This window comes from Lithobates pipiens, unplaced genomic scaffold, assembly GCF_037356315.1.
Source record: "Lithobates pipiens isolate NorthernLeopardFrog02 unplaced genomic scaffold, aLitPip1_a1.2 Scaffold_18, whole genome shotgun sequence".
Taxonomy (NCBI): Eukaryota; Metazoa; Chordata; class Amphibia; order Anura; family Ranidae; genus Lithobates; species Lithobates pipiens.
In genome coordinates this window covers 448,828,802-448,900,890 of record NW_027507758.1, presented here as the reverse complement: position 1 = coordinate 448,900,890, position 72,089 = coordinate 448,828,802, and positions in this window count along the sequence as shown.

Sequence of the window (72,089 nt, the reverse complement as noted above, 5' to 3'; positions counted from 1 at the left end):
TAGGTGATCTCCTAGGCGTTGTCGTAGTTCCCTGATGGTCTTGCCGACGTAGAAAGCATTACAGGCACAGACCATCAGGTACACTACCCCTCTGGTTCCACAGTTGGCATGATGTGGAGGTGAGAAATATTCACCATTTGGAGGGATAAAAGATTGCCCTTCCAATATCCAGGGGCAGCTAGAGCATTGTCCACATTTGTGTGTACCACGAGGTCCATCCAACGATCGAGGTTGGGCTCTGTAGTGGCTACTGGTCAGTTTGTCCCTGAGTGAAGTTGCCCTCCTGAACACCAGTTCTGGAGACGATCTAACATATTTACCCAGAATGTGGTGTTCCGTTAGTAAATGCCAGTGTTCTGAGAGGAGGTTATGCAACTGTTGGTGATGACTAGAAAATTTAGTTACAATTTTAGTAGTAGAAAATTTTTTAGGACATGGAAGGCCATACAATAGAGATAGCCGAGTATGGGAGAGGACTTTGTTAAAAGCCTTTCTCAAAATTGTATGGCTATAACCTCGAGCCAGGAGACGTGTTCGTAATGCATTTGCCTGAGCTCGAAAATCCCCGTCCTCGGTGCAGTTACGCCTTAACCTAAGGTATTGGGCGTAACTGCGAACCAGAGGACGGGGATGTGAGCTGGAGGCATGCAAGATGGTATTACCAGCAGAGGATTTTCGAAAAAGATCTGTGGTCAATTTGCCTAGTGCATTTTTACTGATTTTGAGATCAAGAAATGAAATACTAATTTTATCAAAAGTATAGGTGAAATGCAAATTAAAATGATTACAGTTCAAGATGTCCATGAAGGCATCTAGATTCTGACTAGTGCTGGTCCAAATTACAAACAGATCGTCAATATACCTGTACCAGCACAAAATATGCTTCAAAAAATTTTGTAATGTTTCATCACCAAAGATAGTCCTTTCCCATCCTCCCAGATAGAGATTAGCGTATGAGGGAGCGCAAGCTGTGCCCATAGCTACTCCTGGAATTTGCAGATACAGCTGGTCCATGAACAAGAAGTAGTTTCTGGTAAGTATAAATTGTAGTAATTTCAAAATGAAATTATTCATGGGCCAGGTAGTATGGTTTTGTTCCATTAAGAAGGTCTCAGCCGTCCGGACACCCTGCTCGTGGGGGATGCTAGAGTATAGTGCCTCAACATCAATAGCCACGAGCAGGGCATCCGGAGGGATCTGGACATCTTCAATATGTTTGAGCAGGTCTGTGGTGTCCTTGATATAGGAGGGCAGCCCCAAAACATGGGGCATAAGAAAAGAATCAACTAGTCTACTTGCGTTTTCGGTTAATGAACCCATGCCAGATACTATTGGTTGACCTGGAGGTATTGCTACATTCTTATGAGTTTTAGGTAACGTATAAAACGTTGTTGTTCGAGGTAAATCGGTATTGATGAATTTCAGGGTATCAACATCAATGAGACCCTCCCAAAAGGCGCCCGTAACAAGGCACCGAAATTCTGCAATGAATGTTTCAATTAATGTATGGCTTATAGGAGAGTACCAAGAGCCATTCCGGAGTACCGTAAGGCACATAGACTGATATTGTGCATGGGTCATCAAGACTAGGTTTCCTCCTTTATCTGACTGTTTTATTATCAAACTGGGGTCTTGTAGTTTTTTAATGGCCTGTTTATGTTTATAAGTCAAATTCGATGGTAAATCTGGCCATTGACATTTTTTTTAAGATTTGATAGATTCATACAAAAACGCCCATATTGAGGGACATGTCATTAGATCAGGAAAGGACCTAGATTTAAGTTTAAGCTTTTTGTTAATTTGAATGTCAGATCCGGAACAACTGGGGGTCAAGTCCGCAGGTTCAGGATCGTCCTCTAGACCTGGAGTCTCAGTAGCTCTCTCTTCATATAGCAGCATCAGGTCCCTGAGGGCTCTGAATTCCTGCATGGTGAAGTGTTTTGTGCGTTCAGTAAGTTCTTTTTTCCAGATTTAGTTTTTACCCTATTTTTATTTATGTATGGATTTCCTATAATGAATGAATGTTATATATTTTGATAGATTTTGTGGGTGACGCCTCTTGAGAAAGCGGCTTTGTTGTCACGAAACTGGTCGAGGAATACGTCCAAACCCTCTATCCAATGGCCCCTGATTTACTTGAGGGGTACCTGATAATATTGTAATCCCTGAACTTCATGTATTTAATATGTTGTGTTCTTATTGTGTGGATTTTTTTGATTGTTTTCTTTAAATCTATGTCATTGTTACTATTTCTTTAATAAATATTAATCTGTATTTTAATAATTTCCAAATTTGGTTCATTATACACTGGTACCGCAATAGTCCCCTTTTTCCTTCTTGCTCGAAGGTGTCCTCTGGAGTCACCTTTATTTGAGCTATTTTTCTATTTCCACAATTGTATGGGATGATGGTACCCTCTATAACAACAATTAACATATAAGGCGACATCAAATATATACCTTTACAAGGAAATATCAGGGTCTGCAAAGGCATTTAATGAACAGAAAGTGGATTTATATTTTGTGGCTATTAAAGTGGTGGTAAAGCTACCTGAGTGATTTTTATCTACAGGCCTATTATAAGGCTTACCTGTAGGCAGTGGCATCACTAGGAGGTGGCTATTGGGGCAGCCGGGAAGAGCCCAGGAGGGAGTGAGATAGACAAGACGAGGCCTCACCGCCACCCTGAGCAGAATCCCCAGCACCTCCCAGAGCCTGCATTCCTTCTCCAAGGAACTTTCCTAGCTCGCTGTGACTGCCATGGGACAGATCTTTTGTAGATCTAGCAACGCCCCTGCTTGTACAGCAAATACCACCTAAACGTGCACCGTTTAGGAGATATTTACATTAGTTGCAGCTGGTGACATCACTGGCGCATGTACACTGAGCTCTGAATGGACAGTGTCGTCCGTTCAGAGCTCTGTGCCCTGGACCATGACTCCAGTGCACATGTGTGGAAGTGACGTCACTGCGGTTTGCCTATTCAAACAGCCAAAGCCCGTGAACTCGGAAGGAAGACCAGGTGAAGATGGAAGCCATCAAGGTTAGTCTGTCTTAATGTGATAGTATGCAAACTGGTTTATTTCTGCGGTTGCAACCATACTTATGTATACTGATTGTTCATATGATGAGACAGTGAGGAGTAAAATTTAGTGCAGTGCTATCTGTTTCTTTTTTGTTTGCAATCTACATCCAACATAACATGAAAGCTTATACTGTCCACCACTGTTAAGACATTAAAAGTATTAGCCTCACTTTATGGGCCCTACAAATAATAATCTGTGAATGATTCATTATTGTAATTGATGTTTTCATGTGGATATTCTATATTTCACCTTCCCATAAGAAATGGAACTGGAGATTAAATACACACATCAATTAACACACAGGGTTACCATGTAAATGTTAAATGTATCTCATGAGAATACATATGAGAGGGTTTTAGCAGAAAGGCAGAACACCTGATAGTGAAAGGAAATGGTTTAATTATTCACCAGTGGCCATGAATAATTGGTACTCAACTCAATAATTAAGCAGTGTATTTTACTGACCTGCAGGATTAGGCTTTGACTTGATAGATAGATAGATAGATAGATAGATAGATAGATAGATAGATAGATAGATAGATAGATAGATAGATAGATAGATAGATACTGTCTTACAAAACATTAAAGATAACAATATTTTCTCACAAAGTGCAGTTATCTTTGTACGTCCAACCTTGGTTCACACTCCCGCATGACTTTGAATCTGACATCCCTGCACAACTTCATCACGGCTTGCATACGAGTTCTTTAACAGAAGTCATTTAAGTCGTGTTGAAGTCACACTAAAAGTAGTGCAGGAACCTTTTTCTAAGTCCATTGCTGTTAATTGGGCGCAACTGTTTGTTGAGTCCTATTTGGAATTGACAAAACCAGAATCTCACTGAAGTCTATGGGGAAAGGGGTAGGGGGCAGTCTTGATAATTAGCTCTGCCCATTTTAAAGGTTTGAATGGAAAGCTTTTATCAAAAAGGACATGAAGAGCTGGGCAATTTTATAAGTGACATTTAAAGCAGTTGTATTCAGGGGCATCTTTAATATTGATTGGACCCTGGGCAAACATTTTCTTGGTCCCCCCCCCCCCTCCATGCAATTTCGTTCTCCACCTGCTTGAGACATACAAAAAATAGCAGTTTACTGAATCAGATCAGGCAGCAATTGTGATTGGTTGATAAAGGTTACTGGACATCCTTACCACTCACTAATTGGTTGCTAAAGGTTACTGCACATTATTAATGGTCACTGATTGGTTGCCAGAGGTTTTTACATATCTTTACTGCTTAATGATTGGTTGCAAGAGGTTAGTGCACATCATTACTACTCAATGATTGGTTTGTTGCTAAAGGTTACAGCACATCATCTCCTCCTAGGATCCTATGACTCCTGGGATCAGTGGCAATGCTGGTGGGGGGGAGGTAATCAGTGGCAATGCTGGGGGGGGTTAGTAGATTCAGTGGCAGTGGTGGGGGTGGGATTAGTTAGGTGGCAGTACACTGTGGCAAATTCTGAATCATGTAGAGCAAAGCTGAAATTCTTTGGCAAGTTTAAAGTGGGGGATTCTACACTGACCAACAATGTAAAGGGGGATTTACACTGACCACCAGTGAAAGGGCAATTTTGCACTTACCACCAATTTAAAGGTAAATGCACACTGACAACCAATTTAATGGGGGATTTTATATCAACCACTAATTTAAAAGGGGCTTCTACATGGACCACCAATGTAAGGGAGAATTCAAAACTGACCACAAATGTAAGTTTTGATTTTTTTTACCAATTACCAATACAAAGAGGAGTTTCTACACTGACCCTAAAGCTGCACGATTCTGGGAAAAATGAGAATCAGTATTTTTTTCTTAGAATAAAGATCATGATTCCCGGCATAACATCATCTTTCACATTATACAAAAACATTGGGCTAACTTTACTGTTTATTTTTTTATTTTATTTATTGAAGTGTATTTTTTCCCCACAAATTGTGTTTGAAAGACTGCTACGCAAATAGTGTGACATAAAATATTGTAACCACCGCCATATATATATATATATATATATATATATATATATATATATATATATATATATATATATCATGTTTGGGGTCCTAAGTAATTTTCTAGCAGAAAATACAGAATTTAACTTGGTCTTTAAGTGGTTTAACTTTCCTCATTTACAGACCGAAGGTCATTCCTTTGATCTAAAAGAACAAAATATTACATAGTTTCCTTTTATCTCCCAGCACTAAGCAATGTTGATAAACATTTGCCAGATTTTTTTATTTTTTATTTTTTTTACAGCTGTGAGTGAATAGGCTCTGCACTTGTTACATGAATGAATTGTGGAAATGACAGATTAATATCATGAGGGGGGTTGAATCGAGATCGCGTTTCTTCTCCCCAGATAAACTATACACCAACCCTATTTTATTTTACCTATTAAATAATAAAAAAAAATGGATAGATGTGAAAAAAAGATGGGAGGCAAGCAGTTAAAGATCAATTAAACAAATAAATACACACGCTGTGCTTCCAAACTAAACTCTATACATTTAGTGTATGTGATAACCAAAATGCATAAATATGAATAAAAAATTATACAGTGAAAAAATAGTGTCTGCCGAAATTATAGTGTCCATAGGATCCTAATATTTAGTAAAGAAAAGTGCTGTTGAGTGCATATGTGACATCCAATTATAACAATTCAGAGGTGCTTCAATGTCCATGTGATTTGGTAACTGCTGTGTGGTTAATCCAAAGCAAGCTGTAGGGATCACACTCAGGTGCTCCCCCCAGGTATTAAATGCTCACCTCAGACCGTGCGACTTTGCACTTAACAGTCATGCCGGTGAACCACCTCTGGGCTCTGTATTTTTTTTTTATCATAAAAGGTTTTATTAAAGAAAATGAAGTATACAGCAAACATAAGTGCAGATAAGATCTGAAATACATCAAACAAATGGTAGTAAACTTAAAACAAGAGTCATTCCAATCGTGTCAGTGGGTCATAGCCATCAATTCTAGCAATGAATGCGTAATTTATTATATAGAATCTTCCATAAACTATAGAAGCTAAACCCACCTCTGGGTATCAATCTGAAGTCTGTACTTATTGGGGAGTAAGGTAAAGAATAGAGTAAAGACAAGAAAAGAGATGAAGTGAAATCAGATAAAAGGGGTAAGTGTTATGTCTCATGGGTTGCTGTGGTGTGTGGAGATTGCAGAAAGCATATTGGATTCTAAACATCTGGTGTATTCTCTTGTAATTAGGGTATCAAGGTAGTTCAGATTTGTACTAGATTGTATATGCAACCATAACTAGATAAGGTCCTGGGTGTTCCCTCCCAAGAAGGTACAACGAGTACAGTCACTGGTGTTTAATCAAGTTTTCATAAACCTGGGAGTATCTATAAGAGAACCAAGGAGACCAAGTCTCAAGGTAACGCTCCACTTTTTCCTCTGATTGGGCCTATGTGTCTTCTATTTCACAAATATATGAAATTGTGTAGCCAGTCTTTCAGAGTGGGAGCCGTTGTCGATTTCCAAAACAATGCAATGAGAGACTTGGCTGCATTTAGTAAATGTCTGGAGAGGGAGTTTTTGTACCTCCTAAAGGTAAAATTTGAGATGTGAAGCAGGCAGCAGGCCACATCAAGTTTTAGCTTGGTCTCCGTGATTCGATATATTACCTCTTTGACCCTGTTCCAGAATGGTGTTATCTGTTCACCAAATATGCATTAGAGTACCTTTCTCTTTATTGCATCTCCAGCATGTGTCAGGCGACTGGGGGAACCATTTGTGTATCTTTTCTGGGGTTGCATACCAATGAGTGAGAACTTTATATGCTGTTTCCTGCATTCTTGTACTTAGGGAGCAGTTATGTGCCATGATACAGGCTCTTTCCCATTAGGCATCTGTGATTGTGATATCTAAGCTGTCTGATCATCTCTCTATGAGCCTGTCAGAAACCAAGTCTTTCATACTCTGCAACCACTTATAAGCATGATTTTTAGAATCTGTTCCCCTTTTAGGCACACAACTCCAACTCCGTAGGATCTCTAGTGAAATGACTCTTATGGGTGGCATTGTTGACAAAACTGCGAACTTGGAGGTATGACAATAATGGTAGAGTGGGTATATTATTGTCAGCCTTAAGCCCCCGTACACACGGTCGGAGATTCTGCCAACCAAATCCGTCGGATTTTGTCCGTCAGATTTAGTCTGACGGATTGTGTCCGAAACTGTTGCATACACACGGTCGGACTAAGTTGTCGAAAAATCCGATCTTTCAGAACGTGATGACGTAATTTCGTTACGATGGGACTACATTCAGGCTAGTAGCCAATAGCTTTGATGTAGGAATTTGATCTGACCATGCGTGGCACTTGGTCCGATCAAAATTCTCTACACATGATCGGATTACGTCCGACCGGTCCAGTTGGTCGGGAAATATTTCCAACATGTTGGAAAATTGGGTCCGACGGAGATTCGGACGGAATCAGTCCGATGCATACCACACACAGTCGGATTATCTGATGACACGGTCCGATAAGACGCATTCTGATGGATTCTCCGACCGTGTATACGCGGCATAAGACTGGTCAAATCTTTTATTATCTTGTTGTTGAAACAATGGGATGTTAAGAGTGGGAGTTTTTTTGTCAGAGGAGCGCAGAAGATGGCTCCCCATTCCAGGTGGAAAGTGTGGGTTGATTTGTAATGGAGTGAGAGGAAAATTTTGGTTGTTTGGTTAAATGTTTGAAGATTCCCAATGTGGTCCCTATCAGGGGGTGGGCTCTCAATTTTGAAGGATATTTGAGTTTTGGTGTCCAAGGGGAGAAATGCAGAGGAATCGGGCTTGAATCATTTTCTAACGACACCCAGTCCTTCATGCCAGCGTTACAGTGCCAGTCTATAATTCTGGGAATGTGCGTGGCATGATAGTACGTTTTGAAATCAGGTATTCCCATCCGCCTGCTGCTTTGATTCTTGTTAGTAGGGAGAATTTGATACGGGGTGGTTTATGGGCCAAAATGAATCTCATTTGAAGGGCCTGGAGAGATCTGAAAATCTTTGTGGAATTTTTTATGGGTAATGTGCGTAGTAAATATACGATTTTAGGCAACATGATCATTTTGCATATGGCCATCCTGCCAAACCATAAAAAGAACCTAGTATGCCAAGTTTGCAGTTCCCTTTCTATAATAGTTTTGAGAAGGGGGGAAAGTTTTGGGTGGAAATTGAGGATAGTTTGGGCATTAACCACACTCCCAGGTATTTAATAGCTTGTGATTCCCACTTGTCTTCTGGGTGTAAGAAACGCCAGGTGTCCACTAGGTCTAGAGAATGAAGGAAGGCTTTGATTCTATTCAGAATTTTAAAGGTAATTACAATTTTCCCAGATGAGGTATCTACTAGTGAATTTAGGGGAATCTTGAAATCCCCTCCAAGGATTAATCGGCCTGAGCTGAAACCCTCCAATTATTTCACCAACTACAGACAAAAGGGCAGGTGGGAAGTATTAAGGAAGTACACATTTGCCAATGTGGTGGGTACTCCAGAGCAGTTCCCTTTGATGAAAATGTATCTCCCCTGGGTCAACCCCTTTGTCTGTTATCTCAAAGGAAGCCTCCCTGCTCAACAGCATTGACACCCCTTAGATTTGGCAATGTCGTTGGTGGCATGGTGTGCCCCTGTGAAGTAGGAGTTGGTGAGTCTGGGAATGTGGTTTGTCTTGAAATGGGTCTCTTGCAGAACAACAATCTTGGGATTACTTTTTTCAGTTCCTGCAAGAAGGTAGAGCATTTCTCCAGTATGTTAAGGCCCTTGGCGTTGTGAGACACCACCGTGGGAGCTCGACTAAATGCAGAATAAGTCATTGTTCAGGACCGGAGAGAAATGTCAGATTGTACCTATATCCACAACTATAGAGATACCCATTAGATCTGGTCACTTATATAGAATTTTATCACTTCAGTCAGCAACTAAGAAATGTAGAGGTAGGTAGACAGAAAGATAGGAGTATAGTAAGTAGATAGGAGTAAGAGAGGAGAGGGGGGTTTACGACCCTCCTAGACAATTACATTGTCCGGGGGAGTCAATTCTTAGTGTGCGGAAGTGGATTTATAATCCTCTTGCCAACACACTTTGTGGGAATGAGGGAGGCTCGCAGCCAAATACCAGCCTCAACTTATCCGAAGGTGTAAAAAAAAGAAGACACTTTAAAAAACTTGGATCAGCCAGACCGCGGCCCATCTTAGCAAATGGACGGTGCCTAATGGTCTTCTCTGCCATATAGGAGATTGGTATAAAGCTTCAATTGAAAGTACTAAACAAGCAACAACTATAATAACTGTTCAGGACATACAGAATCGGGTGACCGAGGTGGGAAAGGCAATATTGCCTCCCGTCCCGCCCATCCCCCCTCACACCGATGCAACTAAGTGAAAATGCAAATAACAGGTGAAAAGGAAAAAGGAGAAATGTGAATAAGCTGCACATTTAACTATGAGTCACACTCAAACTTGTAGTAACACTATAAGTAAATTAGATGGCATAGGAATCTTGCTGAGTCTCTGGGCAAACCGCACAAACCCCATGGTCCACCCGAACCCTCACAGGGATAAACCTTCCTGCAGTGTGTGTCATGACTCTTGAAAGGGAAGTGAGTCATACTCTGGGTTGGGATCTGGTGTCTAATGTTCCCAAAATGCTGGCGTAGTCTCCACAAACAACGCTCAAGTCTGTAGGAGTCACTAGAGGGCTCTTGTGAAGCCATTTTGTAAGGACAATAGATGGTTTCCAATCCTGTTCTAAATGCTCGCTCCTCTCACTCCTCGGAACTGTGAACAATAAGGACGGTTGCAATGGTGGTTATCGTCTAAGTGTCAGATGTTCCACGGTAAAAAGTTATTGCAGGGAGACATCACGGTGTGGTTAACAAAATTGCTGCTTATCTCGTGAGAGTGTTAAAATGGCAGTTTAAACATTGTAGTAATAAAATGATCCTGGAGGAGTGTGCCTTGCTGTGTGGGGTGCCCACCACTTGACCCTCCTGCCTGATTCTGTTTCTTTGAATGATGCTTCTCTGGAGAAGCCAGAGGGGAGTGTGTCGGACTTCTATCCCTGGGAGGGGGGGGGTAGTGTGAACTCCTGATACCACTCCGAAAGATTGATCTGTCCTAATTGCAGGGCGCTGCAAAACTCCGGGAGATCGTTTGGGGTGCGGAATATGTGTTGTTTGCCATTATACGACACTAATGCCCTGTACACACGGTTGGAAATTCTGACGGAAAAGGTCTGATCGGATTATATTGTCTGAAATTCCGATCGTGTGTGGGCTCTATTGGCCTTTTTCCATCGGAAACTCAGACGGAAAAAATTTGAGAGCAGGATCTCAAATTTTCCGACAACAAAATCCGATCGAACTTTGTCCGATCGTTTGTAGAGAATTGTGCCACTCATGCTCAGATCAAATTACGAGACCAAAGCTATTGGCTACTAGCCTGAACATAGTCCAGTTATAACGAACGAACGGCATTACGTTCCGAATGATCGGATTTTCCGACAACTTTGTCCGACCGTGTGTATGCAACACCAGTTTCCGACAAAATCCGTCGGAAAAAATCAGATGGATTTTGTGGTTGGAATTTCCGACCGTGTGTACGGGGGCTAAGAGAGCCAAGGGGAAGGGCCACGTGTAGATCCTTTTCCTGCAGCACATCTAGCAAGGGTCACAGAGCCCTGCGATTTTTCAGTCTGATTTGAGAAAGGTCTTGAAATAGTTTTATGTGCTCACCGTTAAACACTATCTGCTTTTTTCTGCGTGCTTTGTACATGGGCCCCTATATGGAGGCAGTCCGCCTTGATGTTGATAATCACCTTGCGGTGGGCCTCTATACTGATGTTGTGGTCCACCCTCCTGCGGAGTTCTGTATTGATAATTTTGCGAGTGCTGATTATATTGGTATGTTTGTGGGTCTGTGGGACGCTCTATATTAACTGGCAGGTGAACCGTCCAATCATAATTCCCCTGAAGAAGATACGGAAAATCCCTGTATTGACACGCGTTAGGGAGGGGACAGGATGGACGTTCAGCAGGTGATCTGTCAGGAAGGAATCCCCTACCATCCCGTTTTTAAGCAGTTTTCGTTTGATGTAGAGTGGGGCACTGACGCTCCTGATCAACGTGCGTACCCAACAGGGTTTTTTTTTGTGATTAATAAATTGTTCAAACGATATTAAACCATCCAGGCCTTTTTTTACTAAACCGAAGTATTGCGCTGACGGATCCAGGAGTCTGGTTAAAACTGCAGAGCCCAGAGGTGGTTCACAGGAGTGTTATGACTGAGCTTAAGTGCAAAGTCACACGCTCTGAGATGAGCGTTTAATACCTGAGTGTGATCACTACAGCTTGCTTTGGATTAACCACACAGCAGTTTCTGAATCGCATGGACTTGGATGTCACATATGCACTCAGAAGCACTTTTCTTTACTATATATTAGGATCCTATGGACACTATAATTTTGGTATAATTATTTACCATATGGATGCACGTTAGCACTTTGCACTAGTGTATCTGTTTATCACCACTCATTCATTTAAAGTTTTTACAGTTGCACTATTGTCACTATTCACAGTCGGCAGAGACTATGTTTTTCAATGTATGATTTTTTATTCATATTTATGCACTTTGGTTATCACATACACTGAATGTGTAGAGTTTATTTTGGAAGTGCAGCGTATGTATTTATTTATTTATATCTGCATGGCTTTATGAGATGTGTTTAACGATTGCAACTGTTCTACGGTGTCAGTTATGCCGCGTACACACGACCGGACTTTCCGGCAGACTAGGTCCGACGGTCTTCCCGACGCACTTTCAGTGGAGTTCCGATGGACTTTCCAAACAAACAGACTTGGCCACACACGAACGGACTAAGTGCGTTCGAATGTCTGTTAGTTTTGAACGTGATGACGTAAGACGGGACTAAAAAAGGAAGTTCAATAGCCAGTAGCCAATATCTTCCCTTGCGTCGTATTTGGTCTGTCGGCCAGCATACAAACGGTTTTCCCGATATGAATTGAGTCCGTCGGACAGATTTAAAACTTGTTCTATTTCTAGGTCCGTCGGATTCCGACGGACTGATTCCATCGCACCTAGTCTGCTGGAAAGTCCGGTCGTGTGTACGAGGCATGAGGCATTTTAGTTAGTGGAGGCTCACAGAACGTTTTATATATTTGAGTTAAAGAGCCATTGCAGTTATTGTTGATGCACAAAAAAGGTAGTCCCAAAAAGGACTGTTGGGTCTCTAAACTGTGAATAGAGGGGTATATACACACAATTAGCTGTAGCCGACCACACTGCAATTCATAGTAATTTAGCACAATAAAGCACGGAACAGCAACTACTCCCTACACAGACTGTCATCTCTCCCTAAGCTAACCCTAACACACTGACAAATGTCTGCTGTGACATCACCATTTTATAGTGAGGAACTGACTTATCCAAAAACCTCCTTATTGGCCCTTCTAAGCAAGATGACCTAATTTTTTAAACTAGGCAATGCATTTTGGTTACAATTAATGTGTCCTAGCAACTTTTTGCATAAATTAATGAATGAATCATGAATTTCAAACCCACTGGATCAGTTGCAAACCCATGGTAACAATGAATTCCAACCTAATACCTAAAAGTATTATTTGCATGCCTTTTACTGTGAGTAATACCAAGGTCTTCTCTTTTACATAGCAAATAATATATTAACCTCAACAGATATTTGCCTTGCAAAGCACATCTATTAACCTGAGTGTCAGTGATCTTCTGAGATGAGTATGTTTACAGACACTTGTCCTTTGCCCTGTATAGGACATAAACATACAGTCACCAATGCTGTCAAAATGTGTGGTGATATTACCTGTACTGGATGATGGGTATAAATGCAAGCTTTCCAATAAAGTTTCCAATTTCCCCTTAATGCTAGCTTCCATATAATCATGTCACATTTCTTCATTGTTGTCATTGCTTTCTTCATCGTTGTCAAATTATTATTACTATTATTATTATAATACAGGATTTTTATAGCATAATTAAAGTCATTAGCTGTGGAGTAGGAATCCTATACAGGCTTGCTGATGTTGTATTGGAATACTTACTTTCAGTAAGAAGATATTTTGTGTTGTCATGTTTACTTGAATATAGCATTTAAGGTTGCTTTCACGTCAACTTTTTTCTATGCCTTACCTTTATGATCAAATATACACTTTATTACCAAAAGTATTTGGACGCCTGCCTTTTCACGCACATGAACTTTAATGGAATCCAAGTCTTATGCCACGTACACACAACCTGACTTTCCATCAGAATAAACTCTGACGGTCTTTCCAACAGAGTTTCTGGCAGAGTTACGACCAAACAAACTTGCCTACTCATGATCACACCAAAGTCTGTTCATTTCTAACACGATGATGTACGACGGGACTAGAAAAGGAAGTTCAATAGCCAGTAGCCAGTTGCCAATAGCTGCCTTTGCATCATATTTGGTCTGTCGGACTAACATACAGACAAATGTTTTTCCCAATAGGAATTGATTCCGTTGGAAAGATAAAAAAATGTTCTATTTCTAGGTGTTTTGAAAAAAAAAGTCTACTGAAGCCCACACACGATCAGAATATCCAATTAAATGATTCCTCACCTTTTCTGCCGGAAAGTCTGGTCGTGTGTACGCGTAACAGTCATCCTGTTGTGTTCTACCCCTTCTACTTGTCACACCAAACTTTCCATGTCTTATGAAGGTAACGAGAACCAAAACCTTAGTGCCTTTTGAAACCCAAATGACTGGCACTGGGATTTGAAGTACATGGGAGAAATTAAGATTGTTCCACAAGGGAGTATAAGGGGACCAATTGATTATAGGGAATTTTATGGAGAACTTGAGTCCTGCTTTAGTTGGTGAGGTTCTAGGGTGGCAGCCCCTATATAAAAGCAACTGTAGTGCATATGAAGCCAGACTATCCTCCGCCAGTAGTGAATTACCTGGTTGCCTAGTTAGCCTGGTTAAAAAAGACACAAGTCCTTCCAATTGTTTTTTTCAGGAGCAGTGATTTTAATGATGCTTAAAGTGCAACAATAATAATGAAAAATCCCTTTAAATATAGTGCCTTGTGGAGTCCCCTTAATCAGTCACGTCAAGCCCAGGACATCCATCTGGCACCAACAGGCCCATTCCAGAGGCCCTAGGCCTATTGGTGGAATTTAGATAAGGCTCCATGATAGTGTTAAAATCTCCAAGGATTATATATGGATATATGGTTCTATATGGATGATGTAGTAAAACCTTGTCATACAGAGTGTGTAATAATTGAGGGTCAAAAGGTGGAGGAATGTAAAGATTAAGATTGACTCTTTTAAACAGCACTGCAGCCACATACCTGTCCACTGGGTCATTAACAACTTGCTGAACCTTACAAGATGGGGACTTTCTGACCAGGTTGGCTATTCCCCTAGTATAAACAGAGTAAGATGAATGAAATACACATTGTAACCAGAATTTATTAAGGCCAATAATTTACTGCCAGTAGGGTGGGTTTCCTGAAGTTTATGTTTGAGGTAATGAAATACTATTTTTTCTCAAAACTTCTTTCAGGACAGTACATGAGAGACTGTAGCTCCTTCTCCTCATGCAGGAAACACACACAGTCCTCAGTTATATTGTTTCCTCAGGCCAGGTAAAGGTAAGTAGCTGTTTGCTGTAGGATCTGCAATGGAGGAGGCAGGAGCGACTGCGGTTTCTGGGGACAGGTGGAGACACTGGCAAGGTCCAGGTAGAAGTAGGGATCCCTATGGGCTGTTTTATGCAGATTTTTTATTGTGCACACATTTTTTTTTTTGTCCCACCCCCTGGTGGATGAGGGCCTGTCTGTTCACTGGATCTTGTATGGAAATGGTCAGTGCACATGTGGTGTGGACCCACATTATGGGTTTTGGTTGCACTGGTGCGTTTGTGTGTTTCTAGGCCAGTCAAAGCCTATGTTCTCTCATGTGCTGTCCTGAAAGACTATTACAAAACAAGTTACTGGTAAGCCTAACTTGAGTTTTTTTTGTAATGTTCCATGACAATTAATTTAACAGTATTCGTCATGATAAACTGTGTAGTGCATTATACAAGATAAATGTCTCAGTAAGCAAAAAACAGATTGAGTGTATATGGACTAGGTTACCATCACCCTGGCAGCATAGATTACCTTCTGAGTATAGAGATTGATCTCTAATTAGGCATTAAGCAACAGGTATGGAATAGAGAACATAAACAAAATATACAGATGAATTAAACACAAACTCCTTGTTATCACAGATCACACTGATGCCAAACGTGGGTCAGCCAGATCTGTGCGGCCTTATTCCCATAAGCAATATTAATTATATTAAAGGCACCCCCCACAGTTCACGCTGGGGCCAGATCCAAAGATCAGGTACGAAGCAAAGGTTAAAAGTTCCCCTAAGGAAGAGAATACAGTTTGATGTTCTAATGGTAAGGTGGAAGCAACCCAAGTAAGGGGATGCAGTCTGGACACGCAATGGGACTGAGGTGTACACAGGGGAAGCTGATCTTGCATTGTATCCAGTAACAACTAAGAAGAGAGCAACTTTCAGGAACATAGATCAAATGAGTTCTTTTTCACGGCTCATATGTGGAAAAATACACAGAATGTGATAAACTCTGTCCAAGGAGAGAAAGGGACGATCAAGCTGGGTCTAGTGTTCCCAAAGACCCTAGAATAAGACAAACAGATTTTCCAGCCATATGAAATGGGTGAATACAGCTTACTGCGTTGAATCCAACCAGTCAATTGTGTTGTCAGGGGTATCAAAAAGCTCTTTTAGACCACTCTAAGGTTACATGGATACAGCATACTATAAGCAATCACCTTCACTCTTAATCTTCTTCTGATTTCAAGGAAGGTTCTCTGGCATTGTACTTCAGCTAAGAAATCAAGGAACATCATGTAGCCGGGTGCTACCAGCTATGAATCTGCCTGCTTGTCCCCCCATTGCCAGTCCCATGTAAACGGCTACGTGTATCTGAGCAGGCATTGTGCACTCCCGCTCACCCCAGCCACTAAGCTGTTGACAGAGGGAGAGAGAGAGAGAGCAGGCTGCAGGTATTAATGCTGGCTCTGCTCTCAGTTAATTGCAGAGCTGTATGTGTGGATCTGGTTCTCCACTCAGGAACACCCCCCCCCCCCCCCAGGATCTGTGCAACAAGAGAGAGTTCAGTATAATTTCCCCACTCACTCTTCTCTCCCCTTCCCTTCTTGCAGAGCGGATCGTATCCTATCAAAGGGCATAATAAAAACAGCCAATGGAAACCCCATAGAGCCATGGGTTATGGGATGTGTAGTTCTTAAAAGGGCACTGCACTACACTGCCTTCAGAGACTGAGTTTGAGAGAGAGAGAGAGACAGAGTCACTGTGTCTTCAGGATTGGAGCTAGGAGACTGTGGCCTGTGCGAGAGATCTGGATCGGATCGCTGGGGACTGCTAATTGCCAAGCCATTGGGACTGGATTAGCCACCTACCAGGAAGTGGAGAGCTGAGCTATAAATCCTAAATGCTCAGGACACACTGTTAGTCCAAGCAGAGACTGCTCCCACTTAGAAGCCCACCTGCCCTGTTCTTCTCAGTAACACTTTTAAAGGGACAATGCGTCATCTAAAGAAGGGCCATACCGAAAGTCAGCCAACATTAATTTCTAGGGGCCAGGTACTTTCTATCACCATGGCTACAGGGCAACCCCCATACTAGGAGAGAATACATCTTCAACGCTGTTTGGGTTGTGTGCACACATTGTACACCAGGACCCTCTTGATTCTTCTGAACTGGTTCAGGTTGTTTAGAGACGAATTGCCCGGTAGTAGTTTCACTTAGTCTTGCTATAACTTCTGAGTGCCAGCTAGTGGGTAATTAACCATTATACAGCTCATTGCACTCTTAAGTCTGCGTAATTACATGTTTATTGATTTACCCTTTGTTTGCATTGCTTTATTACATGTAATATTATCTCCAAACTGTTGTGGCCTTATTACTGTGCGCTCTTTTAGTGGCTGCCTGCTAACCCTTAAGTTCACAGGTGTAAATGCCTTTAAAGTGGAAGTTAACCCATCGATATAAACAGTTTCAAAAAACGGCATGCCGGGAATGCTAACTGTACATTGGCTGTGATCTCAACCAAACTGTCAAACCACCCAATGGTTTGTGTCATAACGGATCACATGTGCAGCACCGTGGCAGCTGAAGATTAAACAGAGGCAAAGATGGCAGCTTCCGTGGAGGAAAACAATAGGGGAGTTTACTTCCACTTTAATGTATGACCAAGTGTGTCAGTGGGGACTGAGCAGCTTAAGTGATTGTAAAGTATTTTTTTTTAAACATAACAAACCTGTTATATAGGAATACAGGAAATGATGGCACACCACAGAAGTAGTCACGTTCTTTGAAAATATTTATTGGAATCCAGTCAGACAATACACAGTGTACAAATATGTTGATTGCTGGGTGCTATTTTACTCTCGATATTCTTGGCTTTGTGATATGAGACCTTGGGTTGTTGGGTAAGGGAAGGACCCAAATGAGGGTCACCAAGTAGGATGGACCAATGTTTTGCTAAAATGTTCTCCTTTTTTTAATGACAATCATGAAATTTACATTTACAACCTAATTTCATGATTGTCATAAAAAATGGAGGACATTTTAGAAAAACATTGGTCCATCCTGCTTGGTGACCCTCATTTGGGTCCAAGTTGGGGGTGGTGGTATCTAATACATATAGTAAGTAACTCCTTCTCCTAAAAGAATAACCCCTCCCCCATTTGTTTTTTTGTATCCTTCCATGTGTTCCATTACATGTTTATTATAGTGCATAATTCTTTTGCATCTTTTTATAGCTCATCTTTTATTATTTTCTCATTAAACATGTTTTTAAGATAAAAATTGACATTTTTACAATTGTCTGCTGCCCGTTATAGTCCCACGGCATCGGACATCTTGCCCAGGTATTTAAACTGCTCCCAAGAGCAGTAGGCCAGTAGAAGCAGCTGTGAGCTCCAAGCGCATAGCCGGTACATTTCCTGCATTACAATCTCCAGCTCAGATGCCAGCCCTGCTGTAGTGACACCAGTGCCACTTCCGTGTTCCAGACTGGTCAGCGTGGAGCTTCCAGCCAAGTGAACAACACCAGAAGCCTGTGACCGAATATCAACATCTCCACGGCCGAGGGATGAATTAATGAATGAAATACTTGTATAGCACACAATGCAAACTGAATCGCCTCTAGGGGCAGCACCCGAGTATGCCAGGATGTTTTAATCTCTGATGGGCATCTTCATCGTATGGACTTGTAAGTGTACATCTTACACTGATATATTTAAACGAGTTAGATTCATTCAGTTGGCACCTCCCCCTCTCTTGCTTTTTCACTTGTTCACAGAGGTACCGGATACCCTCTGGGGATGGCTACCTCCTGTTTATCAGCATTTATCTAAAAGGACTTGCTATAAAAACTACTACTATACCTTTTACTTAGGGCATCAAACCGTTTGGAGCGCTAGAACTTTCTTCCTTTATATGACTGTCCATCAATATAATTAACCTGAACAAAAACATCACACTTGAACAAATACATTTAACCACTTGGGTACCGCGCTATTGCCGAATGACGGCATTAGCGCGGACCTAGATTTCCAGGACTACGTCTATTGACGTCGTCCTGGTTACGAGCGGCCTGCGCGCCCCCTGAGGGGCGCGCGCGGCGCGCTCTGTGATCGGCGAGTCCGTGAGACTCGCCTGATCACCGATCCGTGTAAGGGGTCGATCCCGACCCCTTATCACGTGATCAGCTGTCAGCCAATGACAGCTGATCATGTGATAGAACGGAGCCGGTAATCGGCTATTATTCCTCCTCGCGCTGACAGCGCGAGGAGAAAAAAAAAAAGCCGATCACCGGCGGCCGTGATCGGGACATCAGTCCCGATCACGGCCAGCAATGAAAGGCACCACATGCCACCTGCCAGTGCCCACCTGCCTCCCGCAGTGCCATCCTGAAAAATAACAAAGTAAAAGTAAGTGCCCCCCGTCTGTGCCCATAATGCCCACAGTGCCACCCCACAGTGCCACCCACAGTGCCACCCCACAGTGCCACCCCACAGTGCCACCCACAGTGCCACCCACAGTGCCACCCAATCTGCCTCAAAGGTGCTGCACCCCAGTGCCGCCCATCAGTGCCCAGCAGTGCCGCCCATCAGTGCCCAGCAGTGCCGCCCATCAGTGCCCAGCAGTGCCACCTATCAGAGCCACCTATCAGTGCCACCTATCAGTGCCCATCAGTCCCATCTATCTGTGGTACCTATCAGTGCCCATCCGTGCCACCCATCCGTGCCACTTATCCGTGCCACCCATCCGTGCCATCTTATCTGTGCCCATCTTTGCCCATCAGTGCCGCCTTATCTGTGCCCATCGGTGCCGCCTTATCTGTGCCTATTAGTGCCGCCTTAACTATGCCTATCAGTGCCCACAAGTGCAGCCTATCAGTGCCCACCAATGCAGCCTATCAGTGCCCACCAATGCAGCCCATCAGTGCCCACCAATGCAGCCTATCAGTGCCGCCTTATCAGCGCACTTCAATGAAGGAGAAAAATGACCCGTTTGCAAAATTTTATAACAAACTATTAAAACATGATTTTTTTTTTTTTTTTTTTTGCATCTTTTTTTGTTTGTTTAGCAAAAAATAAAACTCAGAGCTGTAACTAAATACCACCAAAAGAAAGCTCTATTTGTGGGAAAAAAATGATAGAAATTTCATTTGGGTACAGTGTTGTATGCCCGCGCAATTGTCATTCAAAGTGCATCAGCGCTGAAAGCTGAAAATTGGTCTGGGACTGAGGGGGGTTTAAGTGCCCAGTAAGCAAGTGGTTAAAAACATTATTCCTATATAGAAAACAAATGATGAGAAACACAAAAAAGAAAACAAAAAAATAATAATGACAATACAATTCCATATATGAGTCAATCACAGACAGTACAAATTGTAAATCACAAAAAATATATGCATTCTAACTAAATAAGTATATGACTGCCTCACGATCAACACATAAACATCAAAACCAAAAAATTGAGAATTTTAGGAAAATTAGATTAATCCTGCTAGTGACATAAAATATCTAAATAAATATAAAGTTGGGTGTCACATAAAGTTGTAACACATAGGGGTTTCTTTACTAAAGGCAATGTTTCCATATTGTGTTTATATTATTTAAATATCGATTTTCTTAGTTTTTAATGCCATTTTGCTGGTTGTTTTGTCAGTAAAAAATGCATACCAGGCACAATGTCATGTCATTCGAGCCCCAATGTTTGTCTTTTTAGCCAAATGTTACGGTAGGGTGGCATTTAGCTGGCATCTGATCTTATGGAGAGATAGGAAGAGAGTTCCCTTGAATAGGTGAGCAGATTATGGTGATTGTAGTGCCTCAGATCTGAGCAGGATTAGGATGGTCAGAGCTCCCCCAAGACATGTTTGCTCTCTCTCAGATCCTGTCCACACCTCCTTATAAAAATATTTAAAGGGGTTGTAAACCTTTGTGCTTTTTCACCTTAATGCATCCCATACATTAAGGTGAAGAAACACTTGGCAGTGACTGGGCCCTCAGCTCCCCCCCTCGCCGTTTTACTTACCTGATCCCTGGAAATTGACCCAACGGGGATGCACTGTCTCTCTGCACAGGGTTCTCGGTTCTTGAGTGGATAGATTGATAGCAGCACAGCCATTGACTCCCGCTGCTGTCAATCAAATTCAATGATGCGGGTGTTGGGAAGGGTGGGGCCGAGTCATTCGGTGTGTATGGACACCGAATACTGGACTCGCAACTGCAAGGTAACCCCCCCCCCAGGAGAGTGCTTCTCCTAGGGGGTTATCTGATGTGGGGAGGAGCCTCAGATTGGTGGGATTTCAATTTCATGAATAACTATGTTAGTACAATGACAATTACTTACGGTATATGAGTGCAATGGAAAAATTATAATTTGAGGGATATTTACATTTTGGGCCAGTAGAGGTAGATTAGATCACCAAAGACTTTTTCAACAGCTGAAGTATCCTTGCCATGGTTTTCTGCGACTACCACTTTATTACACTACTGGGGATAGAGAGTGAACAAGGGCAGCTATTAACCTGTCACAGCCAAGAGTCCAATGCATAATTTTGGGAAGCAGTGCTAGGACTGTAGGATAAATGCGAAAAATAAAAAAATGTCCTTGGCTTTCTACTGACCTTGTCATTACAGGAACAGGAGATTCCACGGGGGGATCATAATGATGAGGCACCCAATAACTCTGAAAAGCTGGTGAATGATTCAAACCATAGCCATTAACTGAAAACACAATAATCAATTTTTGTATTTTTTGCCTTTAGAGAGTTTGAAGAGAGCTTGAAAGGGAAGGGTGGAGAGAGAGCAATGGAATACTCATCAATTAAAAGAATAAAAAATACTTCAGATTTTAAAGTACTATAGTCAATAGTCAGTACGGTTGTCATGTTTTAATGAACTTCAGACAATGACAATGCAATATGCATCATATTTTTGTTCTTCAGCCATTGAAGAGATCTTTTCTTTGTTTCTGAAATGTCAGAAGCGTTGAAATGTACTACAGGGGGCATAAAGAGCTCTCAATACTCAGGAAGGTCAGAAAGCTAAAGTCCTTTTATTTAATTTGAAAGAAGAAAATGTAAAATGCGTTAGTTATGCACATTAGAAATTGTAATGAATCATTCAACAACCATCTGCTACAGGTTTCAAAAATAAACATTAGACCTTGATGCAATTCTCCAACAATGTGTCTTCCCAGGTTATCAGCTGTATCTAAATCGTCGAAGATGCATTATTAGGTAATATATTGAATAACATACAGTATCTCACAAAAGTGAGTACACCCCCTCACATTTTTGTAAATATTTTATTATATCTTTTCATGTGACAACACTGAAGAAATGACACTTTGCTACAATGTAAAGTAGTGAGTGTACAGCTTGTATAACAGTGTACATTTTCTGTCACCTCAAAATAACTCAACACACAGCCATTCGTGTCTAAACTGCTGACAAAAAAAATGAGTACATCCCAAAGTGAAAATGTCCTAATTGGGCCAAAAAGGTCAATATTTTGTGTGGTCAACATTATTTTCCAACCCTCTCGGGCATGGAATTCACCAGAGCTTCACAGGTTAATATTGGAGTCCCCTTCCGTTCCTCCATGATGACATCACAGAGCTGGTGGATGTTAGAAACCTTGCGCTCCTCTACCTTTCATTTGAGGATGCCCCACAGATGCTCAATAGGGTTTAGGTCTGGAGACATGCTTGGCCAGTCCATCATCTTTACCCTCAGCTTTTTAGCAAGGCTGTGGTCATCCTGGAGGTATGCTTGGGGTCATTATCATGTTGGAATACTGCCCTGCAGCCCAGTCTCTGAAGGGAGCGGATCATGTTCTGCTTCAGTATGTCACAGTACATGTTGGCATTCATGGTTCCCTCAATGAACTGTAGCTCCCCAGTGCCAGCAGCACTCATGCAGCCCCAGACCATGACACTCCCACCACCATGCTTGACTGTAGGCAAGACACATTTGTCTTTGTACTCCTCAGCTGGTTGCCGCCACACATGCTTGACACCATCTGAATCAAATAATCAAATATAATAATTAAAATAAAATAATCAAAATCAAATATAATAATAATATTAATCTTGGTCTTATCAGACCACGGGACATAGTTCCAGTAATCCATGTTCTTCGTCTGCTTGTCTTCAGCAAACTGTTTGTGGGGCTTTCTTGTGCGTCATCTTTAGAAGAGGCTTCCTTCTGGGACAACAGTCATGCAGACCAATTTGATGCAGTGTGCGGAGTATGGTCTGAGCACTGACAGGCTGATCCCTTCAACCTCTGCAGCAATGCTGGCAGCACTAAGACCCCTTTCACACTGTGGGCGTTTTTCAGGCACTACAGTGCTAAAAATAGTGCCTGCATAGCGTCTGAAAAAAGTATCTCCATTCACTCCAGTGTGAAAGCCCACTGGAGCAATGCGCTGGCAGGGCGTCACAAAAAGTCCTGCCAGCAGCTTCTTTGTAGCGGTGAAGGAGTGGTGAACTCACTGCTCCTCCACCGCTGCTCCCCATTGAAATCAATGGGGCAGCGTTGCGATACCGTCGACGATACCGCTTCCGTCGGTGTTTGGGCAGATTCAACCCCTTTTTGGCCACTAGCAGGGCGGTTTTAATAGAGCCACTTTAACGACAGGATAAATAGTGCCGCTTTACCACTGACGCCTTTGGTGGCTCGGTGTGAAAGGGGTCTAATACGTCTATTTCCCAAAGACAGCCTCTGGATATGACGCTGAGCACATGCACTCAACTTCTTTGGGTGATCATGGCGAGGCCTGTTCTGAGTGGAACCTGTCCCGTTAAACCGCTATATGGTCTTGGCCACCGTGCTGCAGCTCAGTTTTAGGGCCTTGGCAATCTTCTTTTAGCCTCAGCCATCTTTATGTAGAGCAACATATCTTTTTATCAGATCCTTAGGGAGTTCTTTATCATGAGGTGCCATGTTGTACTTCCAGTGACCAGTATGAGGGAGGGAGAGCGATTACACCACATTTAACACACCTGCTAACCGTTCACACCTGAGACCTTGTAACTATAACTAGTCACATGACACCAGGGAGGGAAAATGGCTAATTGGGTCCAATTCGGACATTTTCACTTAGGGGTGTACTCATAATTGTTGCCAGCGGTTTAGACATTAACGACTGTGTGTTGAGTTATTTTGAGGGGACAGCAAATTTACACGTTATACAAGCCGTACACTCACTACTTTACATTGTAGCAAAGTGTAATTTCTTCAGTGTTGTCACATGAAAAGATATAATAAAATATTTACAAAAATGTGAGGGGTGTACTCAATTGTGTGAGATACTGTAGATTCATGGATGCATATGCCATAGAAGAAAAATATGCTCATTGCTAGCTGAACATACCTGGCTTCGAAAAAAATGCGGTTTCAATGAACATTATTGAAGCTCGATTGCCAAATCGAAACCCCATTAAAGTCAATGGGAACTAAATGTTAAAAGTAATGGCCATTTTCTAGGCTAAAAGGCAAGAGATTGTCAAACTGATGGAACTGGGAGCTACACAGCATCCTGGGGGATATGAACCAAAGCAAAAAAAAAATTCTGTTTTGTGGGGATCAGTGATTTTATTAGTGCTTAAAGCAGTGTTTCTCAACTCCAGTCCTCAAGGCGCCCCAACAGGTCAGGTTTTCAGGATTTCCCTCAGATGAAACGGCTGTGGTAATTATTTAAAATGACTAAAGCAGTGAAACTGATCAAATCACCTGTGCAAAATAATGGAAATCCTGAAAACATGACCTGTTGGGGCGCCTTGAGTACTGGAGTTGAGAAACACTGTCCTAAAGGTCAATATTAAAATTTGCAAAATTCCTTCAAATAACATGCCTGGGGCATGTCTTGAACCCCCCCGATGTATGCACTCTCCTACAGCAAAACTTATATTTACTAATTCAAAAAAATAAATGCTGCTTAAATTATCAACAATTGACAGTTCCTAGCCAGTTATTTCTGCCTATAATAAAGTGGCTGGGAATACCCTTCATCTATATCAGACCCTTATCCTAGATCCTAGTTTTAGCTTTGGGGAAGGGGGGCTGCGCGGCCCTCCCACCCCAAAGCACCTTGTCCCCATGTTGATGAGGACAAGTGTCAGTACTAGAATCCATTTAGGACCCAGCACAACTCACCTGACACAGCCTGTGTCTGGGAAACAACAGTGATTGGTCAGCTCACCTTTAAATCACCTGTATCAGCATTCAGTCAGTGCTCGTGTTAGAGTTTACACTTGTGTTTGATCAAGCTGATATTTGCTCTGTGTGTTTCGTGTATGACCCGGCTTGTTTGACCCTTCTTCCTTGCTTCTGATTCGGTACCGTTTGGACTCTGATCTACCTGTGTATGACCCAGCTTGCCTAGACTACGCTTTGCCTGATTCTACTATAGAACCCTCATCTGCAGCAGTGAACTACAAGGTCCAGCAATCATCTACCTTCATCTGCAGCGGTGAACTACAAGTCCCAGCTGACCTGCTATGCTTAGACCTGCTCATGGTATGTGCTTTGAACTCTTTGTATGATCCGCACACCTGAACTGTTACTTGTTATCTGCTCCTAGCCTGACAACAAGGGCCTCTTCCCGACAACCCTGACCGTTGGTTGTCGGGGTCTGCGTGCGGGGGGCTTATCGGAAACCCGGGAGCCCCCTTTAATAAGAGGGCCCCCAGATACCGGCCCTCCACCCTATGTGAATGAGTATAGGGTACAATGTACCCCTACCCATGCACCTGTGAAAAAATTTAAATAAAACACAACACACAAGGGTTAAAAATAATTTATTGCACAGTTCCGGGGGTCTTCTTCCGTCTTGGGGGGGGGGGTCTTCTTGCCGGACTCCTCCGCTATCTTCTGCTAGCTCTTTTACTAGTGGAGGAGACCGGCTTTCTTCTTCGCCGCCGCCCAGGTGTCTTCTTCCGACTTCGGGGGTCTTGTCCCCCTCTTCGGTTCTTCTTGCTGGGCCTCCGCTTTCTTCCTTTAGCTTTTACTAGTGGTGGCCCTGGCTTCTGTCGCCGCCACTTCTTCGGACTTCGGAGGTCTTGCCCCCCTCTTCGGTTCTTCTTGCCGGGCCTCCTCTCCTTCTTCCAGCTCTTTTACTAGTGGTGGCCCGGTCTTCTGTCGCCGCCGCCTTCTGTTCTTCTTTTTAGAGATGTTGACTCGTCGCTGTCTCTGGCCGTAATGACAGGGACGTGTTGCGCGGCGACTTATATAAGGACAATGGGCGGGGTCACCGGCTGATGTCCCCACCCATTGTGATGTCACAGTCCCAGAGGATGATAAAGGAACCAATGAGATGTTCCGAAAAGCATCCCTCTGTAATGACTGCTTCCTGTCTCCTGCCGCTGACGTCACTTCCGTTGGCATCCCCTGGACCCCCTTGCTACTGGACACACACAGCCTAAAGAACTTATACATGCCGGTTACCACTGACTTCATGCCGGACCACCTACATGGATATTAATGATATGCTCTGCCAGTCTACATATCTTGTAAGTGTTTTTAACCCTTTTTTGGGGAAATTAAACACCTTTTAATTCTACACTTAGAGGCGCCTTTTCTGTTTTTCTGTTTCCTATTCAGTGATTTCTTCTCTCCATAAGTGCAGCCCTAAGTGGGGAAGATACCCTATTATAGACTTTCTGGTTCATAAAGACATCTGTTTTTGCTTGGTACTGAAGTTCAGAGCGCCCTTACAAACTATATCCTTTCACACAGGGCAGATCCGCAGAGCGCCCTTACAAACTATATCCTTTCACACAGGGCAGATCCGCAGAGCGCCCTTACAAACTATATCCTTTCACACAGGGCAGATCCGCTGGACGGACTCCACTAGCTCAGCGGGGTATCGCTCCGTTGATACTTGCTGAGCAGGTGGATAACCGGTCCATCTCTGCTCACTGTGCAGGAATGGGCCTGTCAGAGCCCTGCTGTTCTCTATAGGGAGATCTGATGGAAACGGACAGCCTGTCTGTTTTCATTTGATCCGATCCGCTGGACAGATTGCGAATGTATCGTCTGTTTTGAGCAAATCTCGTTGGATCAGATGGCAGGCGGGTGTCAGCGGACACATCTCTGCTGGCATCCACCTGCCCATAGAAGTAAATGGGTTTCCGATCATGTGAAGGGGGCCGTAGTTCCTTTCTCATCTCAAGAAGCCCTCAGAGTTAAATGGTAAGCTTTAGGATATTTATTCCGGTTGTATGTAAAATACATCTGACGGTTCCTAAATACATAATATGATGGATTTATATCTCCCTTGAATTCAACTATACAGATTTTTTTCACATATAGACATTCTTCTTAAAACATGCAGGATATATCCAGGGTGCACAATGACCTTTGCCATAATAAAGAAACATTTAGATCAGACCGGCAGCAGATGCATTAGGTTTGACAGCTGCTTGAGTTTTATTGCTCTCAGGGACAGAGGAGGACACCAGTGTTTTAAGAATTAATTTTATTGATTTTTATTTTCTAGCCCTGTTTTACAGCCAAATGATAAATGCTTAAAAAAATCAATGCTTCCCCAGATGCTAGCTGTTGATTAAGGTTAGTTGTTCAACTCTACAAATGTTTTCCAGAAATTAAGTTAGCTATATCAGAGGTACCATGTTTAATAATACTTAAATGGAAGACACAATAGCAGGGGCAAAGTTCTCTAAATTCTACAAAAAGTGATTGTAGTTTAGAGATGGTTTTTGCACAAACCTCCTAATGTACAATATCTTTATTTTGTCAAAGCGGAGCTAAACTCTCTCAATCAACTTTAACTATTTTAATCCTTATGCTGCAAGCCTTAGTAAATAGATAGGAAGGCATGTTATTGTCTATTTACTTGGTTTAAACTTTCTTTTTAAATGTCTTCACTTGCTTCCTGGTTTTTGGCCTAGGTCGTACATTGTCATACATTGCAAGAGACTTCAGGGGCATTTTTTTTTCTTTCATCTGGGTGAATGGAGGAGGGCTTTATTAGCTAAGCACACTGTTCTGCTTGCATGCTCGAGCTAAGGGCAGATAGGTTTCAGGAAGTAAATCCTCCATAATTCATCTGCCCTTACTCAAGATGGCCACAGCTAGAAGTACTAGGGGGTATTTTTCATGACAAAATAAAACCTGTAGATATGGATGGGTTGGTGAGTTTGATTTGAAAATATGAAAAATTAATTATATAGTGTTTTCAGCTTGTGGTGTAGGTGTGTTCAGCTTTAAAGTAGGCAAAACTGCACTTCATTTTGGATAAAGTAATGCAGAGCCTGGGCAATAACATCACCCATAGGCTTACAACGGGGCATCCATTGTCAGCTGTCCCCCTCCTACACTGAACCTGGGAGTCAATTATGTGACGGGGACAGACCCGACAGGGGCTTTTGGAGTGGACTGCAGGGTAGCCTCTTGCATACTGACTATGGACCCTGGCTTTTGAGGGGGCCCTATTCATGGGATGTGTGTGCCTGGGGGACTATTGGAGTTGCCTTGCTTCGGATTCAGGTTCATGTCTCCCTGAAACACACAGACACCTAGGACCAGGATACAGATTTAGGGCCTTTGTGCCCAAATCAGCAATTACTACTTCAGCCCCCCCCCCCCCCCCCCTACACTGTTAGACTCAGAGCAGATGTTAATATAATCAGCTCAAAACAAACTGATGCTGAAGTCTCCTGATCTGTTTACTAAGGTGTCTTTCTCCCATGGTATTATTTCCCCATTGTGTGCCTCCTAGGTGTGAATTATCATTGTTAATTGAGGCCCCTTTTGTTTCTGTCTGTCTGGTAATCCTTTAGAGATATGGACAGCCCTAGGTCTTCTTACTGGGGAACTGGTGGCAAATGGTCTGGGTGGGCACTGAGTTGCCTAGGCTTGTCTAGGTGACTAGTTGGCTTACTGTTTAATTAGATTACTGCTTATGTTTATGTTGGCTGTTCCCTAGCTATGTTAATTATCTTACTGTTTACATAAATTGATCAAGCCTTTTTTGATTTTGTGTAGTATATACAGTATATTCTGTGTGAGTTTACAATAAAGTGAGTTCCAGTTTGCACCTAAGCTAGCGTCGTCTAGTACTTGGGTGCAATATTCAGCTACAATACCTAGTTGCTGGCTCCAGACTGGAGGAAGATCTATCTTGCCGGAAGCACCCAGCTTGGGTGCCAGGCATTCCGTCACAACCGGAGCGACTTCATAATAGGCAAGTATAAACATCTTTCCTTTCCCAGGATAGATAAAATAGGCTTAGAATGGGGGTGGGAGCAGGTTTAGGCTTAGTTAGTATTTGACAGGAATTCCACTTTAAGAACTATGTGTATAGCTACATCACCCACGTAAGCCAATAATTTAATAAAAGAAGCAAAGTGGATCAGATACCAAGTGCCTTCTTTTTTTCCTTATATAATATTTACTGTAGGTACAATATCTAAATCACAGAAAAAGCAGATCCAGAGTTTCCAATAAGAAAGAATTCACTACAGTCATTCTGTCTGTCAGGTGCCCTCTGAAAAGTGATCCACCATAGGATGCAAAGAGGACGATGTAAATATAAACAAACCAATACTAAGCTGGTAAATACAGAGGAGTTCTCCTGGAGGGAGAAGGGTTCTAACACAAACTTTGTCTCAAGGATTGCATGTGACTCTTGGGTCCGCTCTGAGCAACGTGGTGTCTGACAAAAACAAAAGTGAACTGAGCTCTTCGTGAGAAAGCTGAATAGCAACTGTTGAAAATGACTAACAAATGTCCCATTTTGCAATTCATATTAACAAAACCTGCGTCTGCTACAGCCACACAGATATGGCAAATATAAAGTGTGTCCTAATCCTGCATATCCTGGACTTACAGCTTTCAGTTTCTAGGCAACCATTGCTGTAAGAATGTGCAGACAAATGTTAAAAGCTCGTGGAGTACCACTGCACCACCAGTATGACGTCTCATATATTTGATGCAAACAGCATTTTTAAATTTAAATTTGTAGCAGGTTAATATGGCACACAAATGGACATTTATTTATTGATTACTAACAAAAATATTCATTTAAAGTGGTTCTAAAGCTAAAACGGTTTTTACCTTAATGCATTCCCTGCATTAAGGTAAAATCTGGTAAAGGTAAATCTGCAGTCTTCTCTCCTCTCACCCTCATCACACAGGGACATGTCCCTTCCTTACTGACCCTCGAGACCTGAAGGGACAGGAGTGGAGGTAGAAATTGCTGGAATCAGTTCGCTGTATTTTTTTCCCTGCAACAGCTGAAAGCTCCTTTCCTCTCCTTCCTGTCATTCAGCCGTCACTGGAAGAAAATACAGGGGATTGGTTCCAGTAAATGTTGCCCTGGCCATCCCTCCTGACCAGGTTTCCCCTCTTTTCTGCTGCCCAGGCCACCTGTGTGCTTCACTGGTCCCCTCCATCCCCCTCGTAGGGCCGCCAGCTTCCCTCATCTCCCACCAGCTACTGCGGGGGATCTTATGGATGGAGAGCGGGGAAAGGGGCCAGTAAATACAGTATGTCATTTACCAGCCCCTTCCTGTTCATAATGAGTACCGTGAGTGAGGGGACAGCAAATTTACACTGTTATACAAGCTGTACACTCACTACTTTACATTGTAACAAAGTGTCATTTCTTCAGTGAGTCACATGAAAAGATAGAATTAAATATTTACAAGGGGCCGGACGCATGGATAGGAGGGGGTGGCGCTGGAAAGGGGGGGCGCCCGTGCACCCCTAATGAATGGGCCGTCCCTGCTTACCACAGATTCTCAATTGGATTTAGGTATGGGCTTTGACTGGACCATTCTAACGCATACATATGCTTTGAAACCATTCCATTGTAGCTCTGGCTGTATGTTTAGGGTCATTGACCTGCTGGAAGGTGAACCTCTGCCCCAGTCTCAAGTCCTTTGCAGACTCTAACAGGTTTTCTTTTAAGAAAGTTTTTGGCTCCATCCATCTTCCCATCAACTCTGACCAGCTTCCCTGTCCCAGCTGAAGAAAAGCAGCCCCACAACATGATGCTGCTACCACCATGTTTCATGGTGGGGATGGCGTGTTCAGGGTGATGTGCAGTGTTAGTTTTCTGTCGCACATAGCGTTTTACTTTTATGCCAAAAATTTACATTTTGCTTCTCACAAACTGCAAACGTGACATCTTATGGCTTTCTTCTCGCCACTCTTCCATAAAGGCCAGATTTGTGGAATGCACGACTAATAGTTCTGTGGACTAATTGCTTCTCTGATTAATGCTCTCCTTGCTCAGCCTGTCGGTCTAGGTGGATGGCCATGTCTTGGCAGGTTTGCAGTTGTGCCATACTCTTTCCATTTTCAGATGATGGATTGAACAGTGCTCCATGAGATGTTCAAAGCTCGAGATATTTTTTTATAACCTAATCCTGCTTTAAACTTCTCACAACTTTATCCTTCACCTGTCTGGTGTGTTCCTTGGCCTTCATAATGATGTTTGTTTTCTAAGGTTCTCTAACAAACCCCTGAGGGCTTCACAGAACAGCTGTATTTATACTGAGATTAGATTACACACAGGTGGCCTATATTTGCTAATTAGGTGATTTTTGAAGGTAGCTGGTTCCACTAGATTTTAGATATTGGTATCAGAGAAAAAGGGGTCCGAACACAAAGGAACACCACACTTTTCAATATTTATTTGTAAAAAAAAAAATTGAAAACCATTTATCATTTTCCTTCCACTTCACAATTATGTGCCACTTTGTGTTGGTCTATCACATAAAATCCCAATAAAATGCATTTATGTTTTTGGCTGTAACATGACAAAATGTGTAAAATTTTAAGAGGTGTGAATACTTTTTCAAGGCACTGTATATCTATACAGGTTATGGTGGAGGGGATCATAGAAAGGTAAAAGCCCTCCACCCAAATCCGTGCAACCATTCCTTTATGCCACATCAGTCAGATGCACCACTGCTGGTGGTGTATACTGTATAGTATCGTTGAAAGCATTCAGGTTATATACTACATATAGTGTATAGTATATATGTTGTTTTCCATTGTTTTTCAGTATTGTGGTCACTATAGAGATCTATGCATGCTTACAGGGCTACTAACTCTGGGGAGATCCTCTCCAAGCTTGTTGTTAGGCAGCTCGTGTGGTGTTAGATTTATTTCCCCTGTGTAGGATTTTGAGTTACAGACAGTTTTTTTTTTTTTTTCTGGAACCCCTATCCTCTCTCCTAAGTGGCTTTTGCTGTAGGCTCTGGACTTAAAGGATAATAGCAGCATCATAGAAAGTACATGTAGCACCCTCTACTTAGGTAGGTGCTAGAGGTGAGATTTTTTGTGTGTGCAGGTAAATTTAAGCAGGCCTAGCTGGAAGCTGTTTGTTTTGATCTGTGTGGGCTGGGAGTAGCTTAGAGTAGGCTGGTGACAGATAACATCACTTCTCGTTTACCTCCTTCTGGCTTCTAGAGGTTTCTAGAAGAGAGGAGGGGAAGAGAGGTAGAGCTGCCTGGGGTGTTCTAAGAAGCCCTAACCAATCCCCAACCTGGATTGGCAGGGGGCAGGCCTGCTTAAATACCTAGGGTCAGCCCAGCTGGGGAGTTGTTGTCGGGTAGAAGAACTGAGGATGGAGTACTAGGCTGTCGGGGCCTTTAAGGGGGTTCCCTATTCAGGGGGGGTGACCTTGGGCCTGGGGACTCGGGTGCAGGATGGATCCTTTCAAAGAACCCATGAAAGATCTGAACAGGAGGCATGCCACAGATGAGCCACAGAGGACAGCAGGAGCTAGTACTGCCAGGCGTGTCTTCAGGAGGGAACCACCGGTGTGTGAGCAGAGAGGGATTGATGGGAGCAGTAGTCCACCATAGGACAGCTACCACTAAAGACTTTCTATTCTATTTTTGATACACATAAAGGGATCCACTGTCTCTGCCTACAAATGGCAATTCCTAAGGCCTGAGTCAGTGTTGGGCCTAAGCATGTGCTAGCTGTGCCTGGAGTTAAGTGTTGTGCAGGAGAGAGAGAGAGTGATAGTCTGCAAGCAAGTGCAAGAGGAGTTTGAAGGAATGTCGTTTACAAGGAGTGAACATAGTTCTGTCCCACATTGACTCTTCTATAATTCTACTGGGCATCCCATATATTCCCACCCCTATCCAAGTTCAAATCCCTCAATAAAAATACAAAAAGTAAACATATGGACTGTTCATGGACTCAAGGTGATTGGGAAGTGAATGCTGGGCTGGGCAGGGTGACAGGTGGGCCACAACTTTCAGCAGCCTCTACGGAGGGTACCGCTACATACAATAATCATGTTGTCTTCCCTTCTCCTGCCCTGATGCATACTTCCCTGAACTAGATGACCCCTACTGTCATGACTAGATGATCACCACTGTCATGTAATCTTCTATGACAGTAGTTATCATTTAGAACCCACAACAAAAGTGACAGGGAGGACGGTAGACTTGTGCACAACAGAAAATTTTGTTTCGTTTCGGTTCGTTGTCATTCTTAAAATACATCATTTCGTTCTGTTATATTCGTTATGTTCCATTAATACATTTTCGGATAATTCGTTGTTATTCGTAGAGTGTCGAATTAATTTGTTCGTATTCGTTGAAATTTGCTATTTATGTATGTATAGACATTCGTGATAATGATTCGTAGTTTGGAAAGTCGTTTATTGAATCTTTTAACACACACAATGACAACGTCTCTTCTCCTCGGCTCAAATACAATACAACACCCTTCTAACTCAGTTCTCAGGAATGCACTTTGCCAGTAATCCATCCTCCAGCACACAATTATTTAGCTGATTGGACTATAAGATTTACTTTGAGCTGACCTTTGGTTTCATTAGATCTTTAAAGAATTACCAAATTCATTTGAATTCATTCGTTATATTTCTTTCGTATTCGTTGTTGTTCGTAATTATTCGAATGCATCTGAATGTCCGAAAGATGCAAAATTCGTCAGAATTTCGATTCGTTACGAAACGAATTGCACAAGCCTAGAGGACGGGGCTCATTGAAAGTACAGTTATCCTTTCAACTGGAGGTACTGTCTAGACCAGAAAGCCAAGCTTTGGTTTGTTTAAATATTTGATGGTTCATGCAAAATATGTTTTGGCGTTAAAAATGTAGTTCGGTTTGGATAATTATGTGTTGCAATATTTGAAACACAATTTTGAAATACATAGACAATGATGTAATCAAATGGCACTTTGGAGCAGGCAGGTCTATTTCCATTGAGAAAAAAGTATTTTACCCTAGGTTCACATCTCTGCGTGTGGCTGTGGGAATCGCAGCGATTCCCGCACCCACAACCACCCACAGTGAAAATGCACTGCTCTGCGGAAACGTAGGGGGCTGCCGTTTATTCTGAATGGCCCCCCCACGCATGTAAAATCGCAGTGCATGTGCAGGTGTGGGAACCGCAGGGAAATTGCGTGGTCAAAAGGAGGTGGCTTCATTTTTGAAAAGGTGCATGCACCTTTTTTTTACAAAAACGCAGGCATGGCAGCCCATTCATTTGGATGGGCTGCAGTGCCCGTGCAAACGCAGCCCGCACATAACTCAGAGATGTGAACCTAGGGTAAAGATTTATTTAAGTAAAAATCACTTACATGTCTTAACATTCAGTGATACATGCCTATAAAGAGAAACATAAGTATAGCGCTACCCCCATAGGAGCCGCTTAAGTTTGTTCAGTCCGTTACTCTGCTCTTCAACATCAAGAATCGTCTAAGCCCCTACTGGCACACCTAGAAATAGGATTCAAACTGTTTTAGCTTTCTCAGGTTTACTCAATCAAGAGAAGAGACTTAAAGGGATATTAATCAGCTAAGTCCTGGATAAACAGCCAAGACGGTTGAAATTGTTCTTAAAACAATCAAATAACAATTTGCAACAATAATGCCGTGTACACACAGCCGGACTTTTCGACAGCAAAGGTCAGACGGAACGAATCCATCGGACAATTCAACCATGTGTGGGCTTCATCGGACCTTTGCTGTCGGAAAAACAGATGGACTTTAGATTTAGAACATGTCTCAAATCTTTCAGATGGACTCGAGACCGGGTGAAAAATCAGTTTGTCTGTATGCCAGTCCAAGGGATGAAAACCGACGCTAGGGCAGCTATTGGCTACTGGCTATGAACTTCCTTATTCTAGTCCGGTTGTACGTCATCACGGTCGAATCCGTCGGACATAGGTCTGATTGTGTGGAGACAAGTCCGATTCGACGGAAGTCCGTCGAAACTCCATTGAAAAGTGCAACGGAATTCAGGCTGTCGAAAAGTCCGGTCATGTGTACACGGCATGGGTAAATAATACCAATATACACGATAAAGGACAATCAGTAAATGGATACCTCAAGAGGACTATTGGTTTTGTAAGTATTACTACAGATAAAAGTGAACCCCAGGCCAGCCTATAGTACCTTTAATCCCACTGAGAGGCGGAGCAACATAGCTACAGGTAACAAGACCCCTTTAAGAGCAATAGGATAACAGTGTTCCCGAGTACAAGGCCTTGTAAATGTCTTCAGTCTAAAGAAATGAAGTCATTAGGCAGCACAGAGTATTTGATATGACAGTGACAGGTCCTCTTTGCACTTCCAAACTATAATGTCTGCCTGCAATGTTCAAAAATGGGTAGTGCGTCAGCAAAATAGGCAGTTGCCCACCTTCTGACCGAATTTCCTCTTGTATCCAAGAACCCGGAAATGCACTGGAAGTCTCTCTCTGGTATGACGCCCATCTTCCACCATCTCTGGACTGTCCTCTGAACTGTCTCTGGTACATTTGAATAGATGGCTTCTCAGCAGAACACCCCAGGTCCCCTGGACACATCTGTCTCCCTCTCTCCCTCGTGGTGATCTGCTCTTTTTCTGTCCAATATGGAGTCTTTAGCCAGCCTCTCCCTTGCAGAGCAAGCTGGAATTTGTAGTTCTGCCCCCTTTAAGAGCAAAAGGGGCCATTGGGGAATGGGACTTCATGTCCCATGGTTCTCTGCTGCTTAATTGGCTCCTTCTGTCAGAAACCGTGAATCAGACTGATACAAAAGTACAGTTAAATCACATTGGTTTAATAATAATAAAAAAAGGAAAACAGAGTAAACATAGTCAAAACATAGCCAGAGTTCAGGAACCGGCTATGTACTTTATTCCCAGCATGCGTGGACTTTTGTCCGACAGACTTGTGTACACATGATCGAAAAGTCCGACGACGACAACTTGTTGGCGGAAAATTTGAGAGCATGCTAGCCAACATTTGTTGGTGGAAAGTCCGACAACAAATGTTTGATGGAGCATACACACGGTCGGACTTTCCGCCAACAAGCTCACATCCAACATTTGCTGTCTGAAAATGCGATCAAGTGTATGGGGCATTACTGTCTCCCCTGCAGCAACTGGGCTCATAGGAAATGCATACTGACTGAGAAGTGCCTTATTAGTGTAAGTATGTTTACTATATTTTGGTGGCCTCACGTTGGACTTCACTTTTGGTCTATGGGTTAAGATGTCCAAGCAGTTGGTGGTTTTAGATATTCCGTTGATTTTGGAAAACACAAAGAACGGTAGCTTTGCTTATACTCCCTGAAATTCCTATTTAGTGAGAATTTTTTGCTCTGTCTTATCTCTAACTATATAAATAAAGTGCTGCTATGGTAATTCATTCTCTTTATATATTCTTGTTACAATACCATAGCTCCAGACATTTTCTTTGCTCCAATCTAATTTTCTACCTTTGTACCACCTTAGGCAAAGCAATCAGCATATGCCGTCAGCAATATGGAAAACATAATACTGCAATATTGCTTCTTCACCATGACAATGTAAAATAGGTTAATGTATAAAAACAGATGAGAAAGGCCGGTCTGCTTTGCTTGTTTGAGTCATGTCCTGAGTGCCTTTGAATGGCAAGAAAAACAGAAGGAATGTATGCAAAGCAAGGCACTATAAGGAGTGAGAACACAGAACAGTGGGGTTTACCCGCTGCGTTTGAGTTCTTCTGTATCCATGTAAATTCGCAAGGAACATTTTTGAATGCAGGTGATCCACTGGGGAGCCTGACAAGTCATGTATTAAAAATTGTACAGTTGCTTTGGAGACCAAATACCAATTTTAGTATTTTAGACCTAGCTCCCAGCAGGGTAGGCACTTGCAGCCCAGGATACTGGGATGAAATCTACCACTACAGCACCATCTAGTGATAGAATGTTGAACAGCAACATTCATCTGAATGAGTTTGTACAGTTCAAGCAATTCTACATTATTCATAAAGCAAATTATACTGTACCCTCCTGCTCATCTGTCCCACCACTGTACCCTCCTGCTCATCTGTCCCACCACTGTACCCTCCTGCTCATCTGTCCCACCACTGTACCCTCCTGCTCATCTGTCCCACCACTGTACCCTCCTGCTCATCTGTCCCACCACTGTACCCTCCTGCTCATCTGTCCCACCACTGTACCCTCTGCGCATCTGTCCCACCACTGTACCCTCCTGCTCATCTGTCCCACCACTGTACCCTCCTGCTCATCTGTCCCACCACTGTACCCTCCTGCTCATCTGTCCCACCACTGTACCCTCCTGCTCATCTGTCCCACCACTGTACCCTCCTGCTCATCTGTCCCACCACTGTACCCTCCTGCTCATCTGTCCCACCACTGTACCCTCCTGCTCATCTGTCCCACCACTGTACCCTCCTGCTCATCTGTCCCACCATTGTACCCTCCTGCTCATCTGTCCCACCACTGTACCCTCCTGCTCATCTGTCCCACCACTGTACCCTCTGCGCATCTGTCCCACCACTGTACCCTCTGCGCATCTGTCCCACCACTGTACCCTCTGCGCATCTGTCCCACCACTGTACCCTCTGCTCATCTGTCCCACCACTGTACCCTCCTGCTCATCTGTCCCACCACTGTACCCTCCTGCTCATCTGTCCCACCACTGTACCCTCCTGCTCATCTGTCCCACCACTGTACCCTCCTGCTCATCTGTCCCACCATTGTACCCTCCTGCTCATCTGTCCCACCACTGTACCCTCCTGCTCATCTGTCCCACCACTGTACCCTCTGCGCATCTGTCCCACCACTGTACCCTCTGCGCATCTGTCCCACCACTGTACCCTCTGCGCATCTGTCCCACCACTGTACCCTCCTGCTCATCTGTCCCACCACTGTACCCTCCTGCTCATCTGTCCCACCACTGTACCCTCCTGCTCATCTGTCCCACCACTGTACCCTCCTGCTCATCTGTCCCACCACTGTACCCTCCTGCTCATCTGTCCCACCACTGTACCCTCCTGCTCATCTGTCCCACCACTGTACCCTCCTGCTCATCTGTCCCACCACTGTACCCTCCTGCTCATCTGTCCCACCACTGTACCCTCTGCTCATCTGTCCCACCACTGTACCCTCTGCTCATCTGTCCCACCACTGTACCCTCCTGCTCATCTGTCCCACCACTGTACCCTCCTGCTCATCTGTCCCACCACTGTACCCTCTGCGCATCTGTCCCACCACTGTACCCTCTGCGCATCTGTCCCACCACTGTACCCTCTGCTCATCTGTCCCACCACTGTACCCTCTGCGCATCTGTCCCACCACTGTACCCTCTGCGCATCTGTCCCACCACTGTACCCTCTGCTCATCTGTCCCACCACTGTACCCTCTGCTCATCTGTCCCACCACTGTACCCTCCTGCTCATCTGTCCCACCACTGTACCCTCCTGCTCATCTGTCCCACCACTGTACCCTCCTGCTCATCTGTCCCACCACTGTACCCTCCTGCTCATCTGTCCCACCACTGTACCCTCCTGCTCATCTGTCCCACCACTGTACCCTCCGCGCATCTGTCCCACCACTGTACCCTCCGCGCATCTGTCCCACCACTGTACCCTCCGCGCATCTGTCCCACCACTGTACCCTCCGCGCATCTGTCCCACCACTGTACCCTCCGCGCATCTGTCCCACCACTGTACCCTCCTGCGCATCTGTCCCACCACTGTACCCTCCTGCTCATCTGACCCACCACTGTACCCTCCTGCTCATCTGTCCCACCACTGTACCCTCCTGCTCATCTGTCCCACCACTGTACCCTCCTGCTCATCTGTCCCACCACTGTACCCTCCTGCTCATCTGTCCCACCACTGTACCCTCCTGCTCATCTGTCCCACCACTGTACCCTCCTGCTCATCTGTCCCACCACTGTACCCTCCTGCTCATCTGTCCCACCACTGTACCCTCCTGCTCATCTGTCCCACCACTGTACCCTCCTGCTCATCTGTCCCACCACTGTACCCTCCTGCTCATCTGTCCCACCACTGTACCCTCCTGCTCATCTGTCCCACCACTGTACCCCCTGCGCATTTGTTCCACCACTGTACCCCCTGCTCATCTGTCCCACCACTGTACCCTCCTGCTCATCTGTCCCACCACTGTACCCTCCTGCTCATCTGTCCCACCACTGTACCCTCCTGCTCACCTGTCCCACCACTGTACCCTCCTGCTCATCTGCCCCACCATTGTAACCCCCTGTCCATCTGCCCCTCCACTGTAAGCCCCTGCTCATCTGCCCCATCACTGTAACCCCCTGTACATCTGCCCTACCACTGTAACCCCCTATACATCTGCCCCACCAATGTATCACCCTGCTCATCTGCCCCACCAATGTACCCCCTTTCTCATCTGCCCCAACCAATGTACCCCTTTCTCATTTGCCCTGGCACTGTAACCCCCAGCACATCTGCCCCACCTCTGTACCCCCCTGCTCTTCTGTCCTACCACTGTACCACCCTGCTCTTCTGTCCTACCACTGTACCACCCTGCTCTTCTGTCCACCACTGTACCACCCTGCTCTTCTGTCCACCACTGTACCACCCTGCTCTACTTTTCCACCACTGTACCACCCTGCTCTTCTGTCCCACCACTGTACCACCCTGCTCTTCTGTCCCACCACTATAATCCCCTGCTCATCTGCCCCACAAATGTTCGCCCTTTCTCATCTGCCCCACCACTGTATCTCCCTTCACATCTGCTCCACTGCCATACCCCCATGCTCTTCTGTCTCACCGCTGAACCATCTTCTCATCTGTTCTAACACTGAACTTATCTGCTCATCTGCCCCACCACTGTAACCCCCTTTCTCATCTGCCCCACCACTGTAACTCCCTGCTCTTTTCTCCTCTGCACATCTGCCTCACCTCTGTACCCCCCTGCTCCTCTGCCCCACCACTGTAACCCCCTGCTCATCTGCTCCACCAATGTACCTCCTTTCTCCTCTGCCCCAACACTGAACCCCCCGCTCATCTTTCCCACCACTGTAACCCCCTTCTCATCTTTCCCCGACGCCCTGCTCATCTGCCCCATCACTGTACCCCCCTGCATTTCTGTCCCACCACTGAACCCCCTTCTCATCCCTCCCACCACTGTACCTTCGTGCACATGTGCCTTACCACTGTACCCCCTTACTCTTCTGTCCCACCACTGTAGCCCCCCTGCTCATCTGCCCCATCAATATACCCCCTTTTATCATATACCCCAACACTGTTCCTCCCTGCACATGTGCTCCACCGCCGTATCCCTGTGTTCTTCTGTCTCACTACTGAATCACCTTCTCATCTGTCCTAACACTGAACCCATCTGCTCATCTGCCCCACCACTGTAACCTGCTTTCTTATCTGCCCCACCAATGTACCTCCTGCACATCTGCCTCCCCCTTCCCTGCTCTCCTGCCCCACCACTGTTCCCCCTGCTCTCCTGCCCCACCACTGTTCCCCCCTGCTCTCCTGCCCCACCACTGTTCCCCCTGCTCTCCTGCCCCACCACTGTAACCCCCTGCTCATATGTCCCACCAATTCACCTCCTTTCACATCTGCCCCACTGCACTACCCCCCTGCTTTTCTGTCTCTCCACTGAACCCCCCTGCTCATCTGGCCCAACACTGAACCCCCCTTTTCATCTGGCCCAAAACTATACCCCCCCTGTCATCTGGTCCAACACTAACCCCAACCCGGCTCATCTGGCCCAACATTGAACCCCACTGCTCATCTGGCCCAACGCTAAACCCACCTGCTCATCTGGCCCAACACTGTACCCCCTGCTCATCTGGCCCAACACTAAACCCCCCCTGCTCATCTGTCCCACTGCTGAACCCCCTTCTCATCTCTTCCACCACTGTACCTCCCTGCACATCTGCCCCACTGCTGTACCCTCTTCTCACCAATGATAAGCGTGATATGCAGAGTGGAGAAAGGAAGCAGAGATGAGACAAATCTACCTGTCTTGGCACCTGATCCACTTCTCGCATCCAGCCCCCGTGATGTCACATATAAGCATCTAGAATGGATGCGCAACGATGAGCTCAGGTCAGGGGAATTTTCTGAAAGCAGTGGGCCTGTGTGCAGGATCATAAGTTGGCAAGTGGCCTAGTATTGGTTTAGGGGTATTAATATAGGCAATTGAGGTGCTGTAATAAAAAGTATAGAACACATTCATTAGAGTTATAATAGAGGATTTTTTGCAACTTAAATGAAGCAACATAAGGATGAATTTTTTACAGTTTTTTATCAATTTCTGTTATGTTCTGAATTACTCTGTGTAGTGCAGAGACATAAACTAAAATGTTCTGGGAATGCATAGGAAGCTATATCTTGTCCCCATTATAGGACCCTATGGAAAATACAATCTTAATGCTACATTCATGATACATGTTAATATATAGGGTATATGTGCGATGTGGTGGTCTACCATTTATTTCGATAATATGCTGGAATTTATTTAGAAAATGACACCACAAACTATATATACATTAGATGGTGTAATAATATGAATGAACCATCATGACTCCATTTTGTGAGCCCCTGCCATCTTATGTGAAGTCTTATTGTGTAGGTTTCTATTTGTGTATGAGTGTGTGGGAATGTTTGTACATCAACATACCCCTTATTGTGCTAACTGTGGTCAAGCCTTTTTAAGAATATATATCCTGTTTAGCCTTAGGCAATCAGCTAAGATATGTGACTAAATGACCAGATGTCTTATCTAACTGTTTATAGATACACATCAAAGTAACAAACTGGTTTAACACTAGGCATTCAACTAACCACCCCCCTCTTTTGATCCATACTCCATGTAAGCTGCATTCATGCTCAGTAAAGACAGATATTCTTTGAATTCACATCTTGTTTCACGTGTTTCATTGGGTTTCTCACAGTACCGGGGGTCACGGCGGTCTGCCAAAGTTAATCAAGGGTGGTAGTCTAGAACCAGAATTCCTTTCTGATGGTAACACACTACAGTGCACCACAGCCTGGTGTGCATTGTGGTGTGCTGTGCTGTCAAAAATAGTGCAGATGCCTTTTATGTTGAAGTTCACTGCCAGCCCATTCAAAGTGAATATGTTAGCCTTAACACAGTGCACCTCAATATGCATGTAATTGTGAACGGGCCTTAAAAAAAAACATGGCACCATACAGGGTTTAAATAGCAATGTATGATATGCAATATAGCAAATTGTGGAGGTAAGCCGTGTGGTTACATGGCAGGAGATATTTGATCCTTCCTCTATATGCTATAGGTGCATGCATAACATACATATTGTTCCCTTGGAATGGCTGTCCATGGTACTTTTCTGTGCTGATCTCTGCTGATGAAAGATCCACAAACCATATTTAAACCTGAAATGCAAAATACCAATTGAAGAAATATAAGTTTAAAATCTTCAGTTGGTGTGAGAAAACGTATGATAGCTGGGGTTGATGACACTCATGCAGATATAAATAAATATATTGTATATATTAAACTGATTGTAAACCTCAAACATGATATATGAACAAAAGCATATCCCTCTATAGTGCGTACCTGTCTCAGATAAGAGTTAGTGTAATTTCTGTCACTTCGTTCCTCTGTTATCGGTATGAGTGACTTATGACAAGTCTTCCTGGAAAAAAAAAGGTTACAGGGGAGGGAGCTCCAGCTGATTGACAGCCTCAGCCCTTTTTCCTGTATGCTTTGTGAAGTCGGACATGTCCCTTCCCTCCAATCAGTTTTCAGAGCTCTCCTCACTGAGCTGACAGAGTGTGACTTCAGCTCTCAACTGCCTTTTTTCTGACAGCTCAAACAAGCTGTATAGTTTTGAGATTTTTAAAAGATGTAGAAAAGAGAACACTGCTGATAAACAGGTACAACATATGTAGAATGATTTGTTTAATCTCTGTGTATCAAATGAGGCCAGTCACTTAACTGGGTATGTGTAAGGGTGTACAACCACTTTAAGGATCAGCTTCAAACAGAGAATTCATATTGAGCCAGTCCACATGCCAAAGTATTTTAGGGCTACCTGCCCATGTTTTCTTACCACAAACCTGCCTGGACAAGTATATCCTCTGTGTGTCCTACTCTTGACTGAGGGCAGACTACTCATCTGTAGGCAACACACCTACCTATCTCCAATGGGAATCCACTATTTTCACTGCCACAACCATCCCTCCTAGTGTCACTTACCACATTTGTACAGTGACAGCTTATCTATCCCAGTATGTGAAATGTCATGTGAAAAGTAAGCACACACAATGGAAATTGTTGACTTTTTCAAATTATTCAAACAGGCAAATATTAGATCTTTATCAAAGGTGATATACTTAAAAAAACACCAGGATAAGGATAAGGATAAGGATATGTTCTTTTTTAATAATTTATTTAACGCAAATATCAAATATTTTTAATGGTGTACTGTGGGAAAAAGCTGGTATAGCCCCTCCAGCAGAAATTACTTTTTCTGGCATTTTCTTTTTTATAAACTTCTTTTTATTTAATTTTCATATAAACGTAGAAAACAGAAAAGAAATACAGCAGTACAGTGCAGCAGTACTAGTAGACAATGCAGCTGCTATTAAAGGTAATGACAGCAACACCAGAAGGAGACAAGAAGGTATTACATCATACCCTGTTTCCCCAAAAATGAGACCTAGCGTGATTGTCGGTGATGGCTGCAATATAAGCCCTACCCCCCAAATAAGCCCTACCCCGTTTCCTACAAGGACTTTAACTAGGACTTATTTTCGGGGTAGGGCTTATATTGCAGCCATCACCGCCAATCACGCTAGGTCTTTTTTTTATTTTTTTTAGGGGAAACAGGGTACCCTTATTTTAACCCAAAGGGTATTTTCACAGGGTATAATAAACAAACATAAAACATATCCTAACAAACTCTCAAAGTTTAGCAAGGCACCAAAAATAGGGATAAATAAACTCATGGGTGATTAATCGGATGCAGTGGATCTATCGTTTGTCCAACCTCCCCGAAACCTTCTCAAATTTGGCTGGTCTATTTGTATAAGTAACCTTATACAAGGGTATTGCTTTATTTACTATAGCTTTCCCTGCCAATACAGTAGGGACCACGGTTTGTTTCCATGATAAAACAATTACCTTTCATGCATAATAAAATAATATAGTAAGGAGCGTGTGGATTACCTTAGTGGATGCTAACTAATCAATCAGGCCCAAAAAAAACATACTTCAACTAAGGGAGTAATCCTAATCGTCATGACTGATCTGTTGACCTCTGCCCAGAACTGTTGAATGGCTAGGCAATGCCAAAAAAATGCAAGAAGTCCGCTATGGAGGAATTTATGTTGTATGAGGTGATCACGTGTTGATATTAATCTGGAAAAGGTGGGCCCCAATATGTCTTTCCAGTCGTCGGCACCCAATTGTGGGAAGTCAGATAACCATGCATTACAACAAGAGAGCAAAACTTTTGGGGTATCTATAAATAAGTGTTGATAAAATAGTGGCTAGGGCTTAAGTGTGGTCCCCATCTCTAAGTAGAGTTTTTTTTTCTGCCATTTTACATAGCTGCCTACAGGTCTCTTTTTGATTACTCCTCCATATCTGAAAGATGATTTTTGGTTTTCATTCATGAACTGCCTGTAACAAATCACCCCACAACATTTCAATGGGATTGAGATCAGGACTTTGACCCAGTAAGTCTTATTTAAACTTCAAAAGACATTCATCGCTTCTGCTAGACATGTGCACTACCAAAAAACTTGTTTAGTTTGGATTTTTTTTTTTTTTTTTAGTTTATTGGATCATTCGTAACTTTGGATGCATTCATATTTTTTCTGTTACATTTATTTAGATGCGGCATTCGTTACTTTGGATTATTTGTAAATTTGGATGCATTCCTATTTATTACATTTACTAACAGTTAATTTAGATAAATTTTGAAAGGAAATTCCAATAAAAATGTAAAATCGAGTCTATCCCAAATTAGCCGCTATAACGCAAAGACCTGAATAGAAGAATTAATGACTTCAGCTATTTTACCTATAATTTAATCGTTCATAATAATAAAAACTATAATAGTTAATAATTAAATTTGAATAGAAAATATGAAAAGCACAATTATCTGAATGTAATCAATTTGTTAAACTTGTAGGATGAAAAGTTTTTCGTTTTTTCTGAGTTTTGTTTTCTCATTCTTTTGGGTTTTCGTATGCATTTGTCAAAAAAGTCCTTAGTTCATTTAGGTTCTGCCAAATGAATGAATATGCCAAATTCATCTGAAAATGAATTTGTAACGAAACAAATTGCATATATTTAGCTTCTGCCAAAAACAATCCAGTCAGACAAAACTGGTATGTGTTTTCATGTAGTGTGCTTCCAAGCATTTACACAGTGCTGAGCTTTCTCACAACCCCCCCCCCCCCCTAGCATTATGTATTTAGAATACTTTGCATTGGAGGCACAATATTTTTTCATTAAAATTCTTTTGCAGAAAATAGATGGTAAATCTATTCAAATATAATTAAATTCAGATATTAATATTGTTTTTCAAAGTCATTAAAAAATAAAAATGATTCTATTGGTGAGGACTTCACTTGAAAAGGCATCTTACTGACAATAAATTAGAGGTATACAATATATCAATGTTAATGGTTAGGTAACCAGTAATAAAATCCTTTAAAGAAAACTGCAAAATTGCATACAATAATAAGGAGCTTTTAATGCAGTATATTCATATGTAATAGACATTGTAGGACTTAGAATTAAAGTGCCACTAAACACTGGTTGTAAAAAAATCTGTATATATTCTTAATGCAAAAAAGTGCCTTCTATTGCTCTCAGCCTCCTTCCAAATCTTCAAATTATGTTTTTTTTTGCTGCTGTGATCTGACTTCCTGTTAGAGGGTGGCTACATTTATTCTCCATAGCCCTACTGTATGTAGGAATGTAGCCACCCTCTTGTGTTCTCTCCCAAGATGGACTAGTGTAATGTGTACAGTGAATGTGTATGAAGTGGGAGGGGACTTTCAGGAGCTCGTGGAGGGCATTACAAGGATAAAAACACAGTAGGAAACAATTTCATGAAAAATAGTTTAGAGGGTCCTTAAGTAGTTGATGTGTATGGATTATTTTTAAAGAATAAGGATATTGTTTAGTGTCACTTTCATTTTAAAGAAATCCATCTTTTCATACACAATTTTTTGGAGAACTGCTGTATTTCACAAGGCATACTTTTATTACTTACCATTTACATTTCTTGTCAAAATGCAGAATCTCTGAAAGACCTAGTCTAAAATGCTGTATTGTTCCATATAAGAGGCCTGAAAATGTCCCATCTGGCGCAATAATAACATAGTAGGCCATGTACAGACAGGGACAGGTATAGGTGGGTAAAAAATGTCAACAGAGACTAATCCAACTACCCTGCAGGAGATAAGCTGTAGGCCCCGGAGAGAGTTTGGGACTCCTCACTCCTACAATAACATTATACACATTACAAACATTAAAATATATCTGAATGCAAAAAACAAAGATGCTGTCAAACCTCAGGGACATAGGTATTTGATTCAAAGGTAGGACATTGCCTCTAAATGAGGGACATGTGGGAGCTACTGTATATATACTGATATTTCACTATTTGCGTGTAGTGCTGGTATTTTCAACAGCTGTGCTATTGTTTTTGTAAATTTAAGTTTGTCTGAAGCTGCAGTTTGGCTCAGACTAATTATGCTAAAGTTCTGGCTTCTGTACCAGTTTGGCTGGGTTGTGCTAATCTCCACTTGGCCGTAGGTGTCGCTGTCACCGCCGGTAAGTGTTGGAAATGCAACAAGCTAAATTTATTGGGTACCCCTTTGCTTAGAAACAGCCCGGTTGGAGTGGTCTACCCACTGTGCATTCTGGGTTGTGTTTTTGTTAAATAAACATTCAGAAAAAGGACTAAGTGTCAGAGCTAATATTCTTTAATCCACTCTACAATGGGACCCCTATGGACACAGTGAGCAGGTGAGGTAACGGTAAGCCCAACAAAAACCAGCAGCTCCTTCGGGGGTAAGTGCTACATGTGTGTCCGCAGGTTATTTGTACCTGTATGTTTATAGTTGATTGAACCACGTTTGCTTCATTCATGCTTCAGTCCAAATTTTTCAGTGCGGATTCCTAATTTGATCTCATCTATGGAATTCATTCATAGGTTTTAGTATGTGCCCTTCTTGCTTTTCTGCACAATGCACCAGGGGCAAAACCTTTCCCCCATACCCCCTCTTCCCTGCTACCAATTTTTGGATGATAGTGTTCTTGGAGGCAAATAGCGGATCGGCATTTGGAGGTGGCAAGAGATTTAGCAATGCTGAGCCTTTAAAGGGAAAGCCTAGATTAATCGTTCTCAACATTTTTGCCCCAAACACTTTTTATGACAATAACTTGTCATATAAGCCTTTAAAATGAGCACTTTTGATTTTTCATGTTAATGTCCCATAGACTTTAACAGTGTTCCGGCGGCTTTCAAATTTGCCTCGAACACCGCATATTGTTCGTGTTCTGCAGAGGAAATTTGTAAGTTCTGTATATAAAATTGTATTCTATTTTGTATGTATTGCACACTGCCCTCACTGTACACACGGCACCAATAATGTTTTCAGTACATGTTTGCATTCTTTTAAGTCCTGATTAGAATTAGCCTGCCTATGTAACGCCCCTTGTTACCATAAACGTACAATTGTAATATTAATGTGATACCTACGTAATCATGTGTATAAAAACCTTCAATTGCGTCATAATAAAGCAGAACAGTTATTTAGAAAGATGCTGAACGTATCTTTTGGTTCTGTTCACTACTGTGGTAGTTATTATTAACTTGGAACCACTCTGCATATAGGTAAAATTTGTATTGTGACAGGTGAGATCCTGCTGTACATGGTTTGCGCTGTGGGCTTCCTCCCCATGTTACTTTATTATACCTGTTATTTTTACATTATAGGTTCGCTGGGTTTCTTATTTGCTTTACAGTAGCAACTCCATTATACTGGAATCCTAAAATTGGGAATTTCCTCCATTCTTGGAAGATCCCTTTTCCATTGAATTACTAAGGTACATTTCTCTCACTTTACCTCTCATTTCTACCCACTATAGTTCACATACACTATTGTTTTAATCACATATTGTTTACTCACATGCCCTGGGTTTTTGGTTTGGTCAGGGTCTGTTCTTATTCACTCTCTTCCACCTATTCTCTCCTTTACTTCCTTCAGTCTTATTAGATTTTTTTTCTGCCCCATCACCCCTTTCCCACTTTCCATGTGTCCCACTGCAAACTCTTTTCATTTACTCCACCTTGTCACTCACACTTCATAACTGAATAATTCTTTCTTTGGCACCTTAACCAACTTCCTTACTAATTACATTTTATCAACATACCTTCATTATCTTAATTAATTTTTATTGAATACAACATGTAGCTAGCTCCCTATGAATATTCAGCTGTCCATCCATCATACTCAATGCCTTTGCATTATACTTATGAGAATTACTATTTGTGCTAAATATAAATGCACTTATAGTACTGTTCCTTGACATTTTAATCGCAAGTGCTGTTTCTCCGCCTCCGCGCCCCACCATGGCATCTGGTAATGTTTCCACTAGTGTGACTCCATGTAAGTCAGGCTCTGGCGAACTGGGCTCACCCTTTTGGTGTGCGGGCCACTCGGGGACTCTTGGTGGGATCTGGTTAAGGGGTTCTAGAGGACTTCAGGTTCAGGAGATACCATACAACATAGCGTGATTGGCAACTACACTATAAGATATTTGCTATTATCCCTATATTTATATCAATGAATTTTCAATATATGTAAACCTTTCTACAGTGAACAAATCCTCTGAAGGTGAACCAGTGGGGTCGAAACGCTCCAGTATTCGTGTACTACCAACACTGTTTTTACGTTGTGTACCATTGTGTTCAGTTTCATCTGTGTTGTTCCTGTCTATTTCCTGTACCACAGCTCACACTTTAACTGTCATTGTTATTTTTGATACCATTGTTAAAAATAAAATTCAAGTAATTTTAAATCCTATATAGTATTCTTCTATTCTATCCGCTGCCTTGAAAACTCCTCATGGGGGACATTCCCTTTCTCGCTATTACTGGCTGCACCTTTCTTTTCTCGCGCACATGTCTTCCCCTTTTTCTAATTTGGAACCACTAATCAATATGAGGATAGGAGTTGCCTATCTATAAAATGTCCAGCTCAACCTGGACAACCAAAGTTCGGCCCGAACTGGTCCTGACTGCACCCGAGCCAAGGCCCAAAGTCACCCCCCCCCCCCCAGACTTCAGCACTCTCTCACTCCAGCTCTACCACCCGAAAACTCCTCCCCAGCTGGGCTGGCCTTCAGTATTTGAGGAGGCTTGCCTCCTGCCAATCCAAGTTGGGAATTGGTCAGGGCTCCCCAGAACACCCCAGGTGGCTCCACCGTCGTTTCACCCTCTTTCCAGAAAGCACTAGAACCTTCTAGAAAGAAATGGAAGGTTCTAGTGGTGTCACCTGTGAGTCACCCAGCACTACTCTGAGCCACTTTCATCCCAGAATGAAAACAAACCGACCTAGCAACCAGCCAGGCTTTCCTAAAATAACCTAACCTCTCTAGCACACTACTAGAGGGTGCTACACTTCTTCCACTTTTTTTTTTTTAAAGAATGCTAGTGTTTTCATGTTTTGGTAAAATATATTTTTTTACAAAAATCTAATCTGGAACTCCCACAAGTGGCTTCACAAACCACAAGCAATACCATTGATGATGCAAATTTTAAATTATTCACAATTTTGTGTGTTTAGTAATTCCAAATGATCATATTTTGACCCCAAAATATGTGTACCAACACCATACATAAAAATGTTATTCCCAAAATTCAGAGGGTAACATCACTATTCTACACTCACACACCAAGAACCTCCAAATATCACAGGACAAATCAAGAAGCATAACTCCTGACTGTCATTCCACCACCTATAGGTATAGGTCAAAGAAATTAAGTATATATGTGTATTTATGTGTAGGAGTGTTCCACCACCATTGCAAATCATGCCATACGTTTTCCACAGGCAAGGACAATAATCAGCCTTAAGATTTCCCCACCAGCACTAATTGCAGCCTCTTACCAAGCAACATGCCCCAAAATCAGAGATGTTCTATAGCAGCATGCTGAGAGTAATCAGCCATAACCAGCTCTCAAAACAGATGGCATATGCCAGAAACCGGTTGTTCAATGATTCTCTGGCCTTCCACAGTACATCTGCATTGATTAACTTATTGCACCCCTGGGACTTAGCACTGTTTGACACCTCAGAGATGCAGTCTCCATCTAGTGGCAGCACAGTGGATAATGGGTTAGCATTTCTAGTAGCGATGGGGTCGATTGTTCAAATCCCAATCCACCACTTCATTTTGAGAAGTTGTCTGTTCTCCCTATGTTGTTAAACATATCTCCTGACTCAGATCCTTACATAAATTATGTCTAAATGTAGTATTTATGTGTATTAGGGTTCCACCACCATTGCAAATCATGTCATATGTTTTCCATGGGCAAGGACAATAATCAGCCTTAAGATTTTCCCACCAGCACTAATTGCAGCCTCTTACCAATCAAAAAACAATTAGAGATGGTTCTCTAGCACAGTGTTTCTCAACTCTAGTCCTCAAGACACTCCAACGGGTCATATTTTCAGGCTTTCCATTATTTGGCATAGGGGATTTGATCAGTTTCACTGCCTCAGTAATTACCACAGCCGTTTCATCTGAGGGAAATCCTGAAAACATGACCTGTTGGGGCGCCTTGAGGACTGGAGTGTAGAAACACTGCTATAGCAGCATGCTGACTACGGATGAGCTCGGTGTTCGAGTGGAACGCATGTTCGACTTGAACACCAGCTGTTCGCCCGTTCGGTGAAGCCAGAACTCTGTGGGCCGTTCGCGCCATATTCGTGTGGCGCTCACAGCCCACAGTGCACTGCGCCATCACAGTGCATTGCTAGCTCATGATTGGCCAAGCATGCACTGTGACCCCGCATGCTTGGCTAATCACAGCGCCGGCAGAGAGGAGAGCCATTATAGCTCAGGGGGTTTAGTACATGCCCCACACTATATAAGGCCGCCAGCGCGGCGGCCTTGTGTAGTGTGTTGCGGCGTTCAGGGAGAGAGCAGGATAGGCAGGGACAGTGTGTTCTTTTCTTGTGAACCTAGCACTGTTAAAGTGGGTGTTGTACACCTGAAGCTACCCTTTATTGCTGGTGTTCTGCAATACATGCATCTGCAGCAGTTAAAGTGGGTGTTGTGTGCCTCCAGCACAGTATACACCTGAGGATACCCCTTATTGCTGGTGTTCTGTAATACAGGCATCTGCAGCAGTTAAAGTGGGTGTTGTGTGCCTCCAGCACAGTATACACCTGAAGATACCCTTTATTGCTGGTGTTCTGTAATACAGGCATCTGCAGCAGTTAAAGTGGGTGTTGTGTGCCTCCAGCACAGTATACACCTGAAGATACCCCTTATTGCGTGTGTTCTGTAATACAGGCATCTGCAGCAGTTAAAGTGGGTGTTGTGTGCCTCCAGCACAGTATACACCTGAAGATACCCTTATTGCATTTCATCAGTCACTCTTTCCCTAGACCCACCATGTCCTCCTGAGGAGTCCCCTGAACTGTTTGAGCCCAGTGATTGGTACATGCTCCACGAGGATGCTCAGCGTTTTGAAGGCTCTGATGATGATACCCAGCTAGAGGAAGGCAGTAGCGTGAGCGCAGAGAGGGGATGCTCAAGAAGGACAGCAATCTGGCAGTCATGTTCCATCAGCTGCAGCATACTGCAAGGTTTGCTCCAGTGATGAAGAGGGAGGGGATGGTGACTTCACTGACTCCACGTGGGTGCCTGATAGAAGAGAGGAGGAGGAGGCGGCACATCTCCAACAAGGCAGGATCCCCTCCAGGGGCCTGCTTAGGGGCAGCACACCGACTGAATCACACCGCAGAGCTCCACCTGTGCAGGGTGCTGCCTCTGTGCGTTATTCCAAAAATTCTTTGGTGTGGGCCTTTTTTGAGACGAGTGCATCAGATCACACCACTGCTATCTGCAACATATGTCTCAAGCGTATCTCGCATGGCCAAAACATCAGCTGCTTGGGCACCAGATGCTTGACCAGACATATGTTGACCTGCCATGCAGCTCGTTGGCAAGCGTACCTTAAAGACCCACACTAAAGAACAAAGCAGACCTCTCCTTGCTCCTCATCAGCTGGGATCTCCAACCCCACTAGACCTTCAGTCCTCTCTGAAACCTGCACTGAGAGGAATGAAGGTGTAGAATTAGGTGTGTCACAGCCAAGTACTTGCGGGCACTCTGCTAGCAGTACACCGACGTCCGTCTGTACCAGGCAAATTTCCCTGCCCCAGCTGCTGGACCGTCGAAAAAAGTTCACTCCCAGCCATCCACATGCCCAGTGGTTGAATGCTAGCTTGGCGAAATTGCTAGCACTTCAGCTGCTGCCTTTTCAGTTGGTAGACTCGGCCCCCTTTTGTGAGTTCGTGCAATGTGCTGTTCCTCAGTGGCGGGTCCCCAAACGCCATTTTTTTTTTACGGAAGGAGATTCCGGCTCTCTACTGGCATGTGGAAGGCAATGTCCATGCCTCACTGGAAAGGGCAGTCAGCGGTAAGGTGCATATTACCGCTGACTCATGGTCCAACAGGCATGGACAGGGACGTTACCTATGTTTCACTGCCCATTGGGTCACTCTTCTGGCAGCTGGGAAGGATGCAGGACAAGGTGCAGTAGTGTTGGAGGTTGTTCCGCCACCACGCCTCCAAAATGCTACTACTGGTTGTGACACACCTCTCTCCTCCACCCCCTCTTCTTCTTCCTCCTGCATGGCCTCTTCCAGTGCTTTGTCCTCGGAACCAGCGGTGCTCCATAGGCGTTTAAGGGGCTACGCAAGTACGCAGGCAAAAAGATGCCATGCCGTGCTTGCGCTGGTTTGTGTGGGGGACAGGAGCCACACTGGGGCAGATATTTTGTCAGCTCTTCAGGGGCAGGCCGAGAGGTGGTTGATACCATGCCAGCTTAAGCCAGGAGTGGTGGTTTGCGACAATGGCACCAACCTCCTCTCTGCCCTCCGACAGGGACAACTGACCCATGTGCCCTGTGTGGCTCACATCCTTAACCTGGTGGTGCAGCGGTTCTTTGGCAGGTACCCGGGCTTACAGGATGTCCCGAGGCAGGCCAGGAAAGTCTGTGTGCATTTCCGCTGATCATTTAATGCCAGTGCTCGACTGGCTGAGCTCCAAAAGGAGTTGAACCTGCCCAAGAACCGCCTTATATGTGACATGCCCACCAGCTGGAACTCAACGTTGGCAATGCTGCAGCGGCTGCACACGCAGCAGAGGGCCATCAATGAGTACCTGTGCGACTACAGGACAGGGTCAGGGGAGCTCGGTTTTTTTTTTCACCACGCTAGTGGGGCATGATCAGGGATGCATGCACTGTCCTGTCACCATTTGAGGAGGCCACGAGGATGGTGAGCAGTGACAGTTCATGCATCAGTGACACTGTACCACTTGTCCACCTGTTGGAGCATACGCTGCGTGGAATAATGGACAGGGCACTTGAGCCAGAACAGAAGCAGAAAGAGGAGGACTTCCTTGCCTCTCAAGGCCCCCTTTATCCAGACAGTGTTCCTGCTGTCCCACCCATCACACAGGAAGAGGATGAGGATGAGGAGGAGGCTTGTGTCAGCATGGAGGTGGAGTCTGGCACTCAGCATCAGCAGTCTTTTAGGGATGATTTAGTCCCAAGAAACCCGTGGACTTGTACGTGGCTGGGAGGAGGTGGCTGCGGATCATGTTGTCCTTAGTGACCCAGAGGACTCCGGACTGAATGCCTCAGCTAACCTATGCTGCATGGCCTTCCTGATCCTGCAAAGCCTGCTAAAGGATCCTCGTATTCTTCGGATCAAGGAGAGGGACCATTACTGGCTGGCCACTCTCCTTGATCCACGGTACAAAGGTAAGGTTGTGGACCTTATCTTGCTGTCGCAGAGGGAGCAGAGGATGAGACCTCTCCGGAAGGCCTTGCAGAAAGGTCTGTGCAACGCGTTCCCAGAGACAGGGAGGTTACAAACTCCTGGTCCTGGACAACGTGTTGCTGAGGCTACGGTCAGACACAGAAGGAGCGGTGGAGAAGGTGGCCTCCTGACCGATGCATTCAGACAATTTTTTAGTCCGCAGCCCCAAGGTATGATCGGTTCCAGCAACCATCGCCAGCGTCTGATTTACATGGTGCAGGAATACCTAGGGGCAAGGTCAGACTTGGACACCTTTCCCACCGAAAATCCTCTGGCTTACTTGGTCTTGAGGATGGATCACTGGCCAGAGCTTGCACAGTATGCAATTGAGCTACTGGCCTGTCCTGCACCCAGCATTCTTTCGGAACGCACCTTCAGTGCTGCTGGAGGCTTTGTAACCAATCACAGGGTGTGCCTTTCCACCGACTCGGTTGATCGACTGACCTTCATAAAGATGAATCGGTCTTGTATCACCACCAGCTACCAAGCACCTGAAGCTGATGTAACCGAATCATTTTTTTTAAAATGTCACATCCCTTCAAGACTGCCTATGCTGACGCTGAGTGACTGTCCTGTTATGTTGACTGACTATACTCTTCCTCCTCAATGATCCTGCTAATAGCTTGGAAGAACATTTTTGGTTCTGGGTGACGCCACCAGTGGCTATGGCCCAATTTTTCAGACCCTGTTTAACAGGGGCATGTAATTACAATTTTTGATGCAATGCTTTGCAGCAGGGCTCATTCCTGCACTCCAACTAGAGTATCGTTGAGAGGTTGCAGTCTCGTGGCACCAGCAACCAGTGCCTAAGGCCCAATTTTTCAGCCCCTGTTTAACAGGGGCATTTAATTACAATTCTTGTATTTCATAGCAGGGCCCATTCCTGCGCCCCCCGAGAGCAACTGTGAGGACCACCACAACAACCACCAAAGGCTCAATTTTTCTAAAACTGTTCAACAATGGCATGTAATTACAATTCTTGATATAATCGTTCACAGCAGGGCGCTCCAGCGCCCACCAAAAGTCACTTTGAGGGCTTACAGTGTTGTGGCAACACCAACACCTTAGGCCCACATTTCTGCAGAGCATATAGGGCAGGCCCCTACTTTCAAACATCGAACTTACAAACGTCTCCTACTTGCAAACTGAAGGAGACAACAGGAAGTGAGATGACAAAATATGGACAGCCCAAAAAATTATACAGGGGTGATAACCCTTCCCTATGTTTTCCAAAAAGCTTAAACATTTTTTTTTTTTACTGGAGCTACACTGTAAAAATTTACCAATTCAAAATAACAAACAGATTCTACTTAACACAACAAATCTACACAGTCCATGCCTTGTTTGCACCACCTGTATACTGCTGTTCTGAGTATATAGAGCCTGGGGGCCCCATGCCTTTCCTTTTTTTTTTATTTGGGTATGGGGTTCCCCTTAATATCCATACAACACCCAAAGGGGCTGATAATGGGCAGGGGGGGCTACCCATGCCATTTTTTTTCTCAATGATTTTCATCCGTATTGCCGGAACCAGATATTACATTAAAACCGCAAACAGTGACTTTTTTTCCGTTAAATGTAATTTTGTGCAGGGACTGTTCTAAACACGGGAAACACGTGCCACTTCACAGGCATACTATAGACAGCCCACAGGCATGATATTTAAAGGAATATTTCACATTTTTTCACTTTAATCGTATTTAAAATCAGTGCTCCCAAAAAAACAGCCATTTTAAAAAAAAATGTTGCCATTGACTCATGTCCCCTGGGGCAGGGGCCGGGTCCCCAAACCATTTTTAGGACAATATCTTGCATATTAGCCATTAAAATTAGCACTTTTTATTTCGAACGTTCGAGCCCCATAGACTTCAATGGGGTTCTAAAGTTCGTAAGAATTTTCAGTCCGTTCGAAAGTTCTGGTGCGAACCGGGGGTGTTCAGCTCATCCCTAATGCTGACAGTAATCAGCCATAACCAGCCCTCAAAACAGATGGCATATCACAGAAACGGGTTGTTCAATGGCTTTCTGTCCTTCCACAGTACATCTGCATTGATGAACTTATTGCACCCCTGGGACTTGGGACTGTTTGACACCACAGAGATGCAGCCTCCATCCATGTGGCAGCACAGTGGCTGGTTTGCACTTCTGCTTAGCAGCACTGGGGTCTATGGTTCGAATCCCAAATATACTGCTACCTGGCTAGAGGCTTGTATGTTCGTTCTCTGTTCTGGTTTTAAATGTTATTTTTCACCAGTGATTACATTTTTTATGGGTTTCACATAATAGTCCTCTGAGACAGACAAAGGGTAAACCTGGTCATGAGGTGGTATCGCACCCGGTTGAAGGTCAACTGCGCAATCATACGACCAATGTGGAGGCAAACTACCAGCTTGACCTTTGTCAAAGGTCGCTAAATTTGTGATAATCCTGCAGCAGGGAGAGGAGTGAAGAGGTGCACAAGACCTTAGTCCCTTTCTGAAAACATGTCTTCCTGCATTGTGTCGACCAGGAAAACACCTCAGCACAAAGTCAATCAAAAGAGTGAATGTGCCTCTGTAACCAAGGATAACCAATAACCACTGGAAAATGAGGTGAGGAAATGACTTGGAATTTGATTATCTCATGGTGAAGAGCTCCTACGGCCATGGTCAACGGAGCAGTCTCAGGAATCACATGGGCAGGCTGTAGAGGTCTCCCATCAATAGCCTCAATGGCAAGTGGAGTGGCACGAAGCTGCAGTGGAATCGAGTGCTTAGACACAAAGGCACCATCTATGAACAGGCCTGCAGCCCCTGAGTCGATAAGAGCCTGTATCTCGATGGACGACTCAGACCAAGAAAGGGTAACCGGAACTAGGGGCTTATCCTTCTGGATAACTGGGGACGTAACAATGCCACCTAAGGTCTGTCCCCTACAGGACCTCAGGTGTAAGCGTTTCCCAGACTGGTAGGACAAGACCTGCATATACACAATAAAGGTACACTCTCCCTCCTCTTAAAGATCCTCTCCTCTGCAAAGAGATGTGTGAAGCCCAACTGCATGCGTTCTACTTCATTGGCAGGCTCTGTACCAGGAGCCATGGGAGATGAGGAAGGCAAGGGTGGGACTGTAAAGCATGGAGCCAAACATACAGGAGGCTTCCACAAGCGCTCCTTAAAGGAAGGTCTCTCTGAGTCTGGAGTCAATGAGAATGACAAACATGATCAACTTCTCCAGCTCAGTGAGTATGTCTTGGGTTGCTCCCATCTTCAATGGTTTCCGGGAGACCATGAGAAAAAGCAGCCATGAGGGCCTCATTGTTCCAAGCAACCTCTGCTGTCAGAGTACCGAATTCAATTGGCGTAATCGGCAACAGTTCTCGCACTTTGTTTGATGGGCATAAGGCTCTTGGCAGCAGAAGTGGAGCATATGGGAATGTCAAATACCCTTTTAAAGGAAGCCACAAACTCTGGGTAACTCAGAACGACAGTTTTTTGCACATCCCATAGAGGGTTTGCCCAGGCCAAGGCTCTCTTGGAAAGCAAAGCAATCACAAAGCTTACTTTGTTTCTATCCGTGGGAAATGCCTGGGGCAGCATTTCAAAGTATATCCCAACCTGGTTGAGAAACCCTCTGCATTAAACTGGATCGCCCCCAAATCGCTGTGGAAGTAGAGTGGAACCAGACATACCTCTTATAGAGGAAATATTCAAGGCGGGTGCCTGCACAGAAACTGCAGCAGCAGGGACGGCCTGCAACACAGGTTGTACAGGAACAGCCTCACTGGGTGGATCCAAGTGAGCAGCGTGAATCAGGAGCATCCATAACACTATGGCAAAATGAATTATGTGGTGATCCTGCTCATCCAATCTGGAAAAAATATTACCAATAAGTGGATTACCTGCATCTTCTGAATTTATGGCCTTCGCCTACTATCAGGATCCATGAACTGGACTGAAACAGAAGTGCGGTAAAAATCACACTTTTTAATAAAATGGTATAAACAGAGCAAACATAGTCAAAACATAGCCAGGGATCTGTAACCAGAGTGGGTAGTCGGAACAAGCCAGTGAAACAGGAATCCAGAGATCAGAATAGTAGAGGCAGCCAACAGGATCAGGAACCAGATTGGAAGTCAGCCAGACAAAAGTCTTTGACAGGAAAACACAGCAGAGAGTATGCGAATATGTTAACCAAGCAAAGGCACAGGAGATCTGACCCAGGCAGTTTAAATGGCTGTCAGGGCTAGCCAGGGCCGCTGATAGAAATCATGGGGCCCCGTACAGCCTACCTGACGGGGCCCCCTTCAGCTCCACCCTGTTTTCTCCCCTGGTCCCTCCTCCAGCCCCACCCCTCCCCAGATGGTCAGAGACTGCAGATATAGTACAGGAGATGGTCAGAGACTGCAGACATTCCACAGGAGATGGTCAGAGACTTTAGACATGGTACAGGAGATGATCAGAGACTGCAGACATACTACAGGAGATGATCAGAGACTGCAGACATTCCACAGGAGATGATCAGAGACTGCAGACATACCACAGGAGATGGTCAGAGACTGCAGACATACCACAGGAGATGGTCAGAGACTGCAGACATACCACAGGAGATGGTCAGAGACTGCAGACATAGTACAGGAGATGATCAGAGACTGTAGACATAGTAGAGGAGATGGTCAGAGACTGGATACATAGTACAGGAGATGGTCAGAGACTGCAGACATAGTACAGGAGAGGGTCAGAGACTGCAGACATAGTACAGGAGATGGTCAGAGACTGCATACATACTATAGGAGATGATCAGAGACTGCAGACATAGTACAGGAGATGATCAGAGACTGCAGACATGGTACAGGAGATGATCAGAGACTGCAGACATGGTACAGGAGATGATCAGAGACTGCAGACATGGTACAGGAGATGATCAGAGACTGCAGACATGGTACAGGAGATGATCAGAGACTGCAGACATGGTACAGGAGATGGTCAGAGACTGCAGACATGGTACAGGAGATGATCAGAGACTGCAGACATAGTACAGGAGAGGGTCAGAGACTGCAGACATAGTACAGGAGATGATCAGAGACTGCAGACATAGTACAGGAGATGATCAGAGACTGCAGACATGGTACAGAAGATGATCAGAGACTGCAGACATGGTACAGGAGATGATCAGAGACTGCAGACATGGTACAGGAGATGATCAGAGACTGCAGACATGGTACAGGAGATGATCAGAGACTGCAGACATGGTACAGGAGATGATCAGAGACTGCAGACATAGTACAGGAGATGATCAGAGACTGCAGACATAGTACAGGAGACAGTTAGGCTGCTTTCACACTGGGGCGAGAGCAGCGTCGGCGGTAAAGCGCCGCTATTTTTAGCGGCGCTTTACCGTCGTTTTTGCGGCGGTGTGCGGGCGCTAGCGGGGTGGTTTTAACCCCCGCTAGCGGCCGAAAAGGGGTTAAACCCGCCCGCAAAGCGCCGCTGCAGCGGCGCTTTGCCGGCGGTATTGCCGCGGTGTCCCATTGATTTCAATGGGTACGAGCGGTATAGGAGTGGTGAATACACCGCTCCTTCACCGCTGCAAAGATGCGGCTGGCAGGACTTTTTTCACCGTCCTGCCAGCGCATCGCTCCAGTGTGAAAGCCCTCCGGCTTTCACACTGGAGTTAAAGGGGCCGGTTTTTTTCAGGCGTTACACAGGCGCTATTTTTAGCGCTGTAACGCCTGAATACCGCCCCAGTGTGAAAGCAGCCTTAGGGATTGCAGACATAGTACAGGAGATGATCAGAGACTGCATACATAATACAGGAGATGATCAGAGACTGGGGACGTGGTACAGGAGATGATCAGAGACTGCAGACATAGTACAGGAGATGGTCAGAGACTGCAGACATTGTACAGGAGATGGTCAGAGACTGCAGACATAGTACAGGAGATGATCAGAGACTGCAGACATAGTACAGGAGACGGTTAGGGATCGCAGACATGATTGATTCGGGAGATGGTCAGAGACTCCGTTTATGGCTGAACCCAGTGTACAAGTATATAGTATCACAGGGCTGATCCACTCTATTTAAACCACCTCTGCAAGATCAAGTCAGTGATTTTCCTTTGAAAGTACAACCAAGTGACAGAAGACGGCTTCACATACAATTTCCAAAATACTAATTTTCTTACAAACAGTGAACTGGTCAGGATTACTGAGGACAGTAACCAGTTAATGGGTCTGTGAAGCTTCTAGCCTGATTTAGAAGTAAATCCTTCTCCAAAAAAGAATTAAAATATCAAACAATCTGTGCAGCACACAGAGCTCTGGCTAAATAGTTGATTATAAGCTGAAATGGTTAAAAGCTGCTACAGAGTCTTCCAGGAATCTTATCAGTGTGATCAGACAATGTGCAGGTCAGGTTAGGCAGATAAAAAAAAAAAGTAACCAGCAAGACAAGAGGGAGGGGAGGCTGAACGATAACCTGTACACTGGCTAATCCCACGGAAGACACTGCAGCCAGCCAGTTACGTGTAACTGTGCTCCATACGATCCTGTTTCCTGCAGAACTTGTATTGCTGTAGTCATACCTCCTTGTGTCTCCCTCCTGGCTCTCCCCCATTCAGCCCCACTCCAGCATTGTTTACAGTTAAAGGTGAGCGGGCTGAAGAAGGAGAGGGCTACACTTTTTAATTAGTTACTATGCATTCTTTCATCCCTGTTTATATTGCCTGGGCCCCCCCCTGGTGGCCAGGCCCGGTACAACAGGGCCAGTCTTACTGGCTTATCAGCGGCCCTGGGGCTAGCTGACAAGCAGGAAATGAAGACCAGGCAATTCACTGTGGAATGAAGAGTACTGGCAATTAACCGACAGCTGAGCACAGAGCTCTGAGAAGGAAGGGCTGTGAAGGAAGGCCCTGACATATTACTGATCTGAAAACAACCCAAAATGGCGGAAGGACCTTTTCAAACTCCATTACTTGTTATTGCAGTAAGAATTTTAATTAACAAACTTTTCCAAACAGGTTGATCAGAAGGTGCTTATTTGCACAATATAGGGCGAGTATATTTTGATCGATGAACTATAATTGACTATGTATATTCCTTCATATATTTACTGTATTTATGTACTATATTTATGTCTCATAGCACTGCACTTTAGCATTTCACATGCAATCCAAAGGTTAGGTTCAGCCAAAAAGATTCCTTGTTATCAAGACCTAAAGCCCTTCCTAGATCTCCAGACGCAACGCCATAATAGACGGTAGTCTATTGGAATCAGCCCAGAACAATCATTCCACTAAAGGAGGAAATCATCTCTGCATGTAACAACATCAGTTCTGCTACATTAATAAATGTTCAGCGTTCAAATATTCAAGGTATACACAAGGCCATCAATTTTGAGCATCTACTGTAAAACAACTTTTCTAACACAATTAGCCTAACTTTATTGTGGTAAAGCCAAATGCCTAACTCACAAATAGTGTTTGATATGTTATGCACGGAACAATACGTTTGTCTTGATCTGCACCTGCTGCTCTACGCTGATATATCTGACTTCTAGCATACTGTGCATATGTTATCACAGATGTCGCTCTGTCTTTTAGTCAGTCCTGTGTCTGATCCAGTGCCATATAACACAGCAGTGAAAATAACTTTGAAATTGGTCACATCAGTTCAGAGCTCTGACTTAACTAAATGTTCATAAATGTCTCTGGTACCTCATGAAATACAAAATCAACAATCTGACTTCTGAAATAATTCTTATAAAAAGATCAAAAGTTTCACAGCAAGCGTTAGTGTTATTTTGAATATTCTACTATCCCTCATGTTAACCTCACAGGTGCTTACCCAATTACTTAGCCAATTTACATGTCAGTCCCACTCCCAGATCTCAGCATCAGAATATCATTTTTTCTGTGCCAGAAACAGAAATCTCAACCACATTTGCATTATTGGTCCAAACATTGATTTAGTATCTTTCTTTTTTTCCCCTATAGAACAGATGAGCTAAGAGATCATTGCGACCAAGGCCTCCTAAACTGAATATCCACCCAAGACTTTGCTGTAGGGTTATGCAAGGCTGTAGCACACTCTTTCCACTAGGGGGCTGATTTGCACTGTACTATTGATGGTTATGAAAGATCATAGTTTTCAAATGAATAAGAATACATTTGAATGTAACTAAATGCCTATCTAGCTTAATATGTACCAAATACAATGTACATGCACATAACGTGTGACTGTAAAACAGGTATACCTTCCAAAGTACGGAGCCAAATCCCAGACTAGAAGCATTGGTTATATTGCATCTGAGAGCTACAAGCTAATCAAAGAATTAAAGGCCTTGTGGTTGTGGATACATATGGATAATAATGGCACCTAATGTTTCTGGGACAGATACTATATGCATTCCAAAGTGTTGAACAGGTCTTAGGAGAATCATGAGGCTTGAATGCTTGCAAGTGGGCCAAGGTATGTAGATGACATTAAACAGGAACACAGTACATTATTAATAGGTTCTTATAGCAAACTTAAATCACACATTCCCTGCCAGCTAACAGTTATCTCTAACACCTATAATTATCCTCTCATTTAACCACCTAACCCCCGGACCATTTTGCAGCCAAAGGACAAGGCCCCTTTTTGCGATTCGGCACTGCGCCGCTTTAACTGACAATTGCACGGTCGTGCGACATGGCTCCCAAACAAAATTGGCGTCCTTTATTCCCACCAATAGAGCTTTCTTTTGGTGGTATTTATCACCTCTGCAGTTGTTATTTTTTGCGCTATAAACAAAATTAGAGCGACAATTTTGAGAAAAACTATATTTTTTACTTTTTGCTATAATAAATATCCCCAAAAAATATATAAAAAATTTTTTTTCCTCAGTTTAGGCCGATACATATTCTTCTACATATTTTTGGTAAAAAAAAATGCAATTAGCGATTATTGATTGGTTTGCGCAAAAGTTATAGCGTTTAGGGGATAGTTTTATAGCATTTTTATAAAAAAAAAAATAATATTTTTTTTACTAGTAATGGCGGCGATCAGTGATTTTTATTGTGACATTATGGCGGACACATCAGACATTTTTGACACATTTTTGGGACCATTGTCATTTATACAGCAATCAGTGCTATTTAAATGCACTGATTCCTGTGTAAATTACATTGGCAGTGAAGGAGTTAACCACTAGGGGGCAGTGTAGGGGTTATGTATATCGGGTCTGCTAGTCCCAAGGCCATGGTCACGGAGCTCAGGACCGGGTTCCTGTTTTAGCTCTGGGACAGGAAGAGAAGTGAAATATACCCAATTTGGAGACAGATGGCAAAAAACTGACATGGGTTATAACCTCCCTCTATCCAAAATTAAGGAAAAAAAAGTTACATTTTTTAGTTTTGCTTTACCCACAATTTAAGTTTAAATTAAATGCTTATACCCTGCTTAAAGTGGAAGGTAATTAATCTAAAACAGGCAGCTCTTTATGCTACTAAATAACAAACACTTACCTGCCTGCTCGTAGTCTTCAACGGATGTAATAAGAGCTGCGCATGTGTATTGAGTCCACTGACACTGTTGCTGGGGTTTATTATTACATTCACAAACAGTGATGCTGGGGGTTATTCCCAGATAGCAAGCAATTGTGCTGCAAGTTTTAAAATGACTTGCTAAGCTTTTGCTAGACTTGCCAGGCTTCCACAAGTTTGTTGCACAATTGTAGCAACTCCGCATTGCATGATTCCAGATCAACTTTCTTTTCAAACATTCTACAAGTCTGCTGCAAGTTCTGGTATGTTGTGCTATAGTCATCCCACCACAGGGGTCACTGTGGCTGAATTTTCATGCTTTAGACTTAAACGCAGCCACAAGTTTAATACCCAAACAGTGGCAAGAACCAGAAAGTCCTACAATGAGGAGCTGGTGTAATAAAGTAAACATTTATAATTTACAGTATTTTTCGGTTCAGTGGCAAAGAAGGATGGGAAGGGTTTCAAGAGAAGTGGAGAGATTGGGTAAACTTCAAGATGGGTAAACTTGGGGGCATAATGAATGGGGTGAGAAATAGAAAATAGGGAGAGGTTAGGCGCAATGAAAAGTAAGCCCAGAGAGGATGGTGTAGGCGGGGGGGGGGGGGGTATTTATACAGATATTTATGTAATAAGTGATGTATAGTTGAGATATGTTCTTGGTTATTTTTGTATGTACAAGTTTTTCAAGAAAATGTAATAAAGAAGATATAAAAAAAAATTGTCAAATGGTTTAACTCTCCAGTATCTACCAAAAACCTATAGCCCTGAGGCTCACACTATCTTTGCATCAGGCTCATAGCAGGGGTCCGGCGCGTCCCCGTTCACCATTTCAGGTCCGATTTCAGCCTAAATATTTGGCTGAATTCGGACCTGAAACAGACCAAAAGACGCACAGGGCTTCTGTGAAATTCGGTCAAAATCTCCTGCGGGGAACTTGCATCCAATTCGCAATAGTGTGAATCCAACCTGACTCTCACAAGAGGCGATGATGGGTTCTCTGTAAATCACTCTGTCTGTCCTGACACACCTGGTTATATCATTTGAAGGGTGCACACACCTCTATAACTTAAAGTAGAAGTTCATCTTCAGGAACATGTTACATGTTACACCCGTTTTAGGCGGGAACATGGGCCATATTCCCGCTCCTGCAGTGGTTCGGTGATCCGAGACCTCTTTGTGACAGCAGTACGGGGAGAAGTTCATAAAGCAAATGGCTCCGGCTACACTTCCAAAAAGCCTCTTTATTGAAGCGTATGTGACAGGTGACTAACAGATGGAGCAGGAGTTAAGGAGGTTGTGTTTCATGCAAATGTTAGCGCTTAGTATTTACCTATTGGAACTAGTCAGCACAATCATCTATATACTGCTCTGAACCATCATTAGGTTACAGGAAAAATAACCAATTAAAAACCATACTCGCCAGCATCAGAAAGATACGATGTATCTCTTTCCTCCACTCACCGAGAAGGAAAACACGGGGTGGGTTTTACAGTGACTGATCGCTGTGAGAGCCAATCAGAGGCTCTCACAGCAATCAGATGACCCGGAATCATAAGTTCCAGGTCCCGAGTATGGGTCTTGGGGCTCACAGTGAGACCCCGGTCTCTGTGCTGGAAACACACCTTGCTGCGCGCTCCCATGACAAAGGGAGATATGCAAATATGCAGCCCAACGGAAAAAAGCCCAGTCTAGCGGAGTCGCATTTTTATGTTAAATGATGAAATGTTTGAGATCCAGTAATACCTTGCCTCACCCTATCCTGCATATGCTCAGTTGCTCTCTATTTTTTGTGCCAAAAACCAGAGTCTCTAGAGGCTTATTTTCTGACAGGCTAACGATTTACTGCTGCTCAGGGGCTCTGGGAGCTCTGGGCTTCAATAAAATAGCAGCTTTCAGCAAGAAGAAACAGGAATAATTCTGGAGGCAAGCACACACACAGGCTCGATTCACACCTAAACCGGCCTCAGATCGAAACAGCAACTCTGTCCGTCCCTGTTCTCGGTTTCAGGGACGAATCAGGGCAAAATCGAAACAGAAGCACAGATGCACAGTGTTTCTGTGCAGTGCGCTCCGCAGCCCCCCCCGCAGACATGTGAACTGGCTCCATAGAGAGCCGGTCATATTCTCCTTCATGCGAATTGGATGCGGGAAATTCTCATCCAATTCGCATAGGTGTGAACCCAGCCTTATATTGGCCACTTAATTTATAATGTAGAATATATCAAAAAAAGGTTTTTTAAGGTAAACCAAGCCTAAGGGAGTGGGATGTTAACGGTGCAATAAGTCAAAAACTGTATTCTTATTAAAAAAATTACAAAATTTATTTATACATAATTCATAAAAGCAGAACAATGATCCGTATAATCATACTGATGTTATATACAACTTTGTGGTCCAATAGATGGTAAAGTTGAGGTAGTTGCGATTGATTTATCCCGACATGTTTCGCTTAATGCTTCATCAGAGGATAAGCCAACTACCAACATAATAAATTCAAAAAAGAGAAAACATAAATTAATTTCACAAAATACATTTCTTTGTACATAATTCATACAAGTAATCGACATATATAGTGTTTAAAGGACACGAGTGAGGTTCAAAGAAATGATGGAAATATGCTCACCCCCATTTTACCGACCCATTCGTACCCCAGGAAAAGTTATATGACTACCAGATGGATAGAGGAATGCAGGGCAACAAGTATAGCAGCCAGGCAATATAGCTGGAGAGGGCATAGACGGCGGCTAATTGGGACAGAAAAATTGTATCATATCAGCATACTATTTATAAATAAGAGCTATGTTGTTATTATATTTTATACTATAGTCAATATATAGGAATAATCTGTAGCCTTTAAAAAAAAAAAAAAAAAAAAAGAGAATTATATTTTAATATAGCAATCATTTCAAGTTTTTTTTGCATTTTTAATTTAATGAATATTTTATACTAGTGGGGCCCAATTACTATTTATTTAAATACATCCACTTACATTTACTGACGATAAAGTAGAATTTCCTTAATATATTTTATTTCCCAGATACTATATTATATCCACCAAAGTGCATAAGGAATTCTCCTTCAGGTTAAGACAAACCCAGAGTGATAGCACACTCACATGGGCTCTGCAACCTGTTTACACGATATCTAAGAGAGAAAAATACATTTACCATTGATTGAAGTGTGGATAGGGAAAGAGAGTCATTCTCAGCAATCAAATATTAAAACTACTGACCAGCCAGCAAGCGTGGACTTCCTCCTAGCGCGGCTCCCCCACAATAGAGCCGAATGTTTTGTGTCCCAATAAATATACCGCCGTCCATCGAGCCGGCGTCTGACGTCACCGGCTCGATGCGGACGTAAACAGCGGCAATGCGCCTGCGTGAGAGAGCCATTAGGGGAATCTGGAGACTACATTTCCCACAAGGCCTCGGTGCAAACACCGGTGTTCAGGGAAACGTATAGGAGGGGGCAGCCAGAGCGCAGCTAAAGCAATGCTCTGGCTAGCACCCTCATATTGCTCCAAGAATGTATGTTTCCCTGTCTCGCACGCAGGGACCACCGCTAACCAATGGGCAGCCCGCTCAATCAGATATAATCCGATCCAGCAAAGGTGCCCTCGGGCGTCCATATGCTCCTCTCCAATGCCAAAGTGCCAAAAGCTGCCGACCAGGAGTCATGCATCATAATTGCATGCGATATTCGAACAAATCATGAATCGCATGCCAGACCACACGTGGGGAATGGAAAAGATTTATAAATAAAGACCAATGAGGGATAAAAAATATAAATAGATAAGGGGGGGCAGAAAAATATATGTATATATACCCCAATATATCAATCGGTACAATCGCGATAATGGACCAAATCAATCGCGAAATCCGTATATATATTTAGTTGAAGGCCCCATTTCGTGTCCCAAAAACAGAATTCACAATCCACTTTGAATATCAATAATATGGAGTATCACAGATAAGTATTAATATATTTGACATATCAAAATGATATACAACCATATAAACAATAATTAATAAAAAACAGGACGAGACAAAACAAGACTGAACAATGGAAAAACACAGCAAATATCATCCCCCCAACCCACCCCCCAAAAAATCAAAAACCCCAGACCAAAGGTCCTCAAAGAAATGATCGAAGGAAGGAATTTGGTGTCGGACCTATCACTTCCGGTTTACGGCCGAAACCGGAAGTCCGCGGTTGCTGCACACTCTGCTGTATTTGTGAATGTAAGTGTGGATTTTACCTTTTATTTCAATAAAATAGCGAAGATACTACACATGAAAGCCCTCTGTGTTTTTCCATTTTATATGGCTTGGATATCCTGGAGCTATTGGGAGGGCATATAATATATACCGTATATACTCGAGTATAGGCCGACCCGAGTATAAGCCGAGGCCCCCAATTTACCCCCAAAAAACTGGGAAACCTATTGACTCGTGTATAAGCCGAGGGTGAGATATGCCTGTCCATCCCTGTGTGTGTGTCCATCCATCCATCCATCCCTGTGTGTGTGTCCATCCATCCATCCATCCCTGTGTGTGTGTGTGTCCATCCATCCATCCATCCCTGTGTGTGTGTGTGTGTCCATCCATCCATCCATCCCTGTGTGTGTGTCCGTCCATCCATCCATCCATCCATCCCTGTGTGTGTGTCCATCCATGTGTGTGTGTGTGTGTGTGTGTGTGTGTGTGTGTGTGTGTGTGTGTGAGGCCTTGTGTGTCCAGCCTACCTGTGTCCCCAGCCTCCGTCCGGTCCCGAGCCTCCGTCCGGTCCCGTCCCGTCCCGAGCCGAGCCTCCGTCCGGTCCGGTCCCGTCCGGTCCCGAGACTCCGTCCGGTCCCGTCCCGTCCCGAGCCGAGCCGAGCCTCCGTCCGGTCCCGTCCCAGGATCACCGCTCTTCGTCGGCGCCCATTTTCCTGTTCAAATGCCGCGCCTCCCTGTCTGTGATAGGCGGAACACAATTTCCCAGCAGTCTGTGTTCCGCCTATCACGGCCATCCTTTCATCCTCGTCCGTAGTACGAGGATGAGCGGATGTCCGTGATAGGCGGAACACAGGCTGCTGGGAAATTCAGTGTTCCGCCTATCACAGGCGAAGGCGGAGCCGGAGGCGCGGCTTTTGAATTAGAATAGAATGGCCGCTGTCTGTCTGCTCGACACGCTGATCGAGCAGGCAGACAGCGATGACTCGAGTATAAGCCGAGGGGGGCACTTTCAGCCTCAAAAAAGAGGCTGAAAATCTCGGCTTATACTCGAGTATATACGGTAACCTTACAGTGAAATACAAACAGCGGTGGAGCAGTGTGACTGAATGATTAAGAAGCCAGCAGTTACCCTTTTACACAGTGCCTGTTTACCAGCTATTGGAGGTGAGAGGCTGGGGAAAATAGTTGGTGCACCCATTAAGCACTGAAGTTTGCAGTGATTTGCCACTCTTGGGAATGGATTCTTCACATTTTTTTGCATGAACTTTATTTATAAAAAATTTTTTTGCAATTTTATCAGTCATCAGTGCACTTTATTTATGGACAATCACGTGTGTATATTGATTATTTAAATAGTCACTACATTTGTTTCTTTCACGGATTTTCACTTTATATATTTTTATATATATTTTTTATATATATATATATATATTTTATATGTTTGTTTACATTTGGATTATCTATGCAAATTATTTCTATTTAATCACAGGATTGATAATTTTTCACGGACTTTTTTTTCACTAATTGTTGCACATTTATTGCGTGCACGCGTATTTTAATTTGGATGATTTACATTGATTCATTTCTTATTATATCCATGTTTTATCTAGTCGCTAATATTTGATTTATATTGAATTTGGGATTATTATTTATTTCACAAGTTTTAGCACTTTTAGGTAGCGCCGCATCCAGGAAATATTATTGCTTTTAAATTATATATCCATCTTGCTTCTATTTGTAAGAGTTTTTTGTCAACACTCCCCCCTCTTGAAGAGAGTGGGACATGATCTAAAGCCTGGAATCTAATATAGTCTGGGTTAAAGTCATGATGTAGGCCTATATGCCTACCAATTGCTGTGGTCATTTTTTTATTAAGGATTGGTTTTATATGGTCTCTCATCCTTATTGCGAAGGCTCTTTTTGTTTTGCCTATGTAAAATCCTCCACACCGGCACTGCGCCAAATACACTATGCCAGGTGTGGAGCAGTTCACACAGGATTTCAATTGGTGCCAATTTCCATTTGGTAATCTAAATCTACTACAGCTAGCCATATATCTGCACATATCACAATGTCCGCATGGGTAGGAACCATATTTCCCTATTTTGGATTCATTATCACAGTCAATATAATGACTATGTACCAAACGGTCCTTCAAGGAGGGAGCGCGTTTGTAAGTAATCTCAGGACATTCATTAACATATTTCTTCACCACAGGGTCGGCTAATAGTAGGGGCCAAAATGTCTGTATTATATCTCTAAATTTCTTATTTTGATTAGAATGTCGAGTAATTAATCTTACAGTTTTGGTTATTTTAACAGGTTTTTTGGTAAAAATAAGGGTATTCCTATCTTTTTGCTGGACTAGATTATATGCTTTTTTCAGGCATTTGTGGGTATATCCACGTACTATTAGTCTATCGTGTAGCTCTCTAGCTGCTAATTTATAATCTGATTCCTGACTGCAATTTCGTTTGAGCCTGAGATATTGACTATACGGTATAGATCTTATCAGGGATGGTGGATGTGAGCTTTTGGCATGTAGAATGGTATTTCCAGCCGTAGGCTTCCTAAAGATAGAGGAGGTCAGTAGGCCTTCAGAGTCAACATGAATCTTTAGGTCTAAAAATTCAACCTCCCTTCTATCATATTTAAGAGTAAAGTAGAGGTTATAGTCATTAATCAAAATTTGTTGGAAAAATTGATTTAATTCAATTTCAGTCCCAGACCAAAAAATAAGGATATCATCCAAATACCTATACCAGGCAAGGACCTTTTCAATCATGGGTATCATATCTTCTCGCGAGAATAGTTCTTTTTCCCATCCCCCCAGGTACAGGTTGGCATACGACGGGGCACATTTGGTCCCCATCGCAACCCCCTGTACCTGGAGGTAATGGGTCTGATCAAACTGGAAAATATTGTGTCTAAGCACAAAGTTCAACAGTTCAACTACAAAGTCCGTATATTTAGCACCTCGAGGGCCTCTTTCGCTGAGGAATGTCCGCACAACTCCCACCCCCCTATCATGGGGGATGGCGTTGTAGAGACACTCCACATCGACCGTGACAAGCCAGCAATCTGGGGGTAAAGACATTCCCTCAATTGTTTTAAGTAAGTCTATCGTATCCTTAATATAGGAAAATAATGATGTAACGTGTGGACGTAGATAGTTATCAATTAGTGAACTACTGTTTTCCGTTAAACATTGGCAACTAGATATTATTGGTCTTCCCGGAGGTTCTAATATAGATTTGTGAACCTTCGGGAGCGCATAGAAGGTAGGTATCTTAGGATCTTTAGTGTTCAGAAATTCCCAGGTATTTTTGTCAATAGTTCCTGATCTGTATGCTTTAAATATGATATTGCGGAATTGCATCTCATAATTGGTAATTATCGTGATTGAAATAGGACGATACCAATCTTTGTTTTTTAAAATTTTAAGACACATATGAACATATTGCTCTTTGTCCATGACAACCAGATTACCTCCTTTATCCGCTGGTTTAATTATCAAGTTGGAATTAGATCAGGGGCGGACTGACCATTCGGGCATTCGGACGCCGTCCGAGGGCCCGCGGCCAGTAGGGGGCCCGTGAGAAGCTCCTATGCTGCTGGCAGTGCTGCGGTGGAGCCGTTCTGCCGCTGCGGGGGGGGGGGGCGGGGGGCGGCCAAGACACAGCATCTCCCCTGCACCTCTAGCTTTCAGTTCAGTAGGGGCCCGGGAGATGGGAGGAGGCGATCGAATATGTCGTTACAGCGGCATCTCCCTCGGGCTTGTGTTTCTCCATTACAGTGTATAGAGTGGAGAGGGGAGGGGCCTCTGACCCGGGCAGCTATAAGTTTGACTCTTCTGTGAGTTGCTCAGCTTGTACACTGTTGCCGACTGCTGCCCGGGTCAGAGGCTCCTCCCCTCTCCACTCTATACACTGTGAAGGAGAAATACAAACCCCAGGGAGATCCCGCGGTCCACAGGCACCATGGAGCTGACGATCGCCCCTCCCACCTCCCCGTGCTGGGGGTTGGAGGTGCACAGCCAGGTACAGGGAAACCTGGGGGGGGGGTGTTTAAGTCTGGGGACCCTGCTGCATGGAGGGGGCTCTCTGGGGACCCTGCTGCTGCATGGAGGGGGCTCTCTGGGGACCCTGCTGCTGCATGGAGGGGGCTCTCTGGGGACCCTGCTGCTGCATGGAGGGGGCTCTCTGGGGACCCTGCTGCATGGAGGGGGCTCTCTGGGGACCCTGCTGC